The following is a 72,089-nucleotide window of genomic DNA, read 5'->3' on the forward strand; positions in this document are numbered from 1 at the left end:
TAATTATATATTGTTCTGATTCTTATTTCTCTGACGTTAGATTACTGATAAAATGTTAATTATTCTTGTAATTTTGATCCAGTCAGTTTTCTTAAAGGGTGCCTGTTTTGCTCAACAAGTTGTGCTTAAGGGTCTGGTTCCCTGTGGTATATGAATGTGATTTGTTTTTGAAAAATAAATTAAATGTAAAATTTTAGCCGGCCGGTTTGGCCGAGCGGTTCTAGGCGCTTCAGTCTGGAATCGCTCGACCGCTACGGTCACAGGTTCGAATCCTGCCTCAGGCATGGATGTGTGTGATGTCCTTAGGTTAGTTAGGTTTAAGTAGTTCTAAGTCTAGGGGACTGATGACCTCGGAAGTTAAGTCCCATAGTGATCAGGGCCATGTGAACAACTTTGTAAAATTTTATTCTGAGTATTAGTCAACCTATGAGCCTAGATTTTGATGTTTTTAATTAGTCACACTACACAGTCTTACGTTTGGTAAAGCAGATTCTGGATTAGTCAATGGTTTATGGTAACCTTCTTTTAATTGATTAATTTTTTAAGTAAACTGTTGTTTTCTGAATGGATACGATAAATATATATTTATGTTTGAAATTAAATGGTGAATGCTGTTGAACAACTTGAGTCAAGTACTTCCATGTGGGTGTTTTCCTATAAATTCCTCGGGACATAATTTTCCCATTTCAGTTCAAATTATCAGGTTCAAATGGATGTAGGTTGCAATATTTATTCGGAGACGAAGAGGCTTGCACGGGACAGTTGCACCAAACTAGTTTCTCAGACAGAGGACCACCCCTCGAACAAATTCTATGCAACTAGGCTTGCCTATAAATTGGTTTATTGGTAGTCTTCTAATGACTTGCATTTTTGTTTACTGTAACTGATAAGTCGTCATTTGCACATTAATGTCGAGTGCAGTCCATGAAGCAGGCCTCCGTAGATGAGTGTTCAGCGCGGCTAATTGCCATGCGGAGGACAAGGGTTCAATTCCCAGTACCGACAGGAATGTTTTCTTGGTGGGAGGACGAACAATCTCTACCCAGCCTCGTAATGCCAACTAAAGAGCTACTTGACCGAGTAGTAGCAGCTCCAGGTTGCGAAAACTGACAACGACCGGGAGAGCAGTGTGACGATTCCACGCCCTTTCATACCACATTCCAGCGATGCCATTGGCACAGGATGACACGGGACGATCGATATCGATGTGCCCACCAGAGCCTGTGGAGGGGTTTAACGTTTATGCAGCCATGAAAACTATAACAATATGTAAAAATTAAGGAGTTTCCTTGTGATTAAAGGAAAGTAGGAAGGATAAAGCTGTTAATCATAACCGCTCACAACTCACAGTATGTCATATGTTTGTGTCTAGGAGCAAAAAAAGAAAATACTTGTACAACACATGTCACTAAGTTTTCTCCATAAGACATAACGGAAACCATACCGGAATTTCTTCGTATTAATGACTGTAGGAACTCCATGGACCGTGCTTACCTGCGTTGGGACAGCGCTTCAAATGGTTAAGCTACGCCCACCGTAGCAACCAAGGCAATGGCCAAGTGAGATGCCAAATATATAATGGGCAACACATACCACATGAAGTCCGTCTTGAAGTATTGTTTTGTTCATGAGGCAGCGGTTGAGATGCCTGTCCTTGAATAACTAGAGTTGCTTCGCAGGTGTTGTTGTACGTATATTGAATTAAAACTCTCCAGTTGACAATATATCATAGTTGTAGTGTTAGGTACACTACCGGTTTTGATTCAGCTACGAAGCGATCATGTGTTCAGAGGTTTTGCCACGGACAACACGGTAATATAGCAATTTAATTGTTATCCTACTTAATTTATCATATTACGGGACCGTCCCGTCGTTGACATGGCCACTTCAGACACTTGGTGATTCTAAATATGTCGAAACTGACTGCGTGCACAAAACTTCATCATTTTCAACTGGAATGATTTATTTCACACATAAGGTGTCGTGAAAGTAGCAGGAGACGAATTCAAGAAGTAGTTACATACAACGACGTATTATATAACGAGACAAACAACATTTTAAAATTTTGTAGATACGTAGCACAAGTACATCACGCTTTACGGCGGAACAGTCTAAATAATCGTAACAACACGACGGAGCTGCAAAGCCGTGTTATTAAGTATAAAAGGGTTCATGCAAACGTGGTGTAAGTAATAGTCATTCTGTGACAGCCGGGAATGGGATTGCCAGTTTCTGCCGAGCAACCCCTCATTACCTTATCGGTCCACCTAATTTTCAGTACTGTTCTGTAGCAACACATCTCAAACGCTTCGATTCTCTTCTGTTTCTGTTTTCTCACAGTCCACGTTCCATTACCATACAACACTGTGCTCCAGCTATACGCTCTTTGAAATTTCTCCCTCAAACTAAAACCTACGTTTCATTGTAGTAGGCTTCTTTTGGCCAAGAATGCCCTTTTGGCCTGTTCTGGTCTGCTTTTTATATCATCTTTGCTTTGGCCTTCATCGGTTATTTTTCTTCCAAGGTTGAGAAATTCGTCTATTTCTTGATAACCAATTTACACTCCTGGAAATTGAAATAAGAACACCGTGAATTCATTGTCCCAGGAAGGGGACACTTTATTGACACATTCCTGGGGTCAGATACATCACATGATCACATTGACAGAACCACAGGCACATAGACACAGGCAACAGAGCATGCACAATGTCGGCACTAGTACAGTGTACATCCACCTTTCGCAGCAATGCAGGCTGCTATTCTCCCATGGAGACGATCGTAGAGATGCTGGATGTAGTCCTGTGGAACGGCTTGCCATGCCATTTCCACCTGGCGCCACAGTTGGACCAGCGTTCGTGCTGGACGTGCAGACCGCGTGAGACGACGCTTCATCCAGTCCCAAACATGCTCAATGGGGGACAGATCCGGAGATCTTGCTGGCCAGGGTAGTTGACTTACACCTTCTAGAGCACGTTGGGTGGCACGGGATACATGCGGACGTGCATTGTCTTGTTGGAACAGCAAGTTCCCTTGCCGGTCTAGGAATGGTAGAACGATGGGTTCGATGACGGTTTGGATGTACCGTGCACTATTCAGTGTCCCCTCGACGATCACCAGTGGTGTACGGCCAGTGCAGGAGATCGCTCCCCACACCATGATGCCGGGTGTTGGCCCTGTGTGCCTCGGTCGTATGCAGTCCTGATTGTGGCGATCACCTGCACGGCGCCAAACACGCATACGACCATCATTGGCACCAAGGCAGAAGCGACTCTCATCGCTGAAGACGTCTCCATTCGTCCCTCCATTCACGCCTGTCGCGACACCACTGGAGGCGGGCTGCACGATGTTGGGGCGTGAGCGGAAGACGGCCTAACGGTGTGCGGGACCGTAGCCCAGCTTCATGGAGACGGTTGCGAATGGTCCTCGCCGATACCCCAGGAGCAACAGTGTCCCTAATTTGCTGGGAAGTGGCGGTGCGGTCCCCTACGGCACTGCGTAGGATCCTACGGTCTTGGCGTGCATCCGTACGTCGCTGCGGTCCGGTCCCAGGTCGTAGGGCACGTGCACCTTCCGCCGACCACTGGCGACAACATCGATGTACTGTGGAGACCTCACGCCCCACGTGTTGAGCAATTCGGCGGTACGTCCGCCCGGCCTCCCGCATGCCCACTATACGCCCTCGCTCAAAGTCCGTCAACTGCACATACGGTTCACGTCCACGCTGTCGCGGCATGCTACCAGTGTTAAAGACTGCGATGGAGCTCCGTATGCCACGGCAAACCGGCTGACACTGACGGCGGCGGTGCACAAATGCTGCGCAGCTAGCGCCATTCGACGGCCAACACCGCGGTTCCTGGTGTGTCCGCTGTGCCGTGCGTGTGATCATTACTTGTACAGCCCTCTCGCAGTGTCCGGAGCAAGTATGGTGGGTCTGACACACCGGTGTCAATGTGTTCTTTTTTCCATTTCCAGGAGTGTAGATTTTAATTTTCTTGCTGTTCTCGTTACAGCTACTTTCCATTATATTCGCCATTCTTCGGTTTACTCTCAATCCATATTCTGTGCTCATTACATTGTTTATTCCATACCATCTATCCTGTAATTCTTAAGCATTTACATTGAGGATAGCAATGTCGCCAGCGAATCTTGTCATTAATATCATTTTCCCCTAAATTTTAATACCACTCTTGAACTTTTCTTTTGTACCTATCATTGCTCCTTCGATGTATAGATTAAATAGTATTAGCGAAAGATTAAAACCCTGTCTTCCTAACACTTTGTTCTTGATTTTCCAGGGTAATTGCTCCCTCTTGCTTCTCAAACAAATTGTACATTACCTAACTCTTCGGCTTATTTCTATTTTTCTCAGAATTTAGATATTTTATGTTACCGAACGTTTTCTAGGTCAACAAATCCTATGAAGATGTCTTAATGTTTCTCAGGTCTTTCTTCTGTTATCAAGCATAATTTTAGAACTCGTCCTGTGGTACCTTTACCTTCTCTAAAATGAAACTGATCGTCTTATAAAAGATCTTCAATTTCTTTCCAATCTTCTGTTTATTATTATTGTTAGCAACTTGGATGAATGAGCAGTTAAGCCGATTGTGCAATAGTTCTTGCATTCATCTGCCCGTGCTATCTTCGCTATTGTGTGGATAACATTTTTTCCAGAAATTCTGTTGCTGCGTCTCCAGTCACACAGATTCTACACACCAACTTGAATAGCTGGTTGCCACTCATCCCCCCCCCCCCCCCCCCCCGCACCACCCCTTCCTCAATATTTTAGAAATTCCACATGGTTGTCATCTATGCCTTCTGCCTTATTTGATCGCAAGTCTTCTAAAGGCCTATCTAGCTCTGATACAGGACCTTTCATGTATTCCCTGTCGACATTCATTTTTCTTCTATCACGTCACCAGACCTTTTTCCCTCACGGAGAGACCTTAAACGCACTATATATCCCTATCTATTTTCTCCTGTGCGTTCTCGTAATGTTGATTAGCTTCCTTTTAACGTATCTGAAGGTTGGTTTTATTCACATTTTCGCTTTGCCTTCCCCGCACTATACATTAATTCATTTCTTAGCTAGTTATAAGTGGCCCTTGTAGCCTAACGGTTTGAGCAATGGACTCTGACACTCAGGTCTAGGGTTCAGGGCCAGGTAGGGGCGGGTTTCACTCATCCTAGGTCAAACTGCTATCTCAGGGTATAACGGGTAAAAGGCGGCCGGGGTCAGGGTATCGTCACGCAGCAAATTGAGAGACTGCACTCTAGCTGCAGTCAGGCCGATAGTCCAGGGACAGGCTTGCTGCCACACACCTTTAACTAGGTGATTTATGTTGCTATATTCTTGTTTTTGCCCGAAAATTTTGAACTTCCTTCTTTCGTCGAACAGTTTTAGTGTTCCTTCTGTTACCCAAGTTTTATTCGCAGTCCAGCTTTTGGAGCTGCCCTTCTTAGAGAAGTTTATTCCTTTTAAACTGAATTGCCTGCTGAGGTATTTATTATTTCAGTGTCTACAGCAGGAGAATTTCAAATGCATCTCATCATCTCTCGTTATTTCGGTACTCCTCGTCTTTCCCCTATTGATGCTTTTAAAGTTCAGTTGACTCTTCATCATTATTAAATTGTGATCTGAATTTAGTTCTGTTTCTGTCTACATCTTACAATCCAATTGGAAAACTATCTGACCATGATGTAATGCAGCTGGTATCTTCTTGTGCCTCCATCTTTTACAAGAATACCTCCTCTTATTGTCAGTTCTGAATGATATGTTCATTAGTACAAGGTGAAATTCATTTCAGAACTCAGTCATTCATTCCCCTCTATCATTTCTTCAACCTCACCTACAACAGCGTTCCAATCACCAGTGATTACTAGATTTTACTACTTTTTACACACCATACATCCCATTCAATGTCCTCTTATGCATTCTCTATCTCTTCATCTTCTTTTTGTGACATCAGCATTTATACCTGAACTGTTTTTATTGGCACTGGTTTTGTTGGCGAGGTTTTCTATCGATTCTGATGGGACTAAGCCTATCACTGAACTGTTCACAGTAACTTAAAACGTTTATTAAATATCTAAAGCCTGATTCCAAAGCCTAGCCCGGCTCTTAGCTTGACACTGTAATTTCAGTGTGTATGTATGAATGAAGAATTACTGAATGTCGCTGTCTTAAAATAAAATTCGAATAACTGTCTCAGCATTTACGGCCGTTTAACGGAATTTATCGAATACAAACAACATGCCTACTCTAAACTAACATGTGACAAAGTGTGCACTCGTAAATAGCAGTAAACTCGAGTTCACACACACATACTCCCAATTACTCACATACAAACACATACGATCATAAAATTACAATAATGTTTAGTATTCTAATAGGAAAAAATCGATTACGTCTCGTCTAAGACAAAGACGCTTGGTTTGAACGTCGCTAGTACCAATTTTTCATAAGTGAAGCTACATTTGCTTGTTTTGTTGGTAATCTACGAAAACTCAATCAAACAATCCATGTGTAATTAATTGTAACTGAACTGAAACTGCATAAGGCTTGGTTAGAAGCACATCCGCAACTGTGCAGAGTCAGATAATTAACATTTCAGTTATAAATAGTTTTATTGGTTCAAAATTATGCCCGGTTTCGAGCATTTATAAGCCCGTCTTCAGGTATACCTGATTGCAAATGGGAAAATGCGGAAGCTGTTATAACAGACTGTACAAGACTTACGACTTCATTGTTATAATAATAGCGGATATTCGCTGTCCAACAAGCCCGCTTTATCTAGTCACCTGAAAGCCAATGGTCATTCTATTGGTGACCTGAAAACCAGTTTGAGTATACTTCATCGTCACCGTAAGGCCCACATCCTTAATTTATTAGAAAAAAATCTACCCTTAAAGAGCAAACCATGCTGAAGCACATGCATCTTCTAAATAATTATTCCTTTTGTAAATAGCGCTCAAACCTCACCACTACACTCCTCAGTCTTTCCCCTCGAAGGAAATGAGTTTTTCTTTTTATCCTTTTAATTTCAATCGCCTGATTCATACTGATTTTCCTTTTGATAATTAATTCATTGTGTTTATTTTATTTTTATCCAAATTGCCACTATTGTCTCCTTTATGGCGATTTTATACTTGTATCTTTTTTTTAATTTTTATCAATTTTTAACAGATGGTTGAACACTCTCACTATTTATGCCCAAGTACCATACGTAATTTTCACCTTATTTAACGTTCTGATGATGTACATTTAACCATCCTGCATTGTTGTCGTCTATTTGATACTATTCTACATTTTGGATACTTAATGTCAGTATGTTTATTTTATTTTCATCCAGATTTCCACTACTGACTCGCTTGTGGCTTTTTATTTTTAAAATTTTATCTTTTATATCATTTTTAACAGATGGTTGAATACATTCATTATTTATGCGGAAGTGCATAATTTTCATCTTATTTTTATATGTGGGCAATGTACATTTAACCATCTTCCCTTCACTTGTATGTTATGTAGTCACCATTAGATGGCTTCACTTTCCCTTATAATATGACGGTCACTAGCTTTCGTGCGCGGCTGCCTTCTACGATATGGTCATTCTGTATCACGGCTTCAAGTGCTGCCGTCACCTGCCCGAAGCATTGTTTTCACAGTGTGCCTTCCTTAGGTTATTTTATGACTGATTCAGTCTGACTAATCCGATTGTACCACCCTCATTTTTATAATTGGAGAGTGAATCCTGACTGTTATTATAACAATAAGTCTTAAGTCTTATACAACCTCTTATTACCGCTGCTTCATTTTCCTTTTTGCAATCTTGTACACCTGAAGATGGGTTTATAATTACCCGAAACTCGTAATCATTCAGAACCAATAAATCTATTTAAGATTGAAGCTGTTGATTATCTGACTCTGCTACGTACTAAAACTGTTACGTGAAATAGCTATAAATAATGTTGCTATCACAGTGAATATAATTGTAAATGGTGAGTGAAATCACTTATTAATATATTAACGTAGTGTCACAATTGAGCTATCATCATACAAAGTCACAAAAATAAATATTGTTCTTCTTCTCCAAGACAACAAGGTTTTCTTACTTGAGTTATATACTAATGCCAAGTATCCGTTGGTGAGAATCCATGTATAAAGTAACTTTGTCCGTGATTCACATAATAGAAATTTAGTTTTGTTATATACTATTGGAATAATTAATACAGTTCTGATGTACTTGGGTGTAATCTACGTTGAAATACTAGCAGTGGCGTGTTACTGAATTCACGTACACACACTCAGCTGTATGTTGTTGTGAAAATAGCTGCCCAAAGATGTGATTTCTCCTTACCTGAGGTTACAGCAGGGTCGGTAACTAATGATGACTGCTAATCTCTGGCACCATCAGTGTCTCCACTCATCTCAGAGGAGGACTATACTGCGATATGTCGTCTTTCAAATAAAAAAAAAAAAAGAAGACTGAAATAATGAATACTCAAACAACGACTTCTTCACTCTTTCCAACACCTAGAACTTCATATGGGGTTAGCAGGTTTAATTTATAAGTTTACAAGTAATAATTTATTTAAATGGTCTGAAATCTTTTATTCATGCTTTAACTTTCAAACTAAATCAGTGCTTGGCCCTAATACACTGGTGATAAATACACAGTTATAAGTCTTTTTCAGTTCCACAGAAGATTGTTCAGTAATCTCTTCCTGTTTGTATCGTTTGCTGTCATTATAACTCACGGTCTCTCTGCTTCTTTTGATAAATATTAATAACTGTTATCTACTCTGTACACAGTCACTACTATTGTTCCGTACACTCACTCTTCTTGATTCAAAGCTGCACAACTCTCGTTCATCTGAAATACCGAAATCTTCTTTCATGCTGACCAGCACAGAGTCTTTTTATGTATCTTCTGTCCTCTGTACTTGATTATTCAGTTCTTCTGTCTTGTTCACCTCCTCCACGGTTATTATAATCTGCGCAAGCTCATAATAAAATTGCAGTTCTTCATCAGTGATGCCATGATGAGTCTCTGTAAGCTTCTTCGTACCTCTTGTCATGATCTTCAGAAAAATGCTACAGTCTAGTTGCTTCCTTAAAATCGTATCACCTTCCATCTACATTGCGTACATTATCAAAAGTTTATTAAATTGAAATTAATTATTAATTCCGTAATTACCAAATGCGAAAAAGTCCTGCAGATGTGACTACGTCAAAACTGACTTCCCGTTTCTCCGAGTGCCCGCTTTCACTTTTCCCTCTCTTCTCTTTTTATTAATTACTGAGATAAATTTTTACCTAGTAGGTCGCAGCATCTTCTTCTAAAAGAGTTTTTACACGGGATTTAAATGTGAATGTATATGAAATACGATAAACAAATTACAACATCTGGCTCGTGCATATTTGCATTTATTTTAGGGTTTGTATTAAAAAAAATCATTGTAAATTCGAACTGGCATTTTCTTAAACCATGGGCGGAAGATGCTATGCTAGTATGCAATCGAAAAAATCTCTAACGCAGATTCACTCTCTGCCCCATCCTACTATTCATGATAAATCGTACTCCCGTTACATTACTTTCCGCTGCCGTTGATATTACTCTGTATTCGTTTGATCGGTAATCCTTTTAGTGATTCCATTACACTTCACTGACACACACTATATCTGCATTGATTACCTGCACTTACGTTTTCAGATTTTCTAGCTTTCCTACCACATTCAAACTACTGATTTCCTTGTTCTGTCTCTTAGAATGCCACCATTTCCTTGAATATTCAATTTTTTTCTCATGTTTCCCTCACCGTGGACAGTCCGCTCCCAGGCATCTGAATGAACGATTGAGCCAGAATCTTTTGCCAATCGAGAGGTCATCATGATACTTTTCTAGTAATAGGCCACATGAACTTTGAATGCACATTCAGCGTCTCTATTGCAGTGGCTACCGTTACCTTCTGCTCCCTCATGACGTTTATGACTGCTGATTTATCCATCTTTAGGGACAGTTTCCCAGCATCACACCACATAGGCAAGATATTGCCCTGAAACTCTGTCCGCTCCTCTTTCCTGTTTTATACAGCAGAACGACGGTGACTCCTTATACCGTAAGTCTTCAGCCACCACTGTCGATTATTTTGATTCAGAACTAGTGAATCCAGTAATATTTCGCAATTGCTAGGTATGCATAGGAACTGAATATACATTACAATCTATTTCTCCCTCTTCTCTCTCACCATCTTCTCCTCCCTCCTCTCTTTGTACATCTCCTCCTCCTCGCCCCTCTCTCTTCCGATCTCCTCCTTTCCCGTCCTCGCGCCTCTCTCTTCCGATCTCCTCAATTCCCGTGTCTATTTCCTCTCCGCTCCCCCTACTTTCTCTGTCCATCTTCTCTTACCCTATACCCCCCCCCTCCCACCCTTAATCTCACCGACCTTGACCCTTGTTTAGGAATCGAAGTCGGTATGGGTAAATCGGTTCTTTCGCTGTTGTACCAGCTATGGGAGACCATTCCTGCAGCTGGCTCTGTGTGACAATAGTTTCAATGACATTATTTCGCGTAGTTTTAATCTGTGAAAGGGTAGAATTGTGAAGTTTCGGTCGATTCAGATTCTGTAGTAGTATTATAATCACTAGTAGATAAGCCACAAATGTAACTTCCCTGATTTTCTATAAAACCGACTGCGAGAAAGAAATAAGATAGCACATACTTGAGAATAAAATTTTTGTTTAAAACACAGACTGTGAGAAAGAAAACAAAACCGCACATTTCCATTGCATAGCATTTTCTTTCCTGCAGCCGGTTTTCACAGAAAACTTTTACATTGCTGTTTTAAAAAAAATATGCAGTCTATGTGGATCTGAATTTTTACTACAGAAACGCCTAAAATTTGAAATAAGTCGGTCAAGAACTTTTCGAGATGTTTCCTAAGTCTTGAGAAACATATACAATTAAGAGGATCAACCAAGGCATCCAACATATAAAGAACAGAAAAACTTCAGAAAGCCTAGAAACTGACATGGACGCACTACAATAAAAGATATATTTCAAGACGGAAGGAGATCAGGACACCACAGGATGCCGACAGACGCGGAGTCCTAAGAAATAACTGCGTCAAGGATCTCGTGAAAGTGGTCTTTCATTTACGCAGTTACAACGATTCTTGATAAAGATCTCGCTTTTACGCCGTGGAAGCCACATTATGTGCAGCAATTGTTCCCTGATGTCTGCGACAGAAGAATGGAGTGTGGAGAAATTTTTTTGGATTGGAATGATCATTGGCCTGAACTTTTTGAGATTATTCTGTGGACTCATGAGGCAGTTTTTTGCATTGAAGGATTTGTGAACAGACATCTTTGCCATTATTGGGCAGCCGAAAACCCACGCGAACGTGTTGAAAAAGCACAGGGGCGTCCGAAGCTGACAATATGGTGTGGTATCACGTATCCGAAGATGTTGCTCCTTTATTTTTGCGGTACACAATGAATGCCGAAAGATTCCTGGAAATGCTACAAGGTCGTGTATGGACAGTAATTTCACGATGGAACAACCAACAGCTTCACTTCATGCAGGGCGGAGCGCCTACACATTTTGCAAATGATATTTGCGAATAGCTGCATGATCATTTTCCAGGACGTTCAAGTTAAGACTGACAGACCTGGTGCACAGGAATGACTTGCCCGCAGCCCTGATTTAACGTTTTGCAATTTTTTTCTCTGGGGGTGGGCTAAGGACGGGGGTTTAGGAGCCCTGATTTAACGTTTTGCAATTTTTTTCTCTGGGGGTGGGCTAAGGACGGGGGTTTAGGGGGGTTTATAAGAGAAAAAAACGGAACTTGGATGAACTGGAAGCAGTAATATCTGCAGTGTTAGCCAACGTTCCACCTGACATGTTGCAGGCACCAGTATCGAATGTAGCAGTCCGTTTAAAAAACTGAGTAAAGAATACTTGCACTTATGTGGAGGTATGAAAATATGTTAAACACAACATCCACGAATGTTGTTTCTAAAAAAAGCAGTTCTAAGAAAATTGACTCATAAATAAAGAAATTAAAATTGTTTAAAAATAGGAAGTGACCTATCTGCCACCCTATATATATCCTTTCAAGTCGCCTCCTCGTATCCGTCTGTATATGCAGGCTAATCTCAGGAAATGCTGCAGGGATTTTGATCCGGTTTTCACTAACAGGTACACTGATTCACGAGGAAAGTTTTTGTACAAAATAAATATTTTGTACAAATTGTATGAATTATGATGAATTAAACTATGAAAACGGTGTCAATGCCACTTAGCGAACAGCCGCCGTCTATCAATAGAGCAGCATTAGCTAAAGGCGGCAGAAAGTGTATTGGAATTCTCCTCTTGGGTGATAGGCTAATGAAACGTTTGGATCGAAAACGAAAGGTTGTAGGATTGAATCTTGTATGGGTCATTTTCTTTCACTCTGCCTTTTAACCCAAAATTCACTTCTCAGTAATGTAGAAAAATGAATAGGATAAATGATTAGGAGCAAGCAACTCACCTAAGTGACATCCAGTTGATGGTAATAATTTCTGCATAGCGAAAAAATATGTGAGTACAAAACCTGTGGTTTCCAATTACTTATGCACAGATTAAAACACAGGATGGGATGCAACTTTACTTCGTTTATGTAAAGAAAGTTTTGAGTAGTAAATGACTAAACTTTCAGCTATCTGCTTTCTTTGAGTGAAAAGCAGATACTACCTTAATTCTCTGCATGGTGGGGCGAAATATATTATTTATTTGGACACTTTCAAATTATGCAGAAGACTGATAAACGAATCTCCACTGGCGACTAAGTGATTTAGATCTTTTAAAGCTCGTAGAGACATGGGCACGATCTTTCTGAATAGGATTCCGAAATGTGAATGCACAAGTTTTTGAAATATTTTTACGGATAGTTGAAGAAATCGTTTTGAAACATGACGACAATTTCAGACTGCTGATTTCCGCTTCTTTACAAGTCGCAATTCGCACTCTTATTTCACTGCAAATTCTTCGAACAACCGGCTGTGAGTCACTCATATTCGAATCATCATAATAAATATGACCAATAACGAAAAACTAGCCACCTCCTCATCAGGCTGTGGTGTGAGACTTACAGTTTGAAATAAGAAAGTATAATTAACTAATAGTTCCCTTGTAATCATTTGAGAACAATTGCACAACGAAAAAACATGCAGATCCAAAATACACTCCAGGAAATTGAAATAAGAACACCGTGAATTCATTGTCCCAGGAAGGGGAAACTTTATTGACACATTCCTGGGGTCAGATACATCACATGATCACACTGACAGAACCACAGGCACATAGACACAGGCAACAGAGCATGCACAATGTCGGCACTAGTACAGTGTATATCCACCTTTCGCAGCAATGCAGGCTGCTATTCTCCCATGGAGACGATCGTAGAGATGCTGGATGTAGTCCTGTGGAACGGCTTGCCATGCCATTTCCACCTGGCGCCTCAGTTGGACCAGCGTTCGTGCTGGACGTGCAGACCGCGTGAGACGACGCTTCATCCAGTCCCAAACATGCTCAATGGGGGACAGATCCGGAGATCTTGCTGGCCAGGGTAGTTGACTTACACCTTCTAGAGCACGTTGGGTGGCACGGGATACATGCGGACGTGCATTGTCCTGTTGGAACAGCAAGTTCCCTTGCCGGTCTAGGAATGGTAGAACGATGGGTTCGATGACGGTTTGGATGTACCGTGCACTATTCAGTGTCCCCTCGACGATCACCAGTGGTGTACGGCCAGTGTAGGAGATCGCTCCCCACACCATGATGCCGGGTGTTGGCCCTGTGTGCCTCGGTCGTATGCAGTCCTGATTGTGGCGCTCACCTGCACGGCGCCAAACACGCATACGACCATCATTGGCACCAAGGCAGAAGCGACTCTCATCGCTGAAGACGACACGTCTCCATTCGTCCCTCCATTCACGCCTGTCGCGACACCACTGGAGGCGGGCTGCACGATGTTGGGGCGTGAGCGGAAGACGGCCTAACGGTGTGCGGGACCGTAGCCCAGCTTCATGGAGACGGTTGCGAATGGTCCTCGCCGATACCCCAGGAGCAACAGTGTCCCTAATTTGCTGGGAAGTGGCGGTGCGGTCCCCTACGGCACTGCGTAGGATCCTACGGTCTTGGCATGCATCCGTGCGTCGCTGCGGTCCGGTCCCAGGTCGTAGGGCACGTGCACCTTCCGCCGACCACTGGCGACAACATCGATGTACTGTGGAGACCTCACGCCCCACGTGTTGAGCAATTCGGCGGTACGTCCACCCGGCCTCCCGCATGCCCACTATACGCCCTCGCTCAAAGTCCGTCAACTGCACATACGGTTCACGTCCACGCTGTCGCGGCATGCTACCAGTGTTAAAGACTGCGATGGAGCTCCGTATGCCACGGCAAACTGGCTGACACTGACGGCGGCGGTGCACAAATGCTGCGCAGCTAGCGCCATTCGACGGCCAACACCACGGTTCCTGGTGTGTCCGCTGTGCCGTGCGTGTGATCATTGCTTGTACAGCCCTCTCGCAGTGTCCGGAGCAAGTATGGTGGGTCTGACACACCGGTGTCAATGTGTTCTTTTTTCCATTTCCAGGAGTGTATGTGCTAGTTTAAGTTTCAAATTAAACCTTCTCCGAGAAAGTGCTTCAGCAACTTTGCTTCATTTACATACAGTACGTTCTTTCAGCAGCGCAGCAGATGGTTGAACGTACAGCTATCTGCTTTCCGTGAATCAAACGTATATGTGGACACGATTCTTTGCGTGGTACGGCGAAGGAGCTTGCCATAAAGAGTCCACGAGAAACAATAGAGGCAATGAGTCTCAACAGTGCATACTAAGCTTCACAAGAGGGCTACTGTAACACGAGCTCAACATGCAGATCACACGTGTTTAATCTCTTTTTTTTTCAGTTGTTTGTGCCAGCTCAGCCAACCTCCGGCATCTACTGAATCACTCAAATACACACATACATACATCTGTGATTCGTACACAGTATTTACACTGGTTGTAAACATAAGACCTATATCCCACGATGTGCTCCCTTCATTGCCGTGAGATGTCACTCCAGATGTCACTTTTATATGGAACACATAACATTCAGGCGTCCAAACAATTTCCCTGGAATGAGCTGCATGCATCGTGCAAGTTATATGAAAGTGATGATATTCACTTACTTAACGTTGTTCTCTGAATATTGTTCGTGGCCCCCAAACAAAATACGCTAATTCAGTCAAATCGTCTGGCCACTCGTGCTTAGGCGTAATGCTACCCGTGCGAAGCTGGGCCGGGTCGCTAGTACAGGGTGTTTCAAAAATGACCGGTGTATTTGAAACGGCAATAAAAACTAAACGAGCAGCGATAGAAATACACCGTTTGTTGCAATATGCTTGGGACAACAGTACATTTTCAGGCAGACAAACTTTCGAAATTACAGTAGTTACAATTTTCAACAACAGATGGCGCTGCGGTCTGGGAAACTCTATAGTACGATATTTTCCACATATCCACCATGCGTAGCAATAATATGGCGTAGTCTCTGAATGAAATTACCCGAAACCTTTGACAACGTGTCTGGCGGAATGGCTTCACATGCAGATGAGATGTACTGCTTCAGCTGTTCAATTGTTTCTGGATTCTGGCGGTACACCTGGTCTTTCAAGTATCCCCACAGAAAGAAGTCACAGGGGTTCATGTCTGGCGAATAGGGAGGCCAATCCACGCCGCCTCCTGTATGTTTCGGATAGCCCAAAGCAATCACACGATCATCGCAATATTCATTCAGGAAATTAAAGACGTCGGCCGTGCGATGTGGCCGGGCACCATCTTGCATAAACCACGAGGTGTTCGCAGTGTCGTCTAAGGCAGTTTGTACCGCCACAAATACACGAAGAATGTCCAGATAGCGTGATGCAGTAATCGTTTCGGATCTGAAAAGTGGGCCAATGATTCCTTTGGACGAAATGGCGGCCCAGACCAGTACTTTTTGAGGATGCAGGGACGATGGGACTGCAACATGGGGCTTTTCGGTTCCCAATATGCGCCAGTTCTGTTTATTGACGAAGCCGTCCAGGTAAAAATAAGCTTCGTTAGTAAATCAAATGCTGCCCACATGCATATCGCCGTCATCAATCCTGTGCACTATATCGTTAGCGAATGTCTCTCGTGCAGCAATGGTAGCGGCGCTGAGGGGTTGCCGCGTTCGAATTTTTATGGATAGAGGTGTAAACTCTGGCGCATGAGACGATACGTGGACGTTGGCGTCATTTGGACCGCAGCTGCAACACGGCGAACGGAAACCCGAGGCCGCTGTTGGATCACCTGCTGCACTAGCTGCGCGTTGCCCTCTGTGGTTGCCGTACGCGGTCGCCCTACCGTTCCAGCACGTTCATCCGTCACGTTCCCAGTCCGTTGAAATTTTTCAAACAGATCCTTTATTGTATCGCTTTTCGGTCCTTTGGTTACATTAAACCTCCGTTGAAAACTTCGTCTTGTTGCAACAACACTGTGTTCTAGGCGGTGGAATTCCAACACCAGAAAAATCCTCTGTTCTAAGGAATAAACCTAGTTGTCTACAGCACACTTGCACGTTGTGAACAGCACACGCTTACAGCAGAAAGACGACGTACAGAATGGCGCACCCACAGACTGCGTTGTCTTCTATATCTTTCACATCACTTGCAGCGTCATCTGTTGTTGAAAATTGTAACTACTGTAATTTCGAAAGTTTGTCCGCCTGAAAATGTACTGTTGTCCCAAGCATATTGCAACAAACGGTGTATTTCTATCGCTGCTCGTTTAGTTTTTATTGCCGTTTCAAATATATCGGTCATTTTTGAAACACCCTGTATATACACACAACAAAAAAAGTTTTGCATCACCTCGGCTCCGAAAGTTCCGAAACCTGTACAAAAAATTGGAATATAGATCAATATAAACATCATTTCCGCCCTTGTTATTGCTCATGAAAACCAAATATTTCATGTTATACCACCATACAGAGAGACGATCAGAAGTGGTGGTCCAGACTGCTGTACACACCGGTACCTCTAACACCCAGTAGCACGTCCTCTTGCGTTGATGCATGCCTATATTCGTAGTGGCATACTATCCACAAGTTCATCAACGCACTGATGGTCCAGATTGTACCACTCCTCAAAGGCGATTCGGCGTAGATCCCGAGAGTGATTGGTGGTTTACGTCGTCCATAAACAGCCGTTTTCAATCTATCCCAGACATGTGCGATAGGATTCATGTCTGGAGAACATGCTGTCAAGAGATGTCGTTATACTGAAGGAAGTTATTCACAAGATGTGCACTATGGGGGCGCGAATTGTCGTCCATGAAGACGAATGCTTCGCCAACATGCTGCCGATGTGACTGCACTATCGGTCGGAGGATAGCATTCACGGGATGCCAATCCTGAGCGGCCCATTCGGCATGTTGTTGGGCCCATCTGCACCGCGCTGCATGTGTCGTAGTTGCAAAGATGGACTCTGCCATGGAAGTCAGGAGTGAAGTTGCGCATCATGCAGTCTATTGCGCACAGTTTTAGTCGTAACACGACGTCCTGTGGCTGCACGAAAAGCATTATTCAACATGGTGGCGTTGCTGTCAGAGTACCTCCGAGCCATAATCTGTAGGTATCGGTCATCCACTGCAGTAGTAGCCCTTGGGCGGCCTGAGCGAGGTATGTCATAGACAGTTCCTGTCTCTCTGTGTCTCCTTCATGTCCGAACATCATCGCTTTGGTTCACTCCGAGAAGCCTGGAAACTTCCCTTGTTGAGAGCCGTTCCTAGTACAAAGTAACAATGCGGACGCGATGGAACCATGGTATTGACCGTTTAGGCATGATTGAACTACAGACAACACGAGCCGTGTACCTCCTTTCTGGCGGAATGAGTGTAATTGATCAGCTGTTGGACCCCATCCGTCTAAAAGTTGCTGCTCATGCATGGTCGTTTACTTCTCTGGGCTGGTTTAGTGACATCTCCGAACAGTTAAAGGGACTGTGTCTGTGATACGATATCCACAGACAACGTCTGTATTCAGGAGTCCTGGGAACCGGGGTGATGCAAAACTTTTTTTGATGTTTCTATTTAAAAAATGGTTCAAATGGCTCTGAGCACTATGGGACTCAACTGCTGTGGTCATAAGTCCCCTAGAACTTAGAACTACTTAAACCTAACTAACCTAAGGACAGCACACAACACCCAGCTATCACGAGGCAGAGAAAATCCCTGACCCCGCCGGGAATCGAACCCGGGAACCCGGGCGTGGGAAGCGAGAACGCTACCGCACGACCACGAGATGCGGGCTTGTATTAAAAAACAATATGTAGCTTCAGTCCGCCCGAGTATATAAAATTCGGGAGTAAGATGGTCAAGAAGGTTTCGAAATTTTTGCTGACAGCTTTTCCTCTACTAAAACAGGGCTCCAGTAGGTACACAAAAACATGCAAGTATTGGAAAGTAACGTTGTGTCAAAATTTGAAAGCGAATGGTGAAGAAATTTCAGAGATTTGCGAATTTGAACAAATTAACGTTTATATTTTTATTGATATAGATTTTAGTAATGTCTGGCATCGGATATGTAACAGGACGTATTTGATTGCTGGTCGAAGGCACTACAACTACAGGACGTCTATTGTAACTTGTTATTAGTAGTCATAATTATTGCAATTAGTAGTAGTTATTGTGGTTATTCTAATAATAGTAATGCAATTATAAGAGCCGATCAAAAGGTTTCCGTTTGCAGGTGTACTACAACGTATATGCAACCCAGCGCGGCGACGATTCAGTTATATAAATGGGAACATATAAATGGGAAACTTTTCATAACTCCTTGTACTAATTCCATTACTTTTCAGTCGGTAATCTTACTCCAGAGAAGCTTTACATACAAGAAGCCTGATTTTTTTGAAAAAATAGTTTTTCACTTCTGTTACTTTGGTTGTATTTACAACATTATGAATGCTATAATTTTTTCGGTAAACTGTAATGAAGTTCCAAAGAAACTGGTACAGGCTTGCGTATTCAAATACAGAGATATGTAAATAGGCAGAATAAGACGTTGCGGTCGGCAAGGCCTATATAAGACAACAAGTGCCTGGTGCAGTTGTTAAATCGGTAACTGCTGCTACAATGGCAAGTTATCACGATTTAAGTAAGCTTGAACGTGGTGTTATAGTGGGCGTACGAGCGATGGGACGCAGCATCTCCGAGGTGGCGATGTAGTGGAGTTTTCCAGTACGACAAATTCACGAGTGTACCATGAATACTAGGAATTCGATAGAACATCAAATCTCAGAAATTGCGGCGGACGGGAAGAGGTCCTGCAGGAACCGGACCAGCGACGTCTGATGAGAATCGTTCCACATGACAGAAGTGTAACCCTTCCTCGAATTGCTGTAGATTTCAATGCTGGGCGATAATAAGTATCAATGTGCAAACCATTCAACGAAACATCATCGTTATCGGCTGTCGGAGCCGAAGGCGAATTCGTGTACCCTTCACGACTGCACAGCACAAAGCTCTACGCCTTGCCTGGGACTGTCAGTACCGACACTGCTTATTGGACTATTGATGACTGGAAACATGTCGCCTGGTCGGACGAGTCCAAATTGCATCGATCGGATGGACGTGTACGGGTATGGAGAAAACCTCATGAATCCATGACCCTATAGTCAGCTGGGGACTGTTCAAGCTGGTGGAGGCTCTGTAAAAGTGTGGGGCGTGTGCAGTGATATGGGACCCCTGATAGGTCTAGACACGATCCTGTCTGATCACCTGCATCCAGTCATGTCTGTTGTGCATTCCGACGGACTTGGGCAATTCCAGCAGGACAATGCGACACCCCACACGTCCAGAATTGCTACAGGAACACTCTTTCGAGTTTAAACGCTTCCGATGGCCACCAAATTCCCCAGACATGAACATTATTGAGCATATGTGGGATGCATTGCAACGTGCTGCTCATAAGAGATATCAACCCTCTCGTACTCTCACGGATTTATGGACAGCCCTGCAGGATTCATGGTGACAGTTCCCTCCAGCACTACTTCAGACATTAGTCGTGTCCATACCCCAACGTGTTGCGGCACTTAAGCGTGTTCGCGGAGGCCCTACAGGATCTTAGGCAGGTGTGCAGTTTCTTGGATTTTCAGTATGAAACGTCTTGCATGTATGCAACTGTGGTCCGATGTATGAGAGGTTCTGAAGGTCCTAATCTGATCAGGACAAATACATTAATCTATTTACAAAATTTGCGTGTCATCGGGATCTGGTTGCGGGTGTCTCCCTTATCATTTAGTTATGTTTGTTAATTGTTCATCACCTGCGTAAATACGCAGATGGCCATTAAAACTTCAACAACATGAAAATGGCATGCAAAGAACATCATACTAACATGAAGTCTAGTGCACGCTTATGCAACATTTAACGCAGAAGTAAAGCCATTTACATTATGTGTGTAAAGAAAGATTATGCATCATCTTGAGGTTGTATTTCTTCTGTTCGTGTTTGCTTACCAGTAGATATGTTTTTGGAGAGGCTCTACCTTAAGCAAAACACCTTGTATTGGCCAGACATGATTTGCTGAAGCTTCAGCATCGTCGTTGGGCTTTTATTTTCTTACTATCAAAAATGAAAAATGATCTTTACTAATGGTGCACATATAAATTTGAGTTTTTAAGACAGTATTAACAAATTTGAAGAACAAAGTCATCTATTTTTAACTTGTCTCTGCATTCTGTGGTTTTGTGGTATTGGCCTTGTATTGGCCAGACATGATTTGCTGAAGCTTCAGCATCGTCGTTGGGCTTTTATTTTCTTACTATCAAAAATTAAAAATGATGTTTACTAATGGTGCACATATAAATTTGAGTTTTTAAGACAGTATTCACAAATTTGAAGAACAAAGTCTTCTATTTGTAACTTGTCTCTGCATGCTGTGGTTTTCTGGTTTTTTGTTTTTATTGCAATTGATTTATTCCACAGTTTGTCATCTGCATCCAGATAAAAGTTAATGTAGAAAATTATTTACGTCGAAATTTTGCAACTGAGAAAGTTATGATTAGGCCTAATATTAAGTAATTCTATGTTGAAGATAATATGTTTGTGTGCGCACGAGTGTGTGTGAGTGTGATTGTGAGTGTGTGTGTGTGTGTGTGTGTGTGTGTGTGTGTGTGTGTGTGTGTGTGTGTATGCGAGTGAGTGAAAAGATCTAGTTTTAATTTATTTAATTACTAATTCCTTTTTAATTGTTAATTGGTAAATGTTAGACCTCAGTTAATTCTAGACCTAACCATAACATTCACAGTCATAAAATTTCGAACTAAATAAACATTTTTACATAATGTTCTGTATGGTTACAGATGACAAACTGTGAAAGGAAACAAGTGTAATGAAAAACGTAAGATACCGGAAAGCTACAGGCATGTGGTGCCAAGGTATTTATAGAAAGCTTCTTGTGTTCTTCAAATCTGTAAACACTGCCTTAAAAAATCAAATTTTTGTGTGTAAACGTTCTAAAGAGAATTTTTCCTGTCTAATAGAAAGATAATAAAAGCACACTGATGATGCCAGTATGATGTATGGGAAACAGAAGAAGAAATAAAATTGTGCTTTGCTCCAAAACAAATCTTAAGATTATGCAACTGTTTCTCGATCAGAAGTTACATTGGAACGTTCTTCTTTGTTTCTTTTTCTTGGTTATCTGTGAGAGGATCGTGTCATGCTTCGTCTAAGAAGGACAAACGTTTACCAGCAAGTGTCAGAATTCAGCAGCTGCAGGGTCGTGGCCTACAGACATTGTGGTTGACAGTTAAGCGATACTGCTGCTCGCGTTGGCCAGGGTCCCATGACTGTCTTGGAAACCGATTGGTTCAGGAGGGCCATGTAAGATCTCAATGGCGTCAAGCAACTAGCGCCCAAGGGAACAGACATATTGGCCATGGGGCCGCAAATCATACATCCACGTCACGTGCTCTTAGTCAGGAAATGGGAATGTTTGCAGCGTGACAAGTACCAACACGTACGGTGGGATGACGACCGCTTCACCACTGACTGTCAGGGCGGGAAATATTGTTCGGCTTACCTGCCGCTGCAGGAAAGAGGGCTACGCCGCAGTGGTGTCCAATGAAAACACCACGTCGTCCTTACAGACATGTCTGTTCTGCGAACGGCATCAGAACCCTTGTAATCTGGTGTGACGGCTGCAAGGAGAGCGAACGTTTTGACATACTGCATTCGTCATTGTCACATATGCCCTCCACCTAGCGTGACGGTATGGGACGCAATTGGATACACAAAGCGACCCCCTCTGATTCGCATAGCCGGTAATGTAGACTGCAGGTTTCAGATTTCTTACTTGTTAAGGCCGGTGACTGTTCAGGAGATCTGCGACCAATTCCGGGTGAGGCTGCTAAGACAGGCCACCCCGAACATAACTAGAACGAATAAATATATCGAAGTGCGGTGTTCGCCAAGTTATAAAGGACGACCTGGCGAATTTCCTGGCATTTGCAAGTAGTTTTTATGTTTCATACTAGCCGAATTAAGACGCTGACTTTTTTTTTGTTCGTAATGGAACTATATACTTTTTTCTGTGGCGTTTGAAGGAAGCTTCTAAGAGATCTCCAACGATATAACAGGTTTGTGACTTGATCAAAGAGTATCAGGACAACAGCGCCGGAAACCACTGGAGAAGAGTATAACAAACGACTGCCCTACAATGGCAAACGTAAACAAGCACTTAAATCAGGTTCGTGTATTTATTATCTCGACTGTCATACCAAGTGCTCAAAATGGTGGCCCTGAGTATTACTACACGCTAAAAAATGATTCGGGACAGACGTCTGGAGTTAACAGCAGCACAAGTCCGTGTTGTAAGGTATTTCATGGATTCAAGAGTCGTCGATGTTTTCTAATAGACGTCTTGTTTTAATTTCTGCCACATATAAAAGTACAGAAGTCTTAAAATTGGTGAGTATTCGTGTCCTGAACCACCGTTAAAATGCTTTCCAAATGTTCTGTTAAGAGGTTCTGTCGTTATATGTGCTAAATCCGTCATGTTGGTACCACTCTGACTGCCTTATGTCCAGTGGGATGCCCTGCAATTATTGCAGCAGGATATCTTAGGACCTCTAAATGTTTGATCTAGATTCCCACCAATAAAACAGGTGCCAATGAAGCGGGCACCAAACGTTGATAGACCAACAGCGTCGTTTTTATTCAATTCTTTGCGTCACCGTGGATTTTCAGCTGAGTGATTAGTGTATGTCGCGAAGAGTGACTTACACATGGATTGTAATAGCTCTTTCTTCCTTCAACAACATTCTGAATAGATTTGTCTCATCACGTTGCGCATTTCGTAGATAACATTCGGAAAATTGTAACCAGTATCGGAAGTCATTACGTGCAATCAACAGGCATCGCCACGGAAGACGAACGGGTAGATTCTGTCTTTTGGCCAGATTTTCCGCAGACTGCACACTTCGCCCGCCGAAAGTGGCATTACCGCCGATGGTGACAGACAAAGCTCTGGCTACAGGAAGAGAGCTGTCGAAAGTGACGCAGGCACGGTGTTTCCTTGCCGGACCTCCACGTGTGTTTAGATGGAAAAGGGGTCCGACGGACCAGGAGTGAGGCAAATACCAATGGCGGACCTTGCAAATCCGTTGAAAAGTGCCAAGATCGCTCAGAGACACGAATGACAGGTCAGCACGATTACGGAGATGAGTCTTTAACTTTCAGGAAGACTGGGTAATGAATAACGGAAGATCCTAAAGAATGAAGAGTCAAAGCATTGCTTAGATCTGGAGTGGGCACGCTGAAAACGACACTTGATAGAGAGCCTCTGAAGGCCGGCTATCCATTCCCTGTAAAATTCAGAAGACAGTTTATGACTACTAAAACATTTGTGGCGAGTTGTAGCCGCATTCACCTGAGAACCGAAGTAATCGAGAAGACCAGACTTCAGTGTGGCTAAGGGAGGCAATGGGGTTCTGCTTCAGGTCGGAGCTGCTGAACTGCTTCATCCGTGCAATGCAGCATGACCAAAGTTCCACTTTGCGGTCGGATTCCCAGAACGGTGGCAGCGGCGGGTGTAAGTTGCGGACCGAGGAGTTGCGCTAGGTAAACGGAAAACTTTGGTGTCGACTGGGATATAGCCGCAAGCCTCTCCATGAAGAGTTGGTTTGTGTGTTGCATGCTATGCAGCAGGAGCAATACGCGAGTTATGTCCGCAGAGTCTGCAGCCATTGCCTCGGCTGAGAATATATGGACACAGAGGCAGTACCTGTAAGAGTTGCGTGTGAAGTTGGTTTAAATGCCCGTCGGAATCTGAGGTGCTGCAGGCTAGAAATACTCATACAAGAAAATATAAGAACCAAGTTCTGGCCCCGTTTATTAACAAAATGATTATCCTCAACTTAATACAAATGGTCTTCTTTGACGGTTACTGTAGCTCAACAAAAATTCAAAAATGTCAGTAAACTGGAACAAAATCTTTGACTAAATGAGAAGTTCACTGAATGCTTGATAACACAAGACGGTAGTGCTACCGCTGGAAGAGAAGAATACCAAAGGCGCTTTCCGACTCGACGATTACCTGATTGCAGAGTGTTTACCAAAGTGTTTATCACTTTGCATGCAACAGGCTCTCTTCCAACTAAACATTTTTCGTCCGAGCGTGCACGTCAACAAAATTTCAAAAACAGGAACAAATTATCGCAAGTGTTGAGCGAAGTACCAGTACGAGCATACGAAGAATGCCCTGCGCATAAAAGTCCCACAGACACGGGTATGAGAAACATTACATAAGGAAATCCTGTATCCATTTCACATACAGCGTGTCCAAAATCTCCACGTTGGCGACAATGCCCAACGACTTCTATTCTGTCACTGGGTAATTGACAATAGTCATTTGCTTCTATATATGCTATTCACTGACGAAGCCCAGTTTTCACGACATGGAATAAATAACACACGCAATAATCATCGATGGTTATGGGAAAATACACACGCTTCAGTGGATAGCAATTTCCAAGGTCGTTTTCCCATAAATGTTCGGTGGGGCATGATCGGTAACCTTTTGATAGGTCCAGTTACTATCAATCAGCAATTGACGGGCGAGAGGTACCTGCATTTTTTGGAAAATTCATTTGTGAAATTTTGGAAGACGTTCCGTTAGCCAAGCGAACTGTAATGTACTTTCAACATGACGGTGCCCCTCCACATGTTGTTACCTTATGTGTGAGGGACTATCTCAACCGCACCTACCATAATCGCTGGATTGGCCGTGGCGCTGCTGTTAACTGGCTTCCAAGACCACCTGACCTTACACCTTTAGACTTCTGTTTAGCCGGCCGGGGTGGCCGAGCGGTTCTAGGCGCTACAGTCTGGAACCGCGCGACCGCTACGGTCGCAGGTTCGGATTCTGCCTCCGGCATGGATGTGTGTGACGTCCTTAGGTTAGTTAGGTTTAAGTAGTTCTAAGTTCTAGGGGACTGATGAGCTCAGCAGTTAAGTCCCATAGTGCTCAGAGCCATTTGAACCATTTGAACTTCTGTTTATGGTGTTGGATGAAATCAGAGGTGGACAAAGTAAAGGTAAATAAACGAGATGAACTGCTTTGTCGCATCATGGTCGCTGCTGAATTCATTAGGAACCAACCACAGGCAATTGAACAAGAAACACATGTTATCGCTAGAGTGCTAAATTGCACTGACGTTCGTGGTGGGATATTCGAACCTGTTCTGTGAACTGTGCAACATCTGTACGATAAATGTTAAAGCCGTTTGTAAAAGACGTGGCACGCCTTTTTCAACTGAATACATGTAACAAGCATGTTGTAATGCATTATATACTAAATGCAAAGTACATAAACATTATGTAAAAATGTGTAACGTAACTGTACTTCTCTGTAACATTATTTTCAACGAAATCACATTACAGTCCAGTTGCATTGCGTTTTCTTCACGTTGTGCACATCAGTTTTGCAGAATTAAAGTTCGTTTCAATAGCCATACCTGCCTAACGAAGCATTTGCGGACCTATATTCATATAACATTTTTTGTTCAGAATTACTTACACTATCACTGTGTAAAATATTGACCTTTCCTCGCCAACCACCCTTTATATTTGTGATACGATACAATCCTCCCTCTTGACCGAGCATTCGGAAATCTCTTACCCCAACTCTCACTGGGTGGCGTAAGTCTGAATAGATTAAAACTTAAGGTTCCAACAAGACCGGTATAATTTCGAAGGGCAATCCCGCCGGAAGAGAGTGAAAGGAACGAATGATACCAACAGTTCCCATGAGCGAATCGCCGAATTTAGTGCTGTCCACTGGAGACGAATGGGGTGCTGGGTTCACAGCAGGAGACATTAGTTGGCTGGTTGTGACGGAACACCGGGATCGAGATCGACGGTGGTCCTAAATACTCGCATGGCGGAGGTTTGCTTGCATTCAGCTGACCACATGTTACATGGCGGATGCAGCGGAAGATTCGCAGAAGTGACCCCAGACGCGGTTGTGCGCCCCTTCTGTTATTGTGTAGGCCCTGTGCAATCGTTGAGTCGCAGAGGCTGTGCTAGCTGCAGCCCATCAGGCAGATGTGTGTTGCAGGGTGGCTTCGGCGCCTGGTGACTTCTGCGATACGCCAGTATTCGTAGTCTATTTGTGGCCTAAAAGGAGGTTATTATACATTAAGATGGCTATTCAAAGAAAATTTTTTGTTGCATTATTCACTTGTTTTAGAATGACAATTTGCACATTAATGCAGTACATTTTGCGTATGCATGATATTCTGTATATACAGTTTGCAATTATATTCTTTCACTGCATGTGTACAGATTGAGTGACAGTGATACGTATACGCCATATTTGTTCCATGGGGTAGCAGAGAATACGGTCTGTGATCATTGATGACCATGCACTTTGATCTGTGATGGTCATACGTTTTTGTGTGTTCTGTTTGTACTATGACTACACTTTGACACTGAGCCATGATGTAGCATGTAACCTGACGATTATCTTTATCGTATTTAAGGTTTGTGAACGTTATCTTCTAACATAAGTTGCTGTAACGATTAGCAAATATTGTGTGAGCGAAGGTTATAGTGAGGTGCCATTGTATTGATATATATGTGTAAATCACCAATGTCCAGCTTTGTAAGCGACCTTAAAACTATAAGTTTACAGAATGTTCCCTGTATTTCCTACGTTGTGTTTATTATAAGTCTGCAGGCTTTCGTGTCCGTTGTCACTAAAGTTAAAATCTTCTAGGTTGCTAGGCCGCGTCATATTTCCTTCTAAAATAACCAGCATCTCGACCCCTCTGCTGGGATCTTCTTCAGTATGTTTCGGTGTCCACTGTTGCTAGAACACTGCCAGAGACCAATGTCGCGTTCCCTTATAAAGGGGAGTTTTCCCTCCATTGTGCTGGAGAAGTGGGAGTATCGGTTAAGATTCTTGTGGTTACCATTGGTGGTTCATCGTCATAGGCCAATATTCCCGCACTGATGCAGAAGAAGGGGAGTTACTGGCTAAACTCTTATGGATGCTATCGGTGGCCCACCGTCATTAGATACAAGGGCACTATTCCACTCTTACTCTGGGGAAGGGTTATTGGTTCAGATTCCTCCTGCTGCTATTCGTTGGCCATCATCATTGGCTAGATGCGAAACGGACAGAGCAAAAGAGGGGAATGTTTACCCAAAGTCCGACGAGCTGACTTGCAAGGCGTTATTTGTATTCTGATTTGATCCATTATAAATAGTTTTTTGAAAGCCTGTGACTGTAGGTACAATAGGTTTGTTTATAAATAAAGAAACCTTCTGCTACCAGTCACGATTTTTCTTTATTTTACCATTCGAACGACGCGTTTCGAGAAATAATTTCCATTTTCAAGTGCGTTTTTTTGGTGTGTATTAAGCCATTTCATTTGACGTTGTGTGAGTCTGCTTCATTTTGTTGACTTTTACTGTAATACATAAGAAACGCGGTTTTTTAGTTGGGTATCAATTCTTTTTGTGAGGTTAGTGGCTAAAATTTAGAACAATTTGTACTTACAGTTTTCTAATGGTCCATTTGTGTAGAGTCTCACACACACTTAACATCACACACCACCTGTTGTACACTTTACACATCGAAAATATCTTATATAAGCAAAACAGTTACAAAGATCTTACGGGTAGTTCACAGAGATAACATTATAGGTCTTCCACAGATTATGATATGCTTTTGTACAGAGGTTATCTATCTTAACAATTTGGCTCATGAATTACTTATATTTATTTTACAATTGTGCTTATTTCTATGTTTTACTATTTTTATTTAAGTATATTATCGAAACATCTGAAGAAATTCACTGATTCACTTTCAAGTTTTTCATTTAATATTTTATCTTCATATTTTCTGTAATGTGAATATATCTCCAGTTCTTCAAGCACATCCATTTTATGTCCTTTGTTTAGTCGGTGAAATACTTTGAGATTTTGCTCTATTTTTCCAAATGGGTGTCCTGTATTATGTATGTGTGTTGCTATTGCTGATGTAGTGTGTTTGTTGTGTGTGCATGCTCTAATGTGCTCTGTGGAAAAATAGAGCAAAATCTCAAAGTACTCCACCGACTAAATAAAGGACATAAAATGGATTTGCTTGAAGAACGGGAGATATATTCACATTACAGAAAATATGAAGATAAAATATTAAATGAAAAACTTGCAAGTGAATCACTGAATTTCTTCAGATGTTTCGATAATATACTTAAATAAAAATAGTAAAACATAGAAATAAGCACAATTGTAAAATCAATATAAGTAATTCATGAGCCAAATTGTTAAGATAAATAACCTCTGTACAAAAGCATATCATAATCTGTGGAAGACCTATAATGTTATCTCTGCACCTGTGATGGTGTTGATGAGTCGTGCTCTCTCCTGAAGTTTCCGCACCGCGTCAAAGCTTCTCTCGCCAGCTATTCCTCGTACAGGTTGAAGAGACTTGACATTAGACAACATCTCTGTCTTACTCTTCTTCCTGTTTCCACATTGTTTGTTTCTGCGTAGAATAATCTCGGGTAAACTCCCTTTTATAGATGAGCAGGCCACAGATCTTTGACAATTTTCAGCTAACCGGGAACACCAGAACATCCTGAAGAAAATCCCAGCAACGAGGTTGAAATGTTGATTGTGTACGGAGAGGGAAAAATGACACGTCCAAACAAGCACCAAGATTTTACCTCCTTATTTTAGAGCAGTTGACGGAATTTTTAATAATAAAATACATAAACGTTGGTGGTGCCTGTGTAATTTTCGCAGTTCCAGCAGCATGTGGTTGTACAGCAGATAACGTGTCTAGTGTGGTAGGAGTTTGGCACGAGGCGCAGGCTGCAGCTGATGTGAAGGAGAGCAGGGCAGACGCGGCAGCCGTGCCAGGAGCCCTCAAGGGCCGCGCCTGCAGACAAGGGCCGCCTACACGCCCGGCCCTTTCCAAGAACTGCCCGAGGCCGCGCCGTAGAGTCCCTCCAGCAGGCGGGGCGAGGCTCTCTGCCTGTACCAGACAGCAGGCGCAGAGCTACTGCCTAGATACGTTTTATGCTCAGTCCCACGGGCATGTCTCTCAGCCTCACGCACTTCCCTTCAGGAATCTCTGAAAGGGGTGCAGCGCATCGGAATTTATTGCTATCAACAGACTGTGTCAGCAGAAAGGGAAAGTGGTAAATGGACCGCCAACTTAGGTAAGAATTATATATTCCACAACTGAAACTGGTCAGTCAGAGCCCTTGCATATAGTATAGCTCTCTTTATAGATATTCTCTATGACTGACACTAGAGGCTGCTTGTATTTGACGGTAACAAGCCTCTATGAGAGAATCGAGTTACTGTGCACACGCGTCTTTCCAAGCTGAATAATACCTATGTTCCTGGATAATTCCCTTCAGTTTGATTTTTTCGATCCCGAGAATGTTCAAGAGCATTTACTCTCCTTGGTTTACTATAGTCATACTAGAGTGCCTGGCAATACTTGACAATTTAATTATCTATGAGAAATGGATATAAGTCCTAATCTTCTTCTCTCCCACTCTTTGTCCATCTCTTCCTCCTCACCCTCTCTCTATTCATCACCTCCTGTCACTTCCGTCCGTCTTCTACCCTTTCTACCTCTCTGCACCTACTACTTCTCCCCCCCACCCCCGCCTCTCTACCCCTCTCCTCCTTCCCCATGACTATTTCCTCCCCCCCCCTCCACCTTCTCAGCCCATCCCCTCTTCCCCAGCTCTCAACCACCTTGAACCTTATTTATTGTTACTGCCAACGTAACCTTGATTGGGAACAGAAGCCACTTAAAATAAATGGGTACATTGGTTATGATCGTTGGTGTATAGGCTATGAGAGAGCACTCCTGCTACTGGATCTGTGAGATAGTAGCTTCAGTGACAGTAGTTCGCCTAGTTTTAATCTGCAAACTGGTAGAATTAAAAAAGTTTCGCAAAGATTCAGATTCCATAGCCGTATTTTAATCAAAATCCGGTAAATCTAAAAACAACTTTCACCTTTTCTATTAAAACCGATTTCAGAGAAGAAAACAAAACAGCACAAAGTTGTTTACACATTTGGTGTAATGATTTAAATGCTCTTCTATCGCAGTACAAACAAACTGTGCGAAAGAAAAGGAAACCACATGTTTCACAGTACAGCATAGCACAGCATCTTCTTTCTCGTAGTCTGTTTCAACAAAAAACCTGTATAGTTTTGTTTAAAAAAAGTATAGCATATAGTCAATGCCTGTCTGAATTTTAAAACGTGTATCCTATGGTCATCCGAACGCTTATTAGCGTATCGCGTAAAAATTAGAAGTACAAAGGTAATGAACTTCGAGATTTTTGGTAACAATGTGAAACAACGCCTGGCCTTATTAAAGCAGCAAGACAGGAATTGGTATTGGCTCGAAAAGTAGGAGTGAAGAATTGTGCTGCCGACCGGAGTGGCCGAGCGGTTAAAGGCGCTACAGTCTGGAACCGCGCGACCGCTACGGTCGCAGGTTCGAATCCTGCCTCGGGCATGGATGTGTGTGATGTCCTTAGGTTAGTTAGGTTTAAGTAGTTCTAAGTTCTAGGGGACTGATGACCACAGCAGTTAAGTCCCATAGTGCTCAGAACCACTTGAACCATTTGAGCCAAGAATTGTGCTTTCCCTCATTGTGTAAATAAACAAATCCGTGAGTAATTCTCTCCGGACCATACTTTCACTGCTTCATGCATCCGTTCGCATTGGCAGAAGCCAAGAATTGTGTTTTCTCTCATTTTGTACATGAACAAATCGGTGAGTAATTCTCTTCGGACCATACTTTCACTGTTTCATGCATCCTCCCTCCTTTTTCGTGTCATACGATCCTGTCCCATTTGTGAGGGCTTGGGCAAATTATTGCGTATTAATTCTTTTGCGTTAAAGTACCACGTGGATAAATTTTTCTTATGAGTGTGAACCGCTTGATTTTCCTTAGACTATTTTCCTTCTACTATTAATAAACTATGCTACCCGCGTGTTTCAATATTAATATCCGTTACAAAATCCTTAAAATAAAATTGTAATTAAAAGCTTAACACATCCTCTTTTACATTGCAATACAACATATCTTGTCCCATTCTATGGCATTTATGATCACGTATCAGCAATTATTCAGGGAGAGTGCGGGTGTAAGAAAAGAATGCTCATTCAAAGAAGTTTCTCTTCTCTACGCATTTGCTCCCATCCGTAGCGGCACAATGCATCTTTGTGTTCGTAGTTCTGTGCTCTACACTGCGCACGTGTGTTGTTTTAGTCATCAGTCTTCTGAGTGGTCAGATGCAGCCCGCCACGAATTCCTCTCCTGTGCCAGTCATTTCATCTCAGAATAGCACTTTCAACGTACATTCTCAGTTATCTGGTGGATGTATTCCGATCTCCGTCTTACCCTACAAATTTTACCCTCTGCAGCTCGCTCTAGTACACATGTTACAGGACACCTATATAGGGTGTTAGGGGTATAAGTGCAGATATTTTTATTGGTGATTGAGGACAGTGCACCGAAAAACATTACATCAGTATTTGCTGCATTTTTGACTAATAATTATAGCTATTAGGAGTAGTCCGTTTTTAAGTTGGTTAGTACCTCCAAGTAAACGTGGCAAGAGCAATCCATTAATATTTATTTACCCCTGGATAGCAGATTAGGTCTTGAAGTGTGGACGTGTGGATGCAAAACGGTTAGTCTATACTGACAAGCCTAGTCCACTTAGTGGCGCATTTACGACGGTGCGGAAAACATCAAGCAGTAATTATGTGACGCTTTGGTGGGAACACACTACTGTTAGACGCACTGAAGTGGGTACACATTAAGGTACCAGTGATCACAATATCTGCAATTATACAACTACAGAGTGACAATTATTGAACTTTATGAAATAAAATCGCCATAAGTTATGAACGATTAGCATTAGGACGTTCAAACTGCACGGCTGGCCTCGTGGCATGATGGAAATTTTGTATGTATGGCTTGGTTTAGCGACAAATCCAACTCTCATTTGGATAGATTCGACAATAAGCAATATTGGTACATCGGGGAGACTGAGAATCCGCATTTCGCGATCGAGAAGTCTCTTCACCCTCAATGGGTGACTGTTGAGCCGTGCGTGGCTCGTGTTCCCGCCATCATATATTTTACACCCTGTTTTTAACGTACTTCCACCTTACTACGTTAATTTAAATTACTACTGTCACTGAGTTGCCGCCTTGCCTGACCGTGAGGGGCGCTAGCAGCGAGTATCGATATATCCCCTCTCGTAGTATCTTTGCTTGACTGCTGTGTTCCGGTTACCTGCCCTGGCCACTAACGTAATTTCAGGTAGCGTCCTTTCCTAACCTGTTGTTCCTGTCCAACATGGTGTGTAATTTTGACAGCTAATACGTACTCCATTGTGTATTATCACGTTTGTAACATTGCCGGTTGGGGTTTTCATGTACTGATTGACGGGAAGCAAGTTGTGTCGTTCGGTCCGTGGCTGACCCCCGGTTGGGTTCCGACGGATCAAGTATAGTTGGGCTCACCACCTGTCTCACCTAAGTGAACGAGGACAGACCGACCTCCCTGGAAGCATTCTGAGTGCCACAAGTGTTTAATTATCTGTTGTCAGCTATTTTAAATTTTAGGCTTATGGTTATGTGTTTTCACTTAAAACTTCCGGGCAGATAGGCCGTGGTCGAAGTATAAAACTGTCTCCTAACGTTTCGTCTCCGACTGCGGGAGACATCTTCGGAGGTAAAGCGGCGAACTGCGAAGAGGACTCGAGGAGGCGCTGATTATATAGGCAGTACAGAGGGCGCCACTGTCGATCACGTGGCGTCGGCTATGAGATTGTCTCTGGTAATGCCAACATTCTCGATTGAAAGTAATCGATCGTCACGCTTGCGGTGCAACGCTGACATCCAAATTTTATCCAGTTTAACACCTTCGTCTTTCCTGTTAAAATTATTACGATGTTTATCAATCTCGATAGCCTCTCTATACAAGCGTGCATAATAATACGAGGTTTTTGATATGACGCTCGTGTCGCTGAATTTTATTTCATTATCACCTTCCTGGTAAACATGTTCCGCTACGGCCGATTTATCCGTGTGACCTAGGCGGCAATTCCTCTTATGTTCGACAAGACGGGTGTTCACACTTCTCTTTGTAGTACCGATGTAAACCTGTCCACAACTACAAGGAATTTTATATACCCCCGGAGTAGCCAAAGGGTGCCGTGCATCTTTTGCCGACCTTAAAAATTCTTTTATTTTCCTAGTAGGTCTTATAATTGAATTCTGTGATTACTTTTGTAAATGATGAAAGTCTATATGTGGTGAATGCAGCTTGCCGCTAACTTGGTGTAATGTTTGGTCTGTACAGAAGTGTATCTGTCGCCTTTATCGCTCTTTCACTCTCACACAGAAATGTTCTTTATCTGTATACAGTTTAAACTATATTAATTACTTGAGATCAGCCTAGTAGAATCTCTGGTGGAGCCCTTCGTCTTAATATTCAGCGGCTGGCTTGCTAGAAAAGATCTTTGCATTGGTTATTATTATTAAGCGCTGCATTCAGTTGGGAAAATCGATCGTTTGAACCATTCGTTCAGTTTACGACAGATCTAAAATTTCAGATGTGGACGAAGCCTTTTTGGACGATTTCTAAACTCAGAGATTGCAGGCTCTCTTCGTCACAGCTGAAACTTCCCAATTAATTACAGGGCCCAGACAATCATCAATGCTTCAGACAGAGAACTCATTCGTCATTCACTCTAGAATAAAATGTTCACAAACCTTATTTCAGAGGCAAAATTATATTGACTCATTTCCATACATGTTCCGTTTGGTGTTGGTTCCAAGTCTCTTACAATTTGCTGGTACAGGTTTATCTTCTCTTTACTATCGCGCTAGCGGCACAAACTATCCTCTTTCCTATCCCGCTTTAGCGCAAAGAAGAATAAATAAAACTCCTTTAGCAATCTGATAATCTTCAAACGAATACTTCCGAAGCTGTTCCTCTCTCTCTCTAACTACAATAACCATGGAGCATACATTTTCGTACCTCTGTTGTTCCAAGGAATAAACGTACTAGAAAAATACCTTGGCGTCGACGAGCTGTCGGCGCATATATTACTAGGAAATCTGATCAGATACTTTACAAACGTAAATAAATGTGGATGATTTGATTGACCATTATTAATGATTGCGTGATAGAGGGTAATTTTCCAGTGGGTAGATTACAATGCCCCTCGCAGCGAGCGAAGTTTGTGAGCTCAATTTTGATTCACCGAACACACTTCGCGAGCTATCTATTAGCGTGGATAACCCGGAAATGATGATTGTCAGTCCTCCGACTGAATAAGAATATTATATTTGAGACAGACGAAGAAAAGAAATGTTGAAGACAGAAGAAATGAAGAGACAGGTACCGCGGCTGTATTGCTTTTACGTGCATCTAGGTGTTATGTTTGCTGTGCACAACCAAGGAAGATGATCTTTTATGAACTGATGTCAGGGTCTACCCATTCGGGAACTTTCTTAAGCAGGGAAACCTTGGAAAACCTCTTAAGCTTAGACCCCCAGCCTACGGTACATAGAAGATAGGAAAGCCTATAGAAGAACAAAAATAATTTTGAAATTCATCTCTAAAGGAAAGACAGGGATCAATTTGTATCGCAATTTGGAGAAGAGTGGTTTGTGCCTCTAGCAAAAAAAAAAACGTTTTACAATAAATAACGTGAATTCGCGCTTTACAATCTTGCTTCTTGTACAATATCTTGCGGTGCTAAACTCCCCCGGGTCTTGCATGTCCCCGACGACCACATTTGTAGTCGGTCTTCTACGCGGCCCACTCTGTAGTTGATCTTCTACGCGGCCCACAATGGGAAGATTAGAAGGAACGGGGATACTCGAATTCACATGCAACATTCATTCCAAAAGAATTAGCAATGACCAAAAGGGAAACTCTTCCTGTAAGAGAACTGATTAGGTTGCACCGTCCAAGATTCTCCTTTTTGAAAGCAAAATCCTTATGGCTTCATGGATCCTTTTTGTTACGACATACTTCACGGAATTCAACGATTACTTAATGATGTTGCCAAAAGCATCATCCGATTTTCTCGTTTGAATACTCTTTTTTACTTTGCCTCCCCACTTGTGCTTATAAGTCCAAAAGTTTTCACAGATTTTCTGTCACCGATTTGCTCTTCGTAATTTAAAGGATTCATGTAACTTACTATAGATTTTGGATTCAAATCATCGAATAATGGAAAGTGTAGTTCATTTTATACCAAGACATCATCCATATTTCCTTGATAAGTCATATAATTTAGCTATACTCAAAACCTTTTATTTTAAATACATATATTTTTACGTTTGAGCGCTGAAATGTAAAAGTTATTATCATTGAGAAATGCGGATTCACCTCTTTCATTTACTCTCTGATTCATACGTTGTTCATCCATGCTCATATATGGAAATGGATTTTTCACAAAAAAATTTTCAAACGAACACGAACCATTAAATTACTACTGAATCTATGAATATTTACTTTCTTTAATCATTCATTAATAAATTAAAAACTCTTAACTTCTAATTATAACACCTATTCCTTTTAAAGTGCAACATGAATCAGTTTATTCACGCGTTTGGTGCGAGTCTCTTACAAAGCATCTCTGTATCGTCTATATCGATTTTAGTTCTCGCGCCGACGTCAACTGTTTTGCGCGGGAAATTATCTTTGCGGCGTTAACCGTCACTCACAATTCACTACCACAACACCTTCCTTCACACGTTTACACATCTAAGCGTTCACATGAGATTATATATGAATATTCACTCGGAACCTCTTTATATTATTCAGCGTCAATTGCGTGAAACATTTCATTTTCTTGAAGTTCAGTCAGATCCTTAATCATTCTTGATGACATTAGCAATGCTAAAGTCTTATATTCACCCCAACACAGGTGAAGCCTCTCTCCACTATCTTCTTTACAACACTCGATAATAATAGTTAGTCACTATTTCTATACTCTATGTTACTGATTAACTATTTCAATTTAAAGGTTTCTATCACTACACACAGAGTTTATGGTTATGTTTTTTACGAGCGTTCATTTCTGTCACTCGGAACACCATTACTCACTATCTTCTAATCTTCATTATATTTCTTTAAGTCGTTATGAGAAAATAACCCTTTTATTTTGTTCGATCCCGGGTATGCTTTTGGCACGACCAACAATGGGGAGAAGTATGGGCTTGTGGAGGGTTCGATCAAACCCCATTTCAACATGCGATCTATTTCTTTTTGTTCTTGAGCCTTTACCCTCCAGGGAACAGGATAGAAAGTTCTACAATATGTTTCGTGCGGCTTAACGTAGAGATGGCATATGTATCCCTTAATCACTCCTGGCCTTTCGTCAAACACGTTTTCATACACTAATAATAATTCTTTGAGTTGCTTCTTCTGATCTTCCGTAATGCAGTTGGATTCATTTAACTTCTCATACACTAATTGACCGAAATCCCCTTTGACTTGGACCTCATTATTTACGTGCTGTTTAGAATTCTGTGCAGTCCTGATTACTTGCACGCTGATCCCACTATCATATTTTCTGGTAAGGCTTTCCTTTTTCAACAAGTCCAACTCAATTTCTTGTTTATTTACATTTAACCAAATTTTTCCTGTTTTAAAATCTATTCTGCATCCGTATTGACGTAGGCTGTCGACTCCGATAATGCAGTCTACCACCAAATTTTTCACAACAAGGAATGTACTTAATATTGCTACATTTCCTACTTCTACACTAAGTAGTGACTGCACTTTTACATTAGCCGATCTGGCCCCAACGGCGCCTATTATTCTACAATTTTGAACTGGAAAAATTGGTACTCGTCTTATATTTCTGATCTTGTTGAATAGAGCCTCCGAAATAACATTCGTGGTTGCAGCTGTGTCTAAAACCGCCGTTATAGGTACAGTCTCCAAAATGACTTGCACTTCGGCTACTGCCACATGTTCCTTATCCTCATCTTTGGGTTCTAAGTCCTCGGTCAATTCATCTGCCAGTAATCGTCCATCATTGTACGTTAGCATTGGTACACATATCCTGTTGCCCCTCAACCTATTGTTGACCGCTCCTCCGGGGGACGAGTGGGTCCTTACTAGTTTGTTGGATTTTGATTCGCCTGGTGGTTGACATCATCCGTCACTTCGGTAATCACCGGTTGATTCGTAGATGTCCGTCCCCACTGATGTTGGTTATTTGAGTTTATTCCCCCCGGTTGGTTCCACTTTCTATTACCGTTATTGTTCCATGCTTGCGGTCTGAAATTCCTTTCGTTCCCCCATACGGGATTGTATCGTTTCCCATTCCTGTTGTTCCTTGGATAGCCCCTCGCAAGACTATTGCCGGTATTATTGTTGATATTTTGAGGGGTTTCTCCACTATTTATCGATCTCTGTGCGTTCCCTTGCCTACCATTTGGCGTAGGTTCTATCTCCCTATATTGGAATCTATTGTTGCGGGCTTTCTGGTTGTTCTCTTCTATAATGTCTATATGATCTAACGTCGTGAGGAACGACTCCAAGTCTTTATCATTGCCGTAAATTAATTGATTCCGTATACTAGTTGGTAGTCTTGCCTTAAGTATGTTTATTATATCTGGCAAAGGCATAGGTCTGTCCCAATATCTAGTTTTATTTATATATTTCTCAAAATACTTCCTAAGGCTTCCTTTCGAAAAAGAGAAAGGCTCTGGGTAGAGCACCTCCTGCCTTAGGCGTTCCTGTACCCCTTCTGACCAGAATTTTGCTAAAAACGCTTTCTCAAAATCGTCATAGGTCGAACAAACAGACGCCATGTCCGAGGCCCAGATCGCCCCCGAACCTTGTATATACCCAGTAACGAAACTGATCTTCTGCCACTCCGACCAATTTCTGGGTAGCACTCCTCTAAAACTCCTGATAAAAACAATCGGATGGACCCCCCTTTTGTCAGTGTTAAAAATCTGAAATTGCCGATGCTTTATCATTTTTTCTTCGGCATGGCACAGGCTTTCGTAACCTCCGTCCGATAAAACTTCGCGCGAACAACTAGCTCGTGGCAATTTAATATTCGAGTTACTCACACAAGTCGGTATCGTGTGCGAATGTGCAGTAACTGGCTCTATAGTCGCGGGCAACTTCTGCTGCTGGCCAGTATTCATTTGTTCTGAGCCTTGTTGTGAAACGCGTATCGACTCAGCTATCGTTTGTTTCCATTGCTCAAAATCAGCACTTAACTGCTGTCGCACTTCCTCAAGTCCTTTCGCAAACAAATTCTCTTCCTGTTTGCCGCATAGACTCTGGAATGCTGCTTAAACATTTTGCTCAACGTTTTCACACATTAGCCTTTTGTTTTCTAATGTAATTTCGGATAGTTTACCCGTTAATACATTCATTTGGTGGTCTATAACGTCCTGACGTTCTGTCAGATGTTCCACACTTTCCTTTAAGTTCGTCTGCGTACGTGCCAATTCAGGAAGTTGCGCAATTGCACATGACATGGCATCTTGCTTCTGTACTAATTGCGGAACCATTTCCACCTGTTCCCGTACGGTGTCTATCTTAATAGCCACATACTCCTTCATTTCTACACGTACGCGTTGAGTAGATTCCTCACATTGAGCCTTAACCAATTCTATTTGTGCAGTTAATTTTCGTTCCGTCTCTTCGGCCTGATCTTTAAGTTCCTTTGTCTTCGCCTCTATCCGCTGCTCTAATTCGGAAAAACTGTCGTGTAACTGCTGCTTAATCTCAGCTTTCAGATTTTCCTGCCCCTCATTAACTGAGGCTAGTTTCGAATTCAAATCATTTTGCCCCTCAGTAACTGAGGCTAACTTCGAATTCAAATCATTTTGCCCCTCGGTAACTGAGGCTAACTTCGAATTAATGTCAATTTTCATATTTTCTTGGCCTTCAGTAACTGAGGCTAATTTCGTGTTCATATTATTCATGGTCTCAGTTAACATTTGCATCTGCCTCATGATAATGACCAATGGATCTAATCCATGTTGCGTACCTGCTGTTACATCTCCAGCCGTGTCTACAGGGCGTTCTATTACGCTATCTGTAGCGATCGGTTCTACCACACTTCTTACTACATCACTATCATCCGTGCTCACAGCTGAAGGCTGTTGCGTGTTGCTCTGCTCTGCTTGACTCATCTTAAACATTGCTCTAGTTAAAACCATATAAATATTCTACAGTCAATATGTATATATCTCCTTTCACACAATAATACTTCTGTGTGGCTACTTTCTTATAGTACTTATTCAGGTAAATGCAACTAGGGCAGTTCAACCAATCTACATGTAGCATGCACACAATTCGTAAATGTTCAAATCTACGTCTACTTCCTCAATACTAGCAAGCTTTAATACAAAATTATAGATCTATCCGTTTTTCTGCGCCCAGCGTGCTGCTTTTCTTTGAAGATCCAACTAATTCGCCTGCGAGTATCTCTTCTCTTTTCCAAGTTAAGTTGTCTCGTCGTAGTTCACATGAAACAGAGAACAAAATTATTTTAACAACGTCCAAAAACGTGTCCTGTCACGGATTGGCCATTATAATTGTATTTTGATTACTTTTGTAAATGATGAAAGTCTATATGTGGTGAATGCAGCTTGCCGCTAACTTGGTGTAATGTTTGGTCTGTACAGAAGTGTATCTGTCGCCTTTATCGCTCTTTCACTCTCACACAGAAATGTTCTTTATCTGTATACAGTTTAAACTATATTAATTACTTGAGATCAGCCTAGTAGAATCTCTGGTGGAGCCCTTCGTCTTAATATTCAGCGGCTGGCTTGCTAGAAAAGATCTTTGCATTGGTTATTATTATTAAGCGCTGCATTCAGTTGGGAAAATCGATCGTTTGAACCATTCGTTCAGTTTACGACAGATCTAAAATTTCAGATGTGGACGAAGCCTTTTTGGACGATTTCTAAACTCAGAGATTGCAGGCTCTCTTCGTCACAGCTGAAACTTCCCAATTAATTACAGGGCCCAGACAATCATCAATGCTTCAGACAGAGAACTCATTCGTCATTCACTCTAGAATAAAATGTTCACAAACCTTATTTCAGAGGCAAAATTATATTGACTCATTTCCATACATGTTCCGTTTGGTGTTGGTTCCAAGTCTCTTACAATTTGCTGGTACAGGTTTATCTTCTCTTTACTATCGCGCTAGCGGCACAAACTATCCTCTTTCCTATCCCGCTTTAGCGCAAAGAAGAATAAATAAAACTCCTTTAGCAATCTGATAATCTTCAAACGAATACTTCCGAAGCTGTTCCTCTCTCTCTCTAACTACAATAACCATGGAGCATACATTTTCGTACCTCTGTTGTTCCAAGGAATAAACGTACTAGAAAAATACCTTGGCGTCGACGAGCTGTCGGCGCATATATTACTAGGAAATCTGATCAGATACTTTACAAACGTAAATAAATGTGGATGATTTGATTGACCATTATTAATGATTGCGTGATAGAGGGTAATTTTCCAGTGGGTAGATTACAGTCTGAAAATAGTTTCCACCCCATACTTGCCTAAAACTTTCCCAATGCGATCTGTGACCTTGCTAATGAACGGAAGAAAAACTTTGCCCATGGACGACTGTTGTTCGTCGTTACTCCTGATTCTCTGCCTAGAGCGAAGTGCTCGATCTATATCCTTGCTAGAAAAGCCATTCTTCACGAAAGCTGACCGTAGATGTTCAATCTCATCTTTTAAATAAACAGGTTCACAAAGTTTGTGCGCCCTGTCTACCAATGTTTTCATTACACCTCTTTTTTGTCTAGGGTGGTGGTTTGAATTTTTGTGTAGATAACGATCAGTATGTGTGGCCTTTCTATACACCTTATGGCCCAACGTTCCGTCCGGTCGTTTAATCACAGACACATCCAGGAAGTTCAATTGCCCATTCCTTTCTGCCTCCATAGTGAACTGGATTTTCGGATTAATGCTGTTTAAATGTGTCAGGAAGGCATCCAAATCCTCTGCTCCGTGTGTCCATACTGCGAACGTGTCATCGACATAGCGATACCATCTGGCTGGTTTCTTACTGGCCGTCTGCAACGCCCGTTGTTCAAAAGTCTCCATAAAAAAGTTAGCCACAGCAGGACTGAGAGGACTGCCCATAGCCACCCCGTCAATCTGTTCATAAAAGTAACTATTGTATTGAAAGATTTTAAGAATGACAAATCGACTGGTGAAAGCGTCTTCATTTGGCTCCGACGATAAGAAGCTGCTTTGTAAAACAGAAGCGTACCCACCTAGACTTTATGGCTTACCCAAAGTTCATAAACCTGGGATTCCGTTGAGGCCAATTGTCAGTGCTATAGGCGGACCAACACACGAGTTAGCTAGACACCTTGCCTCAATGCTGCAGCCTTATGTTGGTAGGACGGACAGTCATATTAAAAATTCAGCTCACTTTATTGACAAGTTAAAGGAAACGAGCGTGGGCCCGGATGATTTCCTCGTCAGTTTTGACGTTGTGTCGTTATTTACCATGATTCCGGTAAACGAAGCTATCTTATGCATAGCGGATATTTTTCCCACCGATATTGTGGCATTATTCCGACACTGCCTCACCACAACCTACTTTCAATACAATAGTGGCTTTTATGAACAGATTGACGGGGTGGCTATGGGCAGTCCTCTCAGTCCTGCTGTGGCTAACTTTTTTATGGAGACTTTTGAACAACGGGCGTTGCAGACGGCCAGTAAGAGACCAGCCAGATGGTATCGCTATGTCGATGACACGTTCGTAGTATGGACACACGGAGCAGAGGATTTGGATGCCTTCCTGACACATTTAAACAGTATTAATCCGAAAATCCAGTTCACTATGGAGGCAGAAAGGAATGGGCAATTGAACTTCCTGGATGTGTCTGTGATTAAACGACCGGACGGAACGTTGGGCCATAAGGTGTATAGAAAGCCCACACATACTGATCGTTATCTACACAAAGATTCAAACCACCACCCTAGACAAAAAAGAGGTGTAATGAAAACATTGGTAGACAGGGCGCACAAACTTTGTGAACCTGTTTATTTAAAAGATGAGATTGAACATCTACGGTCAGCTTTCGTGAAGAATGGCTTTTCTAGCAAGGATATAGATCGAGCACTTCGCTCTAGGCAGAGAATCAGGAGTAACGACGAACAACAGTCGTCCATGGGCAAAGTTTTTCTTCCGTTCATTAGCAAGGTCACAGATCGCATTGGGAAAGTTTTAGGCAAGTATGGGGTGGAAACTATTTTCAGACCTACTAGGAAAATAAAAGAATTTTTAAGGTCGGCAAAAGATGCACGGCACCCTTTGGCTACACCGGGGGTATATAAAATTCCTTGTAGTTGTGGACAGGTTTACATCGGTACTACAAAGAGAAGTGTGAACACCCGTCTTGTCGAACATAAGAGGAATTGCCGCCTAGGTCACACGGATAAATCGGCCGTAGCGGAACATGTTTACCAGGAAGGTGATAATGAAATAAAATTCAGCGACACGAGCGTCATATCAAAAACCTCGTATTATTATGCACGCTTGTATAGAGAGGCTATCGAGATTGATAAACATCGTAATAATTTTAACAGGAAAGACGAAGGTGTTAAACTGGATAAAATTTGGATGTCAGCGTTGCACCGCAAGCGTGACGATCGATTACTTTCAATCGAGAATGTTGGCATTACCAGAGACAATCTCATAGCCGACGCCACGTGATCGACAGTGGCGCCCTCTGTACTGCCTATATAATCAGCGCCTCCTCGAGTCCTCTTCGCAGTTCGCCGCTTTACCTCCGAAGATGTCTCCCGCAGTCGGAGACGAAACGTTAGGAGACAGTTTTAGACTTCGACCACGGCCTATCTGCCCGGAAGTTTTAAGTGAAGACAATACCGGCCGTGAAAGTTTACATTGTATGGTTATGTGTTTGTTTCTCAAAATTTTGCAAAATTAATTTTTAAATGTATCTTTCAAGCTTAAACACTGCGGACTTCTGCCTTAAAAATTAGGGTAATATATTATGAAATTTTGAAGTTTAGTTGTGGCCCCCAGCCATTGGTATTGCACCATGCGTATGTTGCGTCTTTAAATTATTTTATTGCTATCTTAATTGGATTTTTATCTTGTAGATTTTTAACATTTCTTCTTATTAAACATGTTGGCCTTCTGCCTTTAAAGGTCTATGGTAATATACCCTAAAATTTTGGAAATTAATCGTGGCCCTCAGCCATTGGTATTGCGCTTTGCGTATGTTGTTTTTGAATAATACTATTGCTATCTTAATTGGATTTTTATCTTGTTAAGATTTCTTGTTGGAGGCATTCAGCCGTGAAAGAGTTGCTAAATTACAATAAATGGCAATTAGAAGCAGAAACTGACCTCAACTCCTGGTCCTTTCCGCAATCCTATTACTTGTTCTGATCCGCGGGTTTAGCGGGCGTCTCAGCTGTGTGGTGTGCAATGTCCAGTCGCGGAATAATCTGTGCGATATTCCTTGATGAAACGGTGGCTACTGAACGGTACTTGAAGGTTTTGGAAGATGATTTCATCCCCGTTATTCAAAGTGACCCTGATTTCGACAAGATGTGGTCCATGCAAGACAGAGCTCGACCGCATCGAAGCAGGAGAGTGTCCGATGTCCTAGAGGAGCTCTTTGGGAACCGTATTCTGGCTCTGTGATGCTCAGAGGCCACTGGCATGAGCCTCGATTGGCCGCCATATTCTCCGGATACGAACACATGCGACTCCTTCCTGTGGGGCTATATTAAAGACAAGATGTACAGCAATAACTCCAAAACCATTGCTGAGCTGAAAACAGCCGTTCAGGAGGTCATCGACATCGATGTTACAACACTTCAGCGGGTCATGCAAAATTTTGCTATACGTCTGCGCATCATCGCCAATGATGGCAGGCATAACCTAAATCCGAATATCTTGTAGTGAGGTTTACATGTTGAATAAAGTGTATGCACGCCGTAGTTTGTAACTAATTTACGTTTTTTTCATATAATTCTATAATTATCACCCTGTAACACCCTGTGTATATAGGGAATGTCAAAGTCTCTCCCTCAAACGCCTAAGGGTGGTAGACCACATCATGGGGAATAACTTTTGTTAGAAACAAAATGCTGTTTTACCACTAGATTTTCAATCCCAAGATATTGAAATTAACAGGTAAGTGGCTATTCATCAGAATGCTTGCGAATCGTGAAGTTAGTGCTCGTGATATTACAGGACGTCGGCCAAGCAGCGTAGCACACTCAAGTGGCCGAAAAACAAAAGAAATGACAAGGTTCGTTTTCAAATGAAACTGTGAGGTATGAATCAAAAAGCGATATATTGTTACTAAAAACGATGAGATAACTTTAAACCTCGGTAGCGATTTTTCAGCTTAAAATTGCAGGATTTGAAAGTACAAGCAGAAGAACATCGTCTTCGTAACATATGATCCTCATAGAGAAAACTAGTAGCTATGCTTTAGGAGAGGATAATGTCAGTAAATTTACAATATCACGATACATAATAATGTATGAGAGATGTAATAATCAGCTTCTAAATAGTTATAAATTTGTAGCCTGTGAGCCCCTGTTTCACTGCGCGGCAGAATACGACCCGATACCCGCTCGCGGAGTAGGCTAATCTTCACTAAATAGTGCCAAACTAGCCTCGCCACTAAAACTCAACTTCATCACAGCAAATAAATTGCGATGATCTCACTCTATTCTTTACGTATTGTAGTATCTACTCAACAGTTAGGACACCCAGAAAAAAAAGAAAAAAACAAAGACAGCCTTACTTTCCACATCAGCACACTGCATCCAGAGTCAGAACAAGTAATAGAATGGCTAAATCTTTTCAAACATGAAGACACGTGGCTTGCAGCCCACGAACGAATTCTATTGGTCGAAAGCAAAACGACTCGCCAAAACCATAAATTTGTCACAGTTACCAAGCAGAAAGGTTGCTACAGAGCTTGCATCGACTGATTGATATTGGTTATAACATATTCCGATAGAGTATAGCAAATATATCACAACCCGGAGAAAATAAAAAATATGGCGAGAGAAATAAAATTGCTAAATAAACTGGGACCTTTCCATTTTCATATCGATTATATCGATCTGTTACGATCATAGCCGCGCATTTCTTCTGTCTTGCCTATTTGACAAGGAATGTAAACTTCGAAACAGTATTCTACTGATGGAATAGGTCGTACTAGCGACTTGCATGCCGTTCCCTTAGAAGATGCATCTCATTCTCCCAGTACTCTTCCCTCTCACTCGCCTTTCGTATTAGTAAGTCCATGGCTTTGTACCATTTGATAAGGTTTAGTGATGCTACACCAAGATATTTAAACTATCAAACGGGGCAGTGTGTGCCGGGTAGTCCCACATCCACAGTCGCTGTGTATGCAGTCACAGACGGTGCGGTGTGGCACAAAGAAGACATCTTTCAGACTCTCTTCCGTGGATGGCCATAAGAACAATGGAAGCAGGACGGTCGGACACTGATGTGGCCGATGGCTTAATGTGAATCGTTCTGTTGTTTCTCGGATGTGGTGACAATTTATAGAGACCAAAACAGTATCATGAAGAAAAAAATGGCTCGGAGCACTATGGGACTTAACATCTGTGGTCAGCAGTCCCCTAGAACTGAGAACTACTGAAACCTAACCAACCTAAGGACATCACACACATCCATGCCCGAGGCAGGATTCGAACCTGCGACCGTAGCGGTCACGCGGTTCCAGACTGAAGCGCCTAGCACCGCACGGCCACACCGGCCGGCGTATCACGAAGACCATGGCAGGGCCGACCATATGTGATATCAAAAAGAGAGGAATATCATCTGGCAGTAAGGGCACAACGGTACCGCCATAGTACTCCACGACAACTGGCATTTGACCGCGCAGATCCATTGGACGTGTTGTATCATCACAAACAGTGTACACAAGCCTTCAGCAGAGTAGCTTCTACTGTCGGAGACCTGCTATATGTTACCTCTAATGCATCTCCTCAGAAGGGGAAGTTTAGAGTGGAGTCGTCGATATACAACCTGGACGTCGAACAGTGGGGCAATGTTCTTTTCACAGATGAGCCCCAGTTTGGTCTGCAGAGTGATTCTCCAAAAATTAGTATCTGGAAGGAACGTGGAATACGATTTCGGGACCCAAAAATCGTGGAGAGAGACCAACATCGAGGAGGAGCCCTTATGGTTTGGGCAGGGATTAAGTAGATCACTCGAACATCTCTTCATAAAATTGTAGATGTAGATTGGCAAGGTTTAACTGCTGTCAGGTACCATGACGATATCTTGGGACCTCATGTGCGGTTGTTGCGAGGCGGGGTGGAACCAGACTTCGTATCGATGGACGATAATACTCGTCCTCATAGAGAGCGGTTGGTTGATGTTTTCTTGGAAACAGAAAATATTGCAAGCACGGCATGGTCTGCTGGCTCTCCCGATTTGAATCCCATGCAGCAAGTCTGGGATGCACGAGTGGGACAGGTTGCATCACGTCCTCATCCACCACCTACTCTCCAAGACTTGTGAGCAGCTCTGCAAGAAGATTGGGCGTTATTGACTCAACATGAGATTGATAATACCTTTCACAACACGCCCTGTCGTTGTCGGGTCTGTATTGCTACCAGAGGTGGTCACACTCCATACTGAGCACATTAACCAGTTTCGGAATGTGTATGCAAATCCGTTAAATTGGAAAAAATCCTAGAACATTTTTGTCTACTGTAATGCATACAGCAGTTATTAATGTTCAGTATTCTTTAAATTGTTTCTACTTTACTATCCCTGATGTTATTCAATCAGTATATTGAGCAAGCAGTAAAGGAAACAAAAGAAAATTCGGAATAGGAACTAAAATACATGGAGCAGAAATAAAAACTTTGAGGTTCGCCGATGACATTGTAATTCTGTCAGAGACAGCAAAGGACCTGGAAGAGCAGCTGAACGGAATGGACAGTATCTTGAAAGGACGATATAAGATGAACATCAACAAAAGCTAAACGAGGATAATGGAATGTAGTCGAATTAAATCTGGTGATTCTGAGGGAATTAGATTAGGAAATGAGACGCTTAAAGTAGTAAAGGAGTTTTGCTATTTGGGGAGCAAAATAACTGATGATGGTCGAAGTAGAGAGGATATAAAATGTAGACTGGCAATGGCAAGGAAAGCCTTTCTGAAGAAGAGAAATTTGTTAACATCGAGTATAGATTTAAGTGTAAGGAAGTCGTTTCTGAAAGTATTTGTACGGAGTGTAGCCATGTATGCAAGTGAAACGTGGACGATAAATAGTTTAGACAAGAAGAAAATTGTAGCTTTCGAAATGTGGTGCTACAGAAGAATGTTGAAGATTAGATGGGTAGATCAAATAACTAATGAGGAGGTATTGAACAGAATTGGGGAGAAGAGAAATTTGTGGCACAACTTGACTAGAAGAAGGGATCGGTTGGTAGGACATATTATGAGGCACCAAGGGATCACCAATTTAGTACTGGAGGGCAGCGTGGAGGGTAAAAATCGTATAGGGAAAACAAGAGATGAGTACACTGAACAGATTCAGTAGAATGTGGGTTGCAGTAGGTACTGGGAGATGAAGAAGCTTGCACAGGATAGAGTAGCATGGACAGCTGCATCAAACCAGTCTCTGGACTGAAGACCACAACAACAACAACAACATCACCTGTTTATACTGTTTTCTGGCAAAATAAACGCAACCTTGCGAATTTTCCCTTTGTTGCTTAAATTTGGACACCAGTGTATTTACTCAGAACATTGGCGTATTTATTACTCTGTATTTGGGGATCCTTCTCTGAACACCATGCCTTGGAGACAACAATTATTTCTTGAATGACATAAAAATGTACTGAAGTGCTTCAACGGCGCGGCTCGTTTATGCATTATGATTTCATTCTCGATTGCTTTACATTTCTTGCAATACGAATTACTGCTGTAAGGAGTCAGACAAATAACACACCTTACATTGAATCCCTGAAAAAATTCCGGTTAACTCGATATGTCACACGATGTAGTTACGTGAAGTTGAATGAATGTTATTAAAATGCCGATGTAATAAATAAGCCAGCATTTCTTGAATATATACCACTAACACTCACTCTGGTAATTGCACACAAGTAATTTCCCTGACCCGAGCTACGAGATGCAGTTCTGAGGGAATTTTACGATGGCAATGCCCGTCCCATGTAGGCTGACACAGTTCGCCACGAGGCATCTAGTGGACACAATGAGACGTCCTCCACCACTGCATAGGCTACCGGCAAAAGTCACCCCTTGTCTCCGCTTTTAACGACGACCCTTCGGACAGCCTTTCTACAGGAACGCGGTGGGAAATGAAAGATGGAAGGTCCGGAGATAAAAAGTCTGGAGAAACCCAACACAAAACATACGTGTGTATGTAGCAAAAGTTGAACTCTACCCTACGGAAGAAACGATGCTTGTGATAGGGTACAAAAGCTATAGTGGGTGGAGCTATAACAATGTATGAACGCCCTGATTGGTCATAAGGAAAATGCATGGTCACCAGTATTGATATAGGCAAATTGCGGACTGAGTAATTTCCTCTCTTCTCTTGCACAAATTGTTGATTGTTTGAGCTAGGCGACTCACGCGACAGGCACTATGCGAAAACATGTTCACAGGCTCGTCTTAACTCGTAAGGAGTTAAAACTGCTAAGTTTTCTAGTACGAAGAATCGCACAGAGCACTGACAGTGAACGATTGCGAGCGATTTGAGGGTAACAGCGTACGCGCTATTCCAGCCAAATAGCGTGAACCATGCCAGTTAACTTAGCGAATAACTAGGAGTCTTGGCTTTACCGAAGATGTAGGAAACGTATGCCGCCACTGCCGCCGCCGAGCAAGGTAAGCACACGCTCGCCTGTGCCACGACAGCAAGTGATATTATTCAGTTGACAGTCAGAACTACGGCCATCTCCGTCTCTCCTTCTTTCTTTCTTTCTTTCCTTTTTTTTTTTTTTTTTTACATTCAACCATGACCTGCAGTTAGACACATTCATGAGATTGTCGGGCCTAACTGAAGCAAAAACGTCATATGTCCGATCTGACGAAAATGATTGATCAGCCACTATGAGCTGTTTTAATTGTGTACTTCTCTTTGATTTCTCTTTACCGATCCCCATCCAGTTTTGGATATTTTCATTGAGTATTTTAATGTAACTGATATCTCTGGCACCAATTGTATTTAATTTGTTTGTATTTTCGTCGACCCCCAAACATGGTCATCACCATCTTACCATTAAAGAACCTTATAATAGTTAGGAATTTCGTTTCAGAGTTGTGAAAACCGAGTACCAATATTTTACCATCCTGTTCATAGTTTTCATAACATTGCTATGCCACGTTAGCAAAAATGGAAACATATAGCTACGTATGAAACCATACACCAATTTCTGTTAGCGATAACATTTCCTTTACAGGGAGTGTAGTGGAACCGACATTGAGATCACTGTCTGATTACATCACTGTCCGTATTGCTGCACTCTTCTGAACTCTCCATGTGTGAGATGGTATCTTCCTACCTTGCAGACCTTAGGTTCAACCCCAAACTCCTAAAACACTCACAGAGCGTCCTTGCGCAACTGTGGTGGGAAGACAGATCAAAATCAGTCACACACCTGTTAGATTACACTTACGTACTCTTTCAATACGCGACAAAATCTCTGGTTTATGAGAGTACACTAAGTACCTACACCACTATGTCTGTATGCAAACACAGTTAATTCTGCACATGTGAACATCTATTGACAATAGCTATATCGAAAGCTTGTCCAGATGTTCGTAAGTACACTAAAAAGTAAAAAATAAAAAAAATAAAAAAATAGAGAAGGAGGAGATGAAATCGAGCTTGAGAAAGTATTTGATGCTATTTCAGTGATAACAAAATCGAGATAAATGTACAAAGAACTTGGCAGTATGAGCCCACTTATCAGTATGACGCTTCCCCTCTGTAATCTGCATGCATGTACAGATTCGTTTGGGAAGGTTGCCATAAAGCTGTTGCATACTCTCCTAAAGCAAGCTGGCTCAGAGCTATTGTAAATGGTCCCTGATGGCACTGGTTCCATGCTTGTCGTATTGGGGACACATCTGACGATCTCCCCAGGTGGCCCCCAAACTCGCCGATGATTTTCATCCGGAGTCGTGCAGAACCGCAATTTATCACTCTACATAATGCGACGCCATTCATCAGCATTCCGTGCTTCCCGGCCACAACTCTACTTTAAACGCGTTGCGGTATTAACGGCAGCCTAAGCATTAATCGGCAATTCCCTGCTTCGGCAGTTGTTAGCGTCCGAACGATCTGAGGGGATGACACAGAATGTCGCAGGAAGTCCATTCCCTGTTCTCGGATGGCAGGCGCAGCTGTGAAGCAGTTACGGTGTGCTTGGTGCACGATACGGGGGTCCTCCCTCGTGGTGGTCATGTATCATGGACCGGAAGATTGACAACGGGAATGGCTGCCCTAAGGTTTCCATGTAGTAAAAACATCTGGCCACTGTCACATACGAATATCTCAAAAATCTCGATATTGCACGATTCGTCCAGCAAGGTGCTGTCATCATGTTTCAAATGAGTACGCAGAACCTTCGTGTCCGTCAGAGCGGTATCTCAACATCTCACGTTGTTGGCAACGCTTATTCACCCTACTAATCTCACTAGACCTGGTAACAACACTAAACATGAACAACGCTAACACACTGCGGTAGCCGTTCACCTGTCACAAAGAAGCGCAATTGTGTTCATTTAGGTAACCGACGATTTCTTCTGAGTGCTTCACTTTATTTGTCAGACAGTATAAAATATTGTTGTTACATGCTGTTTGTGAAGACTGTTTCACTCAAGAAACTTCCACAGTTTTGACATTCGCGAGCAGGAGCGCTATTGATTGAGCTATTCAAGCGCTACTCACGGCCCGTCCTCACAGCTTCACTTCCACCAGTGTCAGATTCGAGTAAAGTCCAGCAGAAAATTTTAGTGTGCATGTAAGTTTCAAATCAGGGCACACTCCAGTGCTGAGTGAAAACTAAGTACGAAAACTTTCTTTCCCGTTAAACATTCACCCTCCAGTACAAAGTTCTGCTTTCTAGAATAGGATAACGACAAAATAGGGGGGAAAGGAAGCAAAAATAATGAAAACAAGTAAAAGAAAAATAGAAAGCTCCAACCTCGCTCCGTCTGAAAAGTCATAAAGCAAATTAATGCAATATATCTTGGTAGTTGCTTGATGAATGGAGCAGCGAAAAAGATGATGACCTTCCGTATCCCCGAGACGAACGACTTCAGAGATTCTTTTATTAAGGAATACGAGGATTTTCTTTTAATTAGAAAATATTAAACGGCGGTTTTAAGCTGCCGAGAAGCGCCTCAGGCCCTCGAGGCCTTGGATGTTGAAATCGGTCTCCCTAATCTGCATTCTCAAGCTGAAACCAATAAGGTTATTAATGAAATGGAGTCTCCATCTGCCTAATGGCGTCTGCGGGCTTTTGCGCCTGGGATTCGACCTTTGTACTTGATACCGAGAGAGGGGAACAGTGGGAGGGGAGATGGGCACTTTGTCGAATCACAGTCTTGTAGTTTAAGTGCAGCAGTTAATTATCTCGAAAGGTGCCCGCGGAGCATTATACAATTCTCGAAAAATGACGACGGAAAATAAAGACAGGTAGTGCCTAACGCTGAGCTGTAATCTGGGATATTTCGGAGCAGGACGATTGTATACGATCATTTGATACCTCTCCTACAGTTCTCACATTTCTGTTCCTTAAACAGACTTTTTTAAAGTCCGTCGACTGCATTATTGGTGTCCTACACTTTTTCTTACCTTGTCTTTCCATCTGTAAGTGACTTTCAGAGCCAAATCCCTTCAAAGTCTGTTTTGCATACAGCCTTTCCCCTCTAAGTGAGCTGTTAATGCATGCTTTACCAGATGCTCCACTAACCCGTCCTTTCTTCTGGTGAGGGTCTTCGTTAGACTCTTTTCCCCTACTATTGGGACCTTTCTCCAGTGGCACTACATTTCAAGAGTTGCAGGTTCTTGTTCCCTGGGTTTGCGATGGTCCACTCCCTGTTCCATACGATTTTATGCCCCATACGTACAGTTTCAGGAACTTCTTCTTCATCTAATTATCACTAGAATTCTTTCACTCTTTCTGCAACTGTGTCGTTTCCAATTTTGATACGGGGCAAGGCGTTATCGTCCGGCATATTGCTATTTATCACCTTGCTTTTTGTTATGTTTACATTATGCATTCAATCCCTTTCTTTCAAATGGTCCTCTAAGACTTGCTTACATCTTACCAGAAGAACCATAATTCCATTTAAACTGCGTAAACTGAACAACAGTATTCTCTGGAGCGTCAAAATTCTGAAAAAAAGGGGAAAATAATGTTTCTAAAAGCTGTTAATCGTAAAAGTTTGTTCTTATCGTTTCCCCTCCCAAAGTTCGTGACATGTGAGGCCATTTATGTGCACTTTAATATGTGTACAGTGGTATCAGAGGTCTCCGTATGTCGTTTTTTTCATCTTCTTTCTTCGTCCTCTGCAGCCTATTTCTAACTTGTCCTTCATCTGTCTGGTTTAGAATAAAAATGTAGTGATTTAAGATGGTATATGATTATTAAACATCTAATGCTAAAAATAATAGTCATAGCCTGAGTAAGAAGAAAAAAAATGACTTCATAACGTGAATAAAATTTTGAATACAGTTTTTGGAAACTATTGCCACACTCAAGAAGAGTCCAGTACACCTCATACTTGAAATTATGATTACACTAAGGTATTTAAGAATGTTTTTCAAATATTATTTAGTTTTTTTTTTAATTTGGCTGTTCAGCCCCTTACAGTATTAGAGTGAACAGACAGCCGCTTTTTATACGAAAGAAGATGTAAATACACACATCAAAAAAAGTTTTGCATCGCCTCGGTTCCGAGAGTTCCGGAACCTGTACAGAAAATGGGAATAGAGATCAACATAAAAATCATTTCCGGCCTTTTCATTGCTCATGAAAACCACATAATGCATGTTGTACCACCATACACTGAGATCTTCAGGGGTGGTGGTCCAGACTGCTTACACACCGGTACCTCCAATACCCAGTAGCACGTCCTCTTCCATTGATGCATGCCTGTATTCGTCGTGGCATACTAGCCACAAGGCACTGTTGGTCCACATTGTCCCACTCCTCAACGACATTTTCTCAGAGTGGTTGGTGGGTCACGTCGTCCATAAACAGCCCTTTTCAGCATGTTCGATGGGGTTCATGTCTGGAGAACATGCTGGCCACTCTAGTCGAGCAGTGTTGTTATCCTGAAGGGAGTCATTCACAAGATGTGCACGATGGGGACGCGAAATGTCGTCCATGAACACAAATGCTTCGCCAGTATGCTGCCGATATGGTTGCACTAACGGTCGGAGGATAGCATTCACGTATCGTACAATCGTTTACGGCGCCTTCCATGACCACCAACGGCGTAAGTCGGTCCCACGTAATGCCACCCCAAAACAGCAGGGAACATCCGCCTTAGTGCACTCGTTGGACAGTGTGTCTATGGCGTTCAGCCTGACCGGGTTGCCTCCAAGCACGTCTCCGGCGATTGTCTGGTTGAAGGCATATGCGACACTCATCGGTGAAGGGAACGTGATGCCAATCCAGTGCGGTCCATTCGGTATGTTGTTGGGCCCATCTGTACTGCGCTGCATGGTGTCGTGGTTTCAAAGATGGACTTCGCCATGGACGTCGAGAGTGAAGTTGCGTATCATGCAGCCTATTGCGCACAGTTTGAGTCGTAACACGACGTCCTGTGGCTGCACGAATGGCATTAGTCATCATGGTGGCGTTGCTGTCGGGGTACTTCCGAGCCATAATCCATAGGTAGCGGTCATCCACTGCAAAAGTAGCCCTTCAGTGGTCTGACCGGCGCAGGTTATCGACAGTTCCTGTCTCTCTGCATCGCCTCCATGTCCGAATACCGTCTCTTTGGTTCTCTCCGAGACGCCTGGACACTTTCCTTGTGGAGAACCTTTCCTGGAACAAAGTAACAAAGCGGACGTGATCGAATCGCGGTATTGATCGTCTAGGCATGGTTGAACTACAGACACCACGAGCAGTGTACCTCCTTCCTGGTAAAATGACTGGAACTGATCGGTTGTCGGACCCCCTCCATCTAACAGGCAGCCGACGCTGTGGCCGAGCGGTTCTAGGCGCTTCAGTCCAGAATCGCACTGCTGCTACGGTCACAGGTTCTAATCGCGCCTCGGGCATGGAAGTGTATGATGTCCTTAGATTAATTAGGTTTAAGTAGTTCTTAGTCTAGGGGACTGATGATCTCAGATGTTAACTCCCATAGTGTTTATAGCCGTTTGAACCATTTTCTAATAGGTGCTGCTCATGCATGGTTGTTTACATCTTTGGGAGGGTTTTGTGATATCGCTCAACTGTCAAAGGGACTGTGTCTATGATACAATATCTGTAGTCAACGTGTATCTTCAGAAGCTCTAGGAACCGGATGATGTACTCTTTCTACAGGGTCAATCAATAAACTATTCTCCCAACCAGTTTCAATAACAAGCGAGAAACAAACACTTTAACAGTAATTATAAAGGAAAGGATTAATTCGCCCCAACGCTTCACTTTAGATTTTGCATTTATTGTCACTCCCTTCAGTGTAAACCACAGAACAAGCAAGTGTAACAATGAGAGAATATTTGCACTCGTAATTTCTGCTATATAACTTAAGAATTACTTAATAAACAATACGAATAAAATTATTCCTTTTTAACAAACATTTTTAAGACTATAAACAATAAAGATCAACGGTTAATAAACTTGAGCAAGGATAACCTTTTCAGTCCGTAAATGAAGTCAGTAGGTGACAGGGAACAATCGGACGTACATTAACTGTTACATCATTAAGGACGATCACTCATTAAGAATTATAACCACAAATTAAAGAAGATTGATTTAAAGCAATTAACATCAATACCAAAGAATTAAGTCACGTTCCAGTAAATGTATGAAAACCAAATCTTTCAGTTCTAGAACAATGTTGGATCGTGGAATTCGCCGGATTACCGACACAGAAGGCTAAATTTTATCAAACAGCTATTTCTCCAAATCTAGAACTATCTTAATAGTGTACAATACTTAGGTATCCAGAACTACTATAATTCGCCTTTCTTGGGCATAAGGGTGGAGTAGATAATTAACCTCTTATTTCATTCTCCTGTACCATTGAGCGGCAATAGACTCTCGGGCAACTCTTACCCCGCGCTAGCAGTGCCCTCGGGAAGGCTCCGGAACGCCCTCTAGGTAAGCGCGGAAACTCCAAACGGGAGTAAACCAAGAGAAAAACAGGAACGGTGGCAAACGACACGGTTCACCAGAGTGATGGAAAACTTTTTTTGATGTGTGGATTTGCCAACAAAATACACATTACAAACTTCTCAGATCTCCGATACGTTCAAATTTCAGATTAACAGTATTTAAAGAAAATGTATAACATTTTTACAATAGCAAGATGATCATAGTAAAAGTAGACCACCCATTTTGATAGTTACATGAAAAGCTTTCATAAAATAAAATATAAATACTAATTTTCCGTCAGAAGAGATTTTGAATAAGAATATGGGAAGAGCTCTAGACAATTCAAATCTGATACGAGCGAGGTGGCGCAGTGGTTAGAACACTGGACTCGCATTGGGGAGGGGAGGTTCAAACCCGCGTCCGGCCATCCTGATTTAGGTTTTCCGTGATTTCTCTAAATCGCTTCAGTCAAATGCCAGGATAGTTCCTTTGACAGGGCACGGCCTATTTCTTTCCCCATCCATCCCCAACCCGAGCTTGTGCTCCGTCTCTAACGACCTCATTGTCGACGGGACTTTGAACACTTATCTCCTCCCTCTCCTCTTCCTCAGATCTGACGTCTACAAAATAACACTTTCCACCATTGGAAAAGGTATACTCACCTTTGTCAAGTTAAGGAGCAATTTTTCTATGCACGTTTTATCTTAACAGGAATAAATTACATTTAGTTAAATCTTCTAATGAAATGTGGTTTCTGTCATAAAAACTGCTGTCTATTCTCTCCAGCTTACCAGTTGGAAAAATGCCATGATTCAATCTATCCATATTATTGAGTTTTACTGCATCTAAAATTATGCCACCGTGGTCCTGCTGCAATATAAAGTTGAATTTATTCATAGAATTGATCGTTCTTTTTGTTTCATATTGTCCATAGTGTTGAAGTTTCGCTCAAGAGCAACGAAGACATGATACTTGTTTAAAGCGCGCGTTATCTGAAACAAGAACTAGTTTTTTGTGCTGTAGGTGAGTGAATTACTCTCAGTATTCCTAATCTGTGAAGTTTTCATGCTTGAATATAGCTTCGGCAGCTAATCTCGCATAGTTTAAGTAAAAATACTAGCAAACAGAAAGTACATAGGAATCCTAGGACACCATTTAAGTCTGAATGATTATCTTTCCACATCACACTACGAAATGCTAAACGAGGAATGGAAAGCAGGCCTAGTGAGAAGCAAGGTTCCTAGGGATTTCCGTAAATATGAACCCAGTATATTGGGTGATTAAACTGCGTGTGACGCAGAACGAGACACTGAAGAGGACTCTGAAGCCATTCGACATTATTCTACAGCGTGATAGACCCTTGGCGCAATTAAACGAATATAATAGGAAGGAGCCAAACATACACGAGACGAAATACGTTTAATATCTCCAAGTGCCATCGTCCTCCATGCGATCTTGGACTGTGTAGTTTTTCATTTCGGAAGCTCTGGATGCTTACCAGTAGCTAACATTCGCGTTAGTCTGTTATCGCCTGCCCAACAATTTCTTTCCTTTAACAACCTAGAAGCTTTACCAAATACTCGCGAAACCTGTCCATTCTTCTGGTAACAGCTTCCGATATACTTTTCTTTAGCCTGTGCCGTCTACTGCTTCATTTCACACTTTCCTTGCCACTTAATGTTTTTTATTATTCTGTAACATTGCTTTTAAATGCTTTCAGTTCCTTCTTATCTAGGTTTTCCACAATCTGTGTTCCATGTTCGTGTTATCCCAAGCTGTCGACTTACGTTTTCAGAAACTTCGTTCTTACCTCCATGTCAAATTCAGTACCAATACATTCTTTTTTAAAATTACTTTCTTCGTCTACGCCAGTTAGAATCAGGTATGTTCTTTTTTTCAGCCATTTAGTGACATTTCTCCCTAGCCTAAGAATTTCCTATGGTCTGCTACCGAACGAGATGGCGCGGATGTAAGTTACCGGACTTGTGCTCTGGAAGATGGCGGTTTCCTGACTAACGATCCGACTTAAATTTTCCACGATTTTCTTAAATCGCTTAAGGAAAATGGTGGGATGGACCTCGTGCTCTATCTCTAATGACCTCGTCGGCTAAATTATTTACCTCCCTTTTTGCTTTTCCTCATTTCTTCTTTTGAATTCACCTCAATATGGATTTTTATTCTCGTAACTACCAACCATCGTGATATCAGTCACTGTTATTTATATTCGTAAACCCATACTCCGTGGTAAGTTAGCTGTCCATCTGATGAGCCAGTTTTAGGTGTCTAATCGAGTCTTAGGAGTTCTATCCACATGTAGTACCACATCGTCTACGAACCTTACGTGTGTAATACATTTGAGCTTGACCGTAAACATTTTCTCTTCTTTCTAATTTATTTTACAAACGAGCTACAAAATAGTGGGGCAAAGGTACAACACTGACTTCCAAGAGTCTTGATAGAAAGTGTCTTTCTAGTTCTTTTCATTTGCATTGTGTTGACTTCCTTCTTTCAGATATTGCAGATAACTCATTCATATCTATGCTACGTTCGCCTCTGGATTTAGAACATGTGAACGCACCTTATTAGACCGATACTTTCTCTAAATCCATAAAAACCAAATAACGTATCCAGTTATTACATTATTATTATTATTATTATTATTATTATTACTGTTGCTAAATGGATGGTATTATGGTCCCCTCATAGCTATTTTCATTTCTTATTAATGTCCCAAATTTATTGCTTATTAGTGTCAATCAGTATCATAGCACTATTTGTAGAGAATTTCTAAGGGCAGAACTTTATAAGGAAATGTGTTTTTCTTAACTGTCAGTTGGCGTCAGCGTTCGGATGTAGCCTTCATTACACAACCTTGTTGGGAATAAATTTGGTTTGAATTCAGATTTGACTGAAGTATTACATGATGATCTGTGACCTTTTCTTGTTTCGACTTCATGTGGTCTAAGAAACAGAAACCCACAAGCATTTTCGTATCTATTATATCACCTTTAACCCAAAGAGTGTCGTGTCTTAAACTGCAGATCCACATGTGAGGCCTTTGGCGTCAGTTTCACAGTGCGTTTCAATCACAGATTGTTCTAGAAGTATCCAGAACATTCGGTTAGTCAGACTAGCGGTACAGTTATTTCTGCTTGTTAATTTTAAGTCAGGCCGAAATAGAGCTATATCCTTCTAAAATAAAATTTTGTGGAAATAAAGAACTCTGTGAAAGCATCAAAATAAGACAACTCAAAGGTCACGAGTTCGCGTCTCTGTCCGGTACATAGTATTAATTTGCCGGAAAGTTTTGTATAGTATGAGTTGATAAATTAGTCATATGTCAGTGGCATGGGTAGACGTGTATCTTGCCTGTATCGATACTGATAACAGGCAAAAACTGTCATGATTCTCGGATCTCGAGCTGGATGAACTATCTAAATATGTATAATTAACTTTTTATGGAACTCTCGGTGCGAGAGCTCTACTCGCATTTATCCGAATTTTTTCAACGTATCCTTCCACTCTTCTGTATATCATATTCTGCTGCTATTATAAGGCAAAAAACTATTTGGACAACCTACATATCTGGAAACATCTATGAACTTTGACTAAATAGGAGCATAAAATGAAGTAACAAGCCTTGCGAAACTAAAAAAAAGCAACTTTTTTTGAAAGAAAGACGAAAGAGTACCAAAACTAAATGTTCAAATGTGTGTGAAATCTTATGGGACTTAACTGCTAAGGTCATCAGTCCCTAAGCTTACACACTACTTAAGCTAAATTATCCTAAGGACAAACACACACACCTATTCCCGAGGGAAGACTCGAACCTCCGCCGGAAACAGCCGCACAGTCCATGACTGCAGCGCCTAAGACCGCTCGGCTAATCCCGCGCGGCACCAAAACTAAACTGCACATCTTTGCAAGTCTGCTACTGAACAACTTTCAGTAACGTATCGTTCGACTCCATATATTGTAAGACTCTTGAATTCTCTTCGGCATGCTGTTCACAAGCCGGTCAATGCACTGCTGTTCAGTCTTGTCTCATTCTTCGAAACCATCATCCCTCCTGAGCCCAACTGTTGTATTAGTATGGTACCTCCAACGACATACTTCTAATTCCAACTGGTCCCAACGTATTCTATCAGGTTCATGTCAATAGATACCGCAGGCTGTTCCATTTGTTACAGTCATATAAAATATTTCCTACCATAAGGAAGCCGTGCTCTTGGCTATGAAATCTTACTCTCGGTTTTTTGAGACGCGTTATTCAACTAAAACGTAAATATTTTATATACCAAAAAGTGAATTTCTGACAAAAATATTCATGTTGTTGTTGTGATCTTCAGTCCTGAGACTGGACTGATGCAGCTCTCCATGCTACTCTATCCTGTGCAAGCTTCTTCATCTCCCAGTACCTACTGCAACCTACATTCTTCTGAATCTGCTTGGTGTATTCATCTCTTGTTCTTCCTCTACGATTTTTACCCTCCACGCTGCCCTCCAATGCTAAATTTGTGATCCCTTGATGCCTCAAAACATGTCCTACCAACCGATCCCTTCTTCTAATCAAGTTGTGCCACAAACTCCTCTTCTCCCCAAATCTATTCAATACCTCCTCATTAGTTATTTGATCTACCCATCAAATCTTCAGCATTCTTCTGTAGCACCACATTTCGAAAGCTTCTATTCTCTTCTTGTCTAAACTATTTATCGTCCATGTTTCACTTGCATACATGGCTACACTCCATACAATTACTTTCAGAAAAGACTTCCTGACACTTAAATCTATACTCGATGTTAACAAATTTCTCTTCTTCAGAAACGCTTTCCTTGCCACTGCCAGTCTACATTTTATATCTTCTCTACTTCGACCATCATCAGTTATTTTGCTCCCCAAATAGCAAAACTCATTTAATACTTTAAGTGTCTCATTTCCTAATCTAATACCCTCAGCATCACCCGACTTAATTCGACTACATTCCATTATCCTCGTTTTGCTTTTGCTGATGTTCATCTTATATCCTCCTTTCAAGACACTATCCATTCCATTCAACTGCTCTTCCAAGTCCTTTGCTGTCTCTGACAGAATTACAATGTCATCGGAAATCCTCAAAGTTTATATTTCTTCTCCATGGATTTTAATACCTACTCCGAATTTTTCTTTTGTTTCCTTCACTGCTTGCTCAATATACAGATTGAATAACATCGGGGACAGGCTACAACCCTCTCTCACTCCCTTCCCAACCACTGCTTCCCTTTCATGCCCCTCAACTCTCATAACTGCCAGTTGGTTTCTATACAAATTGTAAATAGTCTTTCGCTCCCTATATTTTATCCCTGACACCTTCAGAATTTTAAAGAGAGTATTCCAGTCAACATTGTCGAAGGCTTTCTCTAAGTCTACAAATGCTAGAAACGTAGGCTTGCCTTTCCTTTATCTAGCTTCTAAGATAAGTCGTAAGGTCAGTATTGCCTCACGTGTTCCAATATTTCTACGGAATCCAAACTGATCTTCCCCGAGGTCAGCTTCTACTAGTTTTTCCATTCGTCTGTAATGAATTCGCGTTAGTATTTTGCAGCTGTGACTTATTAAACTGATAGTTCGGTAATTTTCACATCTGTCAACACCTGCTTTCTATGGGATTGGAATTATTATATTCTTCTTGAAGTATGAGAGTATTTCGCCTGTCTCATACATCTTGCTCACCAGATGGTAGAGTTTTGTCAAGACTGGCTCTCCCAAGGCCGTCAGTAGTTCTAATGGAATGTTGTCTACTCCCGGGGCCTTGTTTCGACTCAGGTCTTTCAGTGCTCTGTCAAACTCTTCACGCAGTATCATATCTCCCATTTCATCTTCATCTACATCCTCTTCCATTTCCATAATATTGTCCTCAAGTACATCGCCCTTGTATAGACCCTCTACGTACTCCTTCCACCTTTCTGCTTTCCCTTCTTTGCTTAGAACTGGGATTCCATCTGAGCTCTTGATGTTCATGCAAGTGGTTCTCTTATCTCCAAAGGTCACTTTAATTTTCCTGTAGGCAGTATCTATCTTACCCCTAGTAAGATAAGCTTCTACATCCTTACATTTGTCCTCTAGCCATCCCTGCTTAGCCATTTTGCACTTCCTGTCGATCTCATTTTTGAGACGTTTGTATTTCTTTTTGCCTGCTTCATTTACTGCATTTTTATATTTTCTCCTTTCATCAATTAAATTCAATATTTCTTCTGTTACCCAAGGATTTCTACTAGCCCTCATCTTTTTACCTACTTGATCCTCTGCTGCCTTCACTACTTTATCCCTCAAAGCTACCCATTCTTCTTCTACTGTATTTCTTTCCCCCATTCCTGCCATTTGTTCCCTTAAGCTCTCCCTGAAACTCTGTACAACCTCTGGTTTAGTCAGTTTATCCAGTTCCCATCTCCTTAAATTCCCACCTTTTTGCAGTTTCTTCAGTTTTAATCTACAGTTCATAACCAATAGATTGTGGTCAGAGTCCACATCTGCCACTGGAAATGTCTTACAATTTAAAACCTGGTTCCTAAATCTCTGTCTTACCATTAAATAATCTATCTGAAATTTGTCAGTATCTCCAGGCTTCTTCCATGCTTACAACCTTCTTTTATGATTCTTGAACCAAGTGTTAGCTATGATTAAGTTGTGCTCCGTGCAAAATTCTACCAGGCGTCTTCCTCTTTCATTTCTTAGCCCCAATTCATATTCACCCACTACGTTTCCTTCTCTCCCTTTTCCTACTACCGAATTCCAGTCACCCATGACTATTAAACTTCCGTCTCCCTTCACTATCTGAATAATTTCTTTTATTTCGTAATACATTTCTTCAATTTCTTCCTCATCTGCAGAGCTATTCATATGCCACTGCTACTATTGCTAGTACTTCTATCACATGTCTGCTATTGCTTAAATAAATGTGCGACAATTTGTTATCTATTCATATGTATTAAATTCTACTTTTTCAGTACAATATTCATATGTACTGGAAAAGTAGAATTTAAAAATATTTTGTTAAACTAAGCGGGTTTCTGGAGGATAACAACGTTGTTAAATTATTCACATAAGAAAACTGAGCACCGTTAAGGGACTATGCAGCTCTGTTACAATACTGGTTTTCGTTAGACAGTGTAAGTGGCTGTTTTATGGAAGACTACAATTTTTGCGTATTGGTGAACAAATCATTATACCTTAATTTAAATATGTCCATGCTGCATGGAATTCATTGATAATTGTGAAGAAAGCCTTTCTTAATTTGTGATACCTGATAAAACGTTTAACATCAGTCAGTTTTTACCTTTTATTCACATTAAGAAAATTTATCAGTTTAAGTGGTTTCATATCCTTATTCATGATATATTTTGTGAAATTTTGTGCTCAGTCTAACGTATTACACTGTAAGCTTTTCGCTAATCAATGTACACACATAAAATAAATATTACACCAAACGTAACTTAAGGAAAAAGTGCTCTATGACGTATGTCAAAAAATAACAAATTGTCGCACATTTATTTAAGCAATAGCAGACATGTGATAGAAGTACTAGCAATAGTAGCAGTGGCAATACATAGATGGTAGAGTTGCCATTGTATTTTGATATGTATTGAAATCGGTAATAAATAAAACTAATGTATTTCTAGAAAAATCTATATTTTTAGATTTTTAGATGGAAGTACCCCAACCACTAAAAAACACGCTGTCGGTTCGGAAACAATACATAGATTTTACAATGCCAACAACTAGAATCAAAACCAAGATAAACAGTAACATTTTATGAAATAACTTCAGGTACATTGTATTAAAAATAGTTGTATTATTCATTTAATTCATTTCCCTAGTAACAATTATTTTCTTAAAGAATGTGTTATATGCATTGCGCCGCGGAGTGGCTCATTTGCGATGGCCAGCGTCTCTTGGGCAAGCTCAGTACGGATTACGTGCGAATTTGTCTGGCTGAAGGCAGGCAGTGGACCTTGGGAGAAATCAATGTTTATCGAGATTTCGTGCCACTGAGGCCCGACTTTGTACGACAGTAGTATGCTGGGTGATCTGTGGACAGTAAAGATTTAAGGCGGTATGTCTAATCGTGGGTTCTACGCCCATATTTCTGCTGTGTAACGCATACCTATATTTCTAGTCGCGCAGCCTGTTGCGTATACTAGTGGTGTCAAATCAGTATTCTGTTAATATTTTGCTGCTGTCGATTGTGATTACATTGTCTCTGTTAGGAGCAGTTGTAATTCACATGTTAGATCGAGCCGTTTCTCACTTCGTCGTAACCTTTATGATTAAATGTAACTCATGAGCCATGTCTGAGCAGACGGATGTGGAATGAGGTATTTCTGTCATTTTAAGGGTTCGCAATACAGTGACAAACATTCAGAAACAGATGTACGTAGAAACTAGTATTGAAGTATGCTGAAGGGGTGTCTTTCTATTTAAGAAAAAAAAAAGGCATTAGTTGTTTTGCTCACTCGGTTAGCACACGATGTTTGAGACAATTTTGTGTCCATCTGTATCTGAGACTTGTGCAAAGTTCTTGTGCTATATGACTGACTGAACTATAGCATGTGACCACCGCATTAGTGTCTAAAAAAAGGTTATCTCGAGATGGGAAGTCTCTCATTGATGTTACTGTAATTTTTGCGCAACTTTAATGGTACTTTGGTTAAGTAATTTCAAGTAAACTAAAATTTTAAGATGAAGTAGCTCCATAGAGTTTGCGAGTTTCTGTGAATTATTTAGTTGAATGTTATTTCCTAATTGTCCACTGGGACACATGATCCACAGAAAGTTCTAAATGATTAATAATCTTTAATCACTGGTGAATGTTTAGTTTTAATGACAATTTTCAAGTTCCACTCCACCTTTGTAGTAACTAGCCCTCACTGCATATTACCTTCTGGTAAAGCTTCATATTGTTTTGAAGTGCAATCACATAAAAATTATTGTAGAACAATTACCTGAATTTTATGAGTAGATCACAGTACTGGAAATTACACTTGGCAAATATCAACGGCCTCTCTTGAGATTTGCAGAATGTTTTCTAGTAGTGTTAGTAAAGAACAATATGGAAGAAAAACTTTGTATAACTTTTGTTTGCCACTAGTACACCTGACACATGCTAATACAGATACTGACTGAAAATTCAAGCTGAACGGAGTCAAGAGTCGCCACCATGAAATTATGTCAAACGAATACATTGACATAACACGAGTCCCACACATTTACTACCTGCCAGCCTTAGCACTGACTGCTACACATTGCCCCTCTTCGGCTAAGCCAGCTCCTTTGAACATAGTGGCCTTCGACGCCATTGTTAGAGCATCGAACGAGCTGTGAGTAGTAACGACGTCATTATTTCGAATTCAACTGTTATTTAATGTGTAGTTAATTGACTGTGTAATTCAGTGCATGATAATAGGAATGGGAATACTTTGCAGAGCGCCAGTTCAGTATCCTGTTACGTTGCCATCTGTTACGTGTAATATTTTTATTTTTTAATTATCAGCATAAATTTTTCTTTTCTTAGAGCATGATTCTTTCTTTCAGGGATATTATCTTTTCTTATAACTTTTATTTACGTGCATAAGTAAATATGAAACGGGTTCTTGAAGGGCCGCTGTTGTGCAAGTACCAATTTTAGATTTTGAACGTGGTGACTAAAATATAGTTGCCGTTAGCTAAATTGAATGTAATTTTGTTTATTTCCATTTATTGACTGCAAAGCAAGGCTCGAGAGAATTTCGATTGTTGCCGTGGAGCGGCCAAGATAAATCTTACTGAAGTCATGGAATCTGTATAATTTTAAAAAAATGAACTTAAACGTAAATTAATTATCTGTTGCAATTTCGAAAGGTTCTTACAACGAAATCTCTCGCATTTACACTTACTGTTAACACTTTGAAAAATAAATTAATACTTCGGCGCGTAATGGCCGACCAGAGGCTGCATCGGAAGATGAGCGTTTCGCAGCGCAAATTACTGAAAAAAACGCTTATTAAAAATAATTAGCCTCTGCTACCATTTGAGGTGACAACTATTACATTGAAATTCAGTTTGTGATAACAATAATTAGTTTATTTTAGCAGAATACCGAATAACTTACATAAAATATATGTAGCCGCTCAATGGCTGCCTTCCGTATCACGAAGCAAAACAGTGTGAGTACCATAAAGTACGTTCTTCCTCCTCGGCCGTACTATCGCGTCTCTTTTCGATCCTTTTTTATTTTCATAGACATGTTTTAAATAAAGATGCTACTCTTAAATTATCGCTGCATATCAGTTGTTTTAAGAACATTAACTGTATCTTTTATACTAATTATATTCATAAAATACGTTAATTACATAAAATAAAAATAATTTTTGCTTCACCCTTAACAATATTGTTCACTGTTTACAACCGATAAAAATGTCAATATTTATGTGACGTACCGTCGTACCGTCACAATCCATATCCACTCATACATTTATAACATACTGATGACATTGAATTGATATAAGGACAGACGTGCCGAACACATGAAACTCTCGGTATACCATAATATTACAAAAATTAGTATTGAATTTAATGTTACGTGCAGTAGTAGTCAACGAGTGCATTTCATTTGGCGGGATATCACGCTAAAATGTCTAACAAAAGCATTTTGGTTTTGTAAATCAGAATACAAATTTTCTTACATCAACAGAAAGCGAAGCAGATGCAGTTCCTGCGCTCAAAAAGATTATTAATTCGCTGCTTAATACGTTCCAGTTCACATATGGCTCTTCGACAACGTGGCTCTCGTAATATTTTGTCGTCTGTTACAAAAATTTGACTATGTCGTGTTTTTTGCTCATTTATCAAAACAGCAACTCCTCAAACAAAGAGAATCAGTAACACATTAAGCTTTTGCTATTAAACTAATATTTAATGACCAATTTGTCTCATATTTTACAGCGTTTTACATCAGATTCATATGCCGATTTTTTCATATTTAACAAAAAATATGCTTCATACAATTACATAACGACGTATTATATAGATCATTGGACACAAAATTCAAATAATTTCTTCAGTTCACATCTGTATTCTAGCAACGAGCCTTCCTTAATAAAAGACAGTCAAACCGCCTACATTTTTTGAACAGCCAATATTTTCACAAATTCTTTCTAAAAAGGGTGCCCCGTTTTTCTTGACCACCTCAAATAACTTTTTCTCCAGAAACAAAATAAAAATTGCTTCAAATAAATGTTTAGTTACCAAGGTACATCAACCAGCGTGATTGCCTTCCTTGTAGCTGTATTCGTCACGAGTATATTAACAGCATTACGTCTTGCGGTAATCCACTTCTTGACCTCGAAGTGTACAAATCCCGCAAACATGGCGTTATTAAGATGTAACGTAAAATTGACTCTGACTGTTCTGTACTACCATACAGCGTAGGTAACCAGGGTTCACATGACTCGTCCATTTGTTGCAGCTGTCAGTAAACAAATGGAATCGTAAGAAAAATGCATACCGATCATCCAGTCAAACGTCTTCAGTTGAAGATGGTATGAGAACAATGTACACCAACGAAGAGAAGATAGAAATACCAAGTATATTCTCAAAGGGCTACGCTACTATGCTAGATTTAGCCGTATTGTAAAGAAGAAACCATTATTACAGTTACCGTGTAGGTAACTTCCATACTTCATAGATGAGTTGCATTTCTACCTTACCTTCGTTGGTGTACATTGTACTCACACAAACCTTCAACTGAAGACGATTGATTGAATTCCGGGTGTCCATTTTCTTTGTGTTTCCATTGTTTACTATTAACTCCAGCAAGTGGATGAGTTACATTACCCTGGATACTTGCAATATGAGCCAGTACAAAGTCAATTTTCTGTTACGTTTTTAATAACGTAACTGTAAGTGAAAAATGTACACGACAGCAGTCATGCCGGTTAATGTCTCTTGGTCGCTAAACAACATCTGCTTAATGTATTTCTTATCATACTTTCGGACAAAGAGCTATTTGGGGTGATCAAGGCTCCCCCTACAGCTATTAACAAAGATTACTGTCATTTTATGTCATTATCAAGTTTTGTTTCAGCATGGAATTAAAGAAAAATATTCTTGACGCAAGGCGATTAAATTTTCTCGGGTATTTTTACGCATGCTAGTGGTACTGCTACTGCTCTCTAGCGGCCAGTTTGAATATGTTCAGTCCAGTTCAGCTTATGTGATTCACTCGCCTGCCACCATTAGCAACAACACTCCTCTTTGCTGACTCGTACGTCATGAGAGAACGAACAATGTTCTGTTATTGCATTTTGATATACGTTGGACTTAACAATTATATTTGCAGCAAAATATCTGTTTCGTACTATTCCCTGCCGTCCAATAGTGCACATACAATCATTTATTCATTTTGGATATGTAGATCTAAAGACATTCCACTGGCGATTCCCTTTCGTGAGAAATAAGAGAACAATCAAGGTTTTTTTTACCCTACAAGTTCCACACTAAGTGCCCACCAATTTTCCCGTTGCTCTCTGATTCTAGTACTCTGCCAAGTCATTTACCGAACGATACACTTCCACACTTTCCCAAAGAAATTTTAATCGCCTTCCTATACTGTACCGTGAAATATGCCCTGATTCGGCTGTCCCTACCGCTGTCGTTTTATGCAACCCGCTATGTTATATGTTCCCCGCATAAACCACGCGCGAGGTTTTCATGTTATCACGCTCGCTGCGCCAGATTTCGAATCATTAAAGAAAAACGTACAAAAGTTACCTTCAGACGCACCTACACTCATCTCCCATCGGTCAGGATTTCCGGTATATTGTTCATGGCACCACTGTAGAAATATTTGCGACTGCACGAATTATTTCCTACGTTCGACTCCTTTGGTTTTCATTGAGTAGCGTTATTATGCCACCGGCTTAGATGAGCACTTAAAAGCTGTAAACCTCACGGGCGCTTTTGAAGTAGCATTGTTAAAGAATTAGCCGACTATGTTGGTGGCGTAACATCCCGGTCAATAGAGACCAGAAGATATCGAATATTGGGAATAGTTCATGTAGTAGGACATTTTTTATAGAAATAAGAGGTGGAGCCACGAACAAAATACTGGAAATCTTGACCAGTGGGGGTTGAGTGGGAATGGGGGTGCACTTGAAGTCACTTTTGTATGTCTTTATTGAATAACTCGGAAACGTGACCTCCGTTACTTTAAATTTCCTACAAAAAGGTCTTGCTCATTTTTTCTGTTTGCACGTAGTTAGCTACAAAGCATGATTCTCTCATACGTGGTTTGTGAAGGCCAGCTCTAAGACTGCGGGTTGTATAAAAAGATAGCGGTAGGCGCAGTTGATTCACCATCTATACGCACCCTACCAGATCTAGGAGAAACCATCCTCCTTCCAGTGTTAGAGCTCTCACACCCCTCGCCACCACTCATATCCTACACCTTTCTTCGGATTCGCATCCCTCTTCATCCTCCCAAAATTACTCCTCCAAACATCCGCCACAGATATCTCCTCTTACACTCAACCTCAAATGCTTTAGTTCCTTGATAGTCACACATCGCCATTTATCTTTGAGCTTCTGCACCTGGCCATCTGTCTTTTGCTCTGCGAGAAACATTCATTTTCCATTCACATGCGCTTATACAGTATTTTAATTAATCAAGAGATAAGCCTATCATATTTTAATTTATGCATGCGTCTTTATATTGCGTAAACTACTCTTTTTTGTGTCACCGTGCATAATTTTATAACATGTTTTAAAAAATTTATAATCATTTGGCTGAAGGGCGGCTAATTGTATCTGCAACAGCTCAAACCCCATCCTTACTGGGCGATAGAGATGAAATAACAATAAAGATAAGGAGTAACTTACAGGAATGTGAACTTGTTATCACATTTTCCGTCGGTTACGCACTTGGAAAATATTTATTTTTCCTTACTGACGTTTCAGTTAATTTACGAAGAAAATATTATTTTTCATAAGTAGATAAATGTCAGAATCAAGGTATTGTGACTTCCTACTTCGAGTATTTAAAATCAAGTTTTGTAGTCCTCATGTATCAGACTTGTTAGAAGTCATTCACAGGAACTGTTCGTCACAAAATGTCCCCTCTCACTGCGAGTAACAGGCTACTGTTACTCTCAACACATGCCACCAACGCTAGGAACAGTTCCTAAAACAGAAAAATATGAGATAACTGGGTGCAGATGGCGACAAATAACAGAGTAAAAATGTTTAAATCGATTGGTATGAAACAGATAGGATATATTAAAACCTGTTATGTTGTAGTCGAAAGTGCATACCACATGATCAAACATTTGACAAGTGAAAATATAGAATAAGCAAAAAGTTGCCCATGTTGATACTAGAAAGGAATATGCAAATAGCTATTAATAATGCTGTGATAATAGTAAAACGGCCACAGGTATTTTTGTTACCACTCTTTCTAATGATTCGTTTCGAAAATATTGTCAGATTCTGGAAAGCGGTTTTCATAAAACCAATTACAAGTTGCGAACACATTGTACAAATGTGGTATAGCCAGATTTTCTACACACCAATTAAGGGAACAGACACCATCCAATGTACTGAGTCAATTTAAGTGTGTCATATTAAATACGAACTGAACATAATTGGCTGGAGAGCCACGCAGGAAAACTAAAGTGGCCGCAAGGTGGCAGCGTATCATACAGAACAGAAGCCAACGAATGCCAGAAAACGCATACAGAAAGTCAGTAATCATAAGTATGACGGTAAAAATGTCATGTACATATAGTTTTATATCTTGCAGTAAAATTACAGTTACTATAATAAAAAATGTCATAAAGTGACTGGGTAGGGATAGAGCCGAAATCAGAATCGTTTATTGAGGTTCATGGACTAGGTCTTGCGTAGGTACTAAGCCTAATGACCGGAATATTATATGTACATATTATTATACAACCGTACAGAGCCACCAAACAATAAAGCGTGTACACGAAAATATCATAATGTAAATAAAAAGATAAAAGAAACTTTCAGGTTTTTTATTCCTATCATTATACAACTGTATGTAGACAATACCTAAAATGAAACATAAAAAACAAAGAGCACAGCTCTTAGAAATGTATGTGAAATAAATAGTTGAGCTGTCTGTTGTTAGTGGTCTTCTGCTGTAGTACTTGAATAAAAAGTAGTGCGCAACGTGAGGCCTTGCACTATGAGTGCTATTTATGAAGCACGATTTGTAGCAGTATCTATCCTCCGTTCGTATTTAAATACTGTACAACGGAAAATGACACTACTCCAACTAAAGGGAATACAGCATGTAGTAAAATATAAAAGGATAACAACAACTATCATAGTTAAACCCTTTCTTCTGTACACAAGTGTAAAAATGATGATAAAACACACCATAATAAACAGTAGCTACGATCTATAACAGTAAACAAGTGCCAAATGGTAAAAGTAGCCTAATGTTTACAACGGAACAAAGAAGCAATGATTATGAAAAAATTGAACGCATTTATCAGGACTTCCAGCTCGTTGTCTACGCAAAAATGGCATAATTAGAGATTATAGTGAGTTTGCGAATAATATGGACTCAAATTCTTACAAACGTGTTAAAATATATGAAAAGCTTCCTCGCCTATTATGTAACAACTCTTTTGCGTCTTACACACCAATATGGAAGTAATGGTGAACAAAATTTGTAGAGCCGTGTACGTAGTCTACAACATGACCTCATAAGCCTCATTCACATTTTTTTCCGCTAGTCAGATATTAATTGCGAGAAGATAGTTTAATAACAAACGTAAAGGACAAAACCAAACTGCCAAGGCTAATCAACCATAACATGAGCTGTATATTGGCCATAAGAACCTATTGTGGAGGTGCTGAAATGCTGGAGACTCAGACGATAACACGTCTGATAAGCTAACGTACTAGGGTATTGTGCTAACACAGTGATGTGCACATCTCGTCACAGCATACACAGTATATGCTAAGCTACAACAAGAAAGCGAGAACCAACTTAGAAACAAATTAAGTCTAGTGCTGTGGGGTCGTGTGCTGTATAA

Source organism: Schistocerca nitens, chromosome 6 (assembly GCF_023898315.1).
Source record: "Schistocerca nitens isolate TAMUIC-IGC-003100 chromosome 6, iqSchNite1.1, whole genome shotgun sequence".
Taxonomy (NCBI): domain Eukaryota; kingdom Metazoa; phylum Arthropoda; class Insecta; order Orthoptera; family Acrididae; genus Schistocerca; species Schistocerca nitens.